General features: G+C 56.8%; 1 protein-coding gene across 5 annotated transcripts; it reads left to right on the forward strand.

Annotated features, from left to right (window-relative positions):
• Window positions 1-4,298: 4,298 nt before the first annotated feature.
• HS6ST1 (heparan sulfate 6-O-sulfotransferase 1) lies at window positions 4,299-46,891 on the forward strand. Of its 5 annotated transcripts, XR_010839069.1 has the most exons (4): window positions 4,299-4,886; window positions 43,512-45,983; window positions 46,314-46,470; window positions 46,849-46,891. XR_010839069.1 is itself a non-coding variant. In XM_059052621.2 (2 exons), the coding sequence occupies exons 1-2, from the start codon at window positions 4,360-4,362 to the stop codon at window positions 44,218-44,220; spliced, it is 1,236 nt and encodes a 411-aa protein (XP_058908604.1). In that variant the 5' UTR covers window positions 4,299-4,359; the 3' UTR covers window positions 44,221-46,891. The 5 variants fall into 5 exon arrangements, 1 of the variants encoding a protein (XP_058908604.1); XR_010839067.1 differs by having other exon boundaries at window positions 43,512-46,470; XR_010839068.1 differs by having other exon boundaries at window positions 46,314-46,891.
• Window positions 46,892-69,840: the final 22,949 nt, after the last annotated feature.

Genomic DNA, 69,840 nt, shown 5'->3' on the forward strand with positions numbered 1-69,840 from the left:
GGGACAGCCCTTCGAGACCGCGCCCTGGGAAGACACTGCGCAGGCCTCTGTGCGGGGCCGAGGCGGAAGGAACTGGGTACCGCGCATAGCCTGCGGTGCAAGCCAGCCCTGGATCAGGACAGCTCTGCGGCGGGAGGGGCGGGTGAGAAGGCTCCCTGGAGGAGGAGGCCTTAAATAGGCAGGTAGGACTCCCCAGGAGACCAGGGCAAAGGCAGGAGGCACGAGGGGGAAGCGTGGGGACCCCTGGAGAGAGAGGCCTCCATAGAGGGGAGGACGCGCTGGTTAAACCAGAGTGGCCCTGAGTCTCCCGGCTCGGGCCCCTGGAGACCCCACCCTCCCAGGTCCCACTGGGCCAGACTGGGTCACGGGAGGCCGCTCGCGGCCCCCCAAGCGGGTCCAATCGCAGCGACACTGATTCCGCCGCGATCCAGAGTCCCCCTTAAAAGTTTGTCCCAAAGAAACCCCTCTTTCTCTCTGCCCCGCCGTGGGAAGCGGGACCATCCCCGGAGGAGACTCTGAGGACAGAAGGGGGTGCCCTCCTCCACCCCCCGCTGAAACAACAATGGGCGACCGACCGAAAGAGAACGAGGGAAGCAAGGGTGGAAAATCCCCCAATCCTGCAATGTCAATGCTGGCCGCGCGGCGGGCGGGCGGCCGCGGTGCTGCCTCCACGCGCCCTTGTGCGGGACTGCAGCCCGGGAGGGAGGGGTGCCACGGGTTGATCTCCTGGTTCTCAGACTCTGAGGACGTAGGGCAGGTAGGGAGGGAAAGCTTGCTTTTAGGTTCTTATGGCTATTTTAGGCTCAAAGGAAATTGCATTTCATTCCTAAAGCCGAAATCTTCTCACTGCTTGCACTTTCCCGAAGCAGAAGTACAACGACTTGTTTTTATTTGTTGATCACATCCTACAACTAGCCGTGTTTTTTTCTCTTTCTTCGATATTTAAGCCAGAGATCATACATTAAAGACTTTATGAAGTGAATAGTCAGAGGACAAAGATAGTCACGGAGCAGAGGAGCGGCGACTGCTTTTTCCTGAACTTTGAAAACAATCAAAGCTGAGCGCTGCATCCAGCAAACTATTAGCCCCCCTTATATTCATACACAGTCTTAGGACCGTGGGGAACCTTGGCTACCAGGCCGATCAGGTAGGGAGAGGAAGGAAACAGCGTGTGAGGAGGACCCACTGAGTGCCCGGCGCTTGGCGACGCTGTGACCTCACTTGAGATCCACACTGCCCTTTGATGTGTGTGTTTCTGCCGGTTGTCAGGATGACAGTGAAGGCTCAGCAGGGAGTAGGTTGATGAGGCTGCCAGTCGGGGAAGGGGAGAGTCTGTATTCCATCCTGTTCCCAAAGGTCCACCGATTCACTGAAGCAACTTGAGTCCATCCGTGGCTCCTCTGACTTGACTTTGCGATAAACTCACCTATGGCCTTGGGGTCTCACAGTGTGTGTGCAGCATTTAAATCAAAGGGGATAACTGAGTAAAATCCTATAGCCATCTAAAAAGATTTTCTTCCCCCTAAGGGAATTCTATGAAGAAAGGACTTCTGAGCTAAATAGGAGGTTCCCTATGAGCCATTCTGACAGGTACAAAGCTGGATTAAACAGCTTCCCTGGAAGAGCTGCTAATCCAAGGGTCAGGAAGCTCTGGCTCCCATTACGGTTTCTGGGAGGGGCAGCCACCCACTGCAGACCCTGTACTAGACCCTCTACCCTCTCTGGGCCTTAGTTTCCCCATTGGGACAGTCAGATTGTCACAAGATGAGGCCACAGGCCAAGCACAGATGGTTTTGGTGGCCTTTCGGTAACACTCCAGGTTCCTCCTGAACATTCTGGACCACATTCCCATCTGGCAGCAGAGACCGTCGCCAGGAGCTGAGGAATGGTCCCTCTGGACCCTCTCTCTGTGCCCTGCTCCAGCCTTGGCCCCTGGCCTGGAGGAACCGAGTGGAGTGCAGGGGTGAGTAAGGGCCAGATGGGCCAGGATCAGAATCCCAGCTCTGCTGACTTCACAAGAGTAAGAGGAGTTCTGCCAGGCCTGGGGGCCACCTGAGGTCTCCACGCTGGGCCCAGACACCTAGAGCTGAGGGGATGGGGTGCCCACAGGGGAGGCTTTTGCTCAGGCTTTGTTCACCCTGCTCTCAGTTTTCTCTTCTGTAAAATGGGTATTATAGTCTCCTCTGCAGATTTGCTGATGGGCTCAGATATGACACATCTACAGTGATTGGTACCCAGTAGTTCTGGGTAAAGAGCAGCCTTAATTACAATTCACCACTTGATAGAGGATTGTCATCTGGGGAAGGACGCCCATTGGGTTGACCCTGGACAGCTCTGCCCTCCAGGTCTGCCTCCAGGGCCATAAAGGAAGCCTCCCCAGGCCTCAGCCAAAAACGGGGTCAAGTGACTGCAGACAGGCAGGTGGCTCCAGGCTCTCTACTGTGCCAGCCTCCACTCCTGGCAAGAATGAACCATTGCTGGAGAAGTCTGAGCAAGCCACCCGCAGGCCTCCTGGGCCAGGCCCAGTTTTCAGGCAGCTAGAGGATGGGCTGGGGCTTTGGGGCCCTGGGTCACACTGGGGACTGGCCACCCTCCCCCACCCCCAGCGGGCCTTAGGTCACCCTGTATAGTGCTCAGGGTGCTGCATCAGAGTGGATGTGCCTTCAGCCCCTTCTGAAAATTGCATGCTCCCCTCTTAGTTGGATTTTGGGGTGTCAGTGGTTGGTTTTCCAGTTCTCTGGGTTCGCTACCAGAAGGGATTTCTGGCATGATTTTACATATTTTCAACAGTTTAGTTGAAGTATAATTGACAATATAAACCCTCACAAACCCTCCCTCCACCCCCATGCTTTCAGGACCCACAACAGAACAGAAACCAGGGGAGCTCCTGACATGGGATGACGTGGGCATTTGAACCCAGGCCTGGCAGCCGCCTGAGTCCAAAAACTAGGACCCAACCCAGCGATGCAGGACACTGAGATTCTCAGCAGGTCATTTCTCACCCTGGCCCACCCCGTTCCACGGAGGTGCCACAGCTTCTGAGCTCAGTAAGGGCCAGGCGGTGTGGGTTCCAGGGCTAGTGCGGGGGCGGGGGGGGGGGAGTCTGGCTCAGGGCCCAAGCTGGCAGGGGCGGGGCAGGCTGGGCTAACGGGGAGGGAGGCCCGCAGGGCCCAGGGGCACCACTGCGGATAGGAGAGGCCCAGGGCCCCTAGACCCTCTGACCCATCTACCAAAGCCAGAAGTTAATGTTTTTGTGGAACGTCAAAATTTTAAATATTGGTTCAACTTTTTATAACTTTTTCATTGGGATCATAATAAACTTGGAGGGAAAAGCGCCCATTGACTGAAATTCCTTTTAAATAACGAAGGACTGCATAAAGCCGGCCCCTGCGGACACTTCAGCATCTCTCCACGAGGGGGGAGGGGGAGGAGGGGGGAAGGGGGGAGGGGAGGAGGGGAGGGGAGGAGGGGAGGGGGGAGAGGAGAGGAGGGGAGGGGGGAGGGGGGAGAGGAGGGGGACGAGGGGGAGGGGGAGGAAGGTCCCACCACTGCCGTGGGTCCCAGGCTCCCCACCCCCAACCCTCCCTTGTTCCTTCCCGACCCGCGCCCCGCCCCACCGCCCCCAGATCCCACCAAGTCCATCCAGCCCGGGCCCCCTCGCGTTCGGACCTTCAGAGTGCCCAGCGTGCAAAGCCAAGGCTTTCCCTCCCGTGAAGCGGTGAGGGGAACCCAGGCCCCAAGGCACCCACCGCCGCGAGCCCCTCCAGCACAGAAGGGCCGTCCTCGCCCCACTACACTTTCTCCACTCTCTCCCCACGCCTCTGAGGACAGAGATCAGTTCCCAGTCCTCGCTGCCCGCCTCGGAGCGGCCTCCCCAAGACCAGAGACCTGCCTCCGGTCGCCAGGTACCTGCCTGCAGCCCCGCGGCTCTGGGGGCGGGGCCGAGGGTCGACGCGGGCGGCGACGGCAAGAGGCGCGGCGGGGGCGGGCAGGGGGCGGGCCGGGGCGTGGCGGTGGCAGACTGCGGAGACGCGGCGGCGCGCTGGGCGGCGCAGAGCGTTCTCGGCGCGGCGCGGCGCGGAGCGGAGCAGGCTGGCGGGCGAGGGGCCGCAGGGGGAGCGGACCGGGCCGGAGCCGAGCCGGAGCTGAGCCGGGGTCGGGCCGCGGAGCGGGGCCCGGGCGGGGAGCAGCCATGGCGCCGCGCAGGCCCGGGGCCCGCGCTGCTGCGGGCGGCCTGGGTGCCGAGTAGCCGGGCCGGAGCGCGGGCGGCGGCGGCGGCGGCGACGGAGGCAGCTGCGCCCGTGCCCCCCGCTCTCCAGGCCCCGCGCCCCGCGCCCGGGCCGCCGGCGATGGTGACACATGCGGCGGCGGCGCGCCGGCGGCAGGACCATGGTTGAGCGCGCCAGCAAGTTCGTGCTGGTGGTGGCGGGCTCGGCGTGCTTTATGCTCATCCTCTACCAGTACGCGGGCCCGGGACTGAGCCTGGGCGCGCCCGGCGGCCGCGCGCCGCCTGACGACCTGGACCTCTTCCCCACTCCCGACCCGCACTACGAGAAGAAGTACTACTTCCCGGTGCGCGAGCTGGAGCGCTCGCTGCACTTCGACATGAAGGGCGACGACGTGATCGTCTTCTTGCACATCCAGAAAACGGGCGGCACCACCTTCGGCCGCCACCTCGTGCAGAACGTGCGCCTCGAGGTGCCCTGCGACTGCCGGCCCGGCCAGAAAAAGTGCACCTGCTACCGGCCCAACCGCCGCGAGACCTGGCTTTTTTCCCGCTTCTCCACGGGCTGGAGCTGCGGGCTGCACGCCGACTGGACCGAGCTCACCAACTGCGTGCCCGGCGTGCTGGACCGCCGCGACCCCGCCGCGCTGCGCACGCCCAGGTGAGCGCCCGCAGCCGGCCGAGCCGTCGGCCCGGGACGGCGGGGTGCCTGCTCGCTGCCGTTCCCCCGGGCCCGGCCCTCGCCGGGTAGACCTGCGCCCACCCTCGCTCCCTGCCCTCTTCTCTTGCCCTCTTGGGGACCCCACTCGCCGCGGCCCTTCTGGACCCCCTCCTGATCTCAGGGCGCCCGAGCCCCCAGTTGTTCCGCCTCTGGAATCCCGCTCTCATCCCCTCCTCTGTGCCTCTTTACTTTTCACCACCATCCGGCGGGCTGCGCGGAGCCTGGACTTCCCGGGGTCACCACCCCCTGTCCGCGGCCCGTCACCAGGTCGTGACCCAGCTCTGGGTCCAGGCTGGCCTGTGTCGTCGGGCGGGAAGACGGTTTCTTGTGCAAGTGTAACCCACCTGGAGTGCTCGCTTTCCTGCGCCGCTCTCACGCCCAAATCGGAAGTGAGAGAAGTGAGGTGCCTCCCCCCGTGCACCTGCGGGCCCCCCGGCCCGCCAGCCTGCCTCGAGAGGGCTGGGGAGGAGCTGCCAGGGAAGGGGGCTGGCTCTGCCTTGCCCAAGTGAGCAGGTCGAACAAAGGCCCGAGTGTCACCTGGGGCTGGGGGCAGGGAGAAGGCAGGGAGTGCTGCCTGCCCCTGCGAGTTGGGCCAGAACCAGGTGCAAGCTCGCTCTGAAAGAAGAGCAGGAGGCGGCCTAGGGCAGGTTGGGGGGCGCTGAGCTGGCTGGGGGCACCTATGCAGCCAGGTGCCTTCCCTGGGGGCCCCCATTACCGTGGAGGTTGGGAGCACAGGGCTGACCTGTGTTGGGGGACAGCTCTCCAGGGAATCGTTTTGTAGCCAGAAACACTCTCTCTCTCCCCACGGTGCTGGGTTTCCAAGGGTTAAACTTGGGAATCTTTTTCTCTTGTTCACGTGGGTGCCCTGCGGGGCCCGAGATGCCTGGGCTGGGAAGGTCCAGAAAGGCGGTCTTCTCGCCGACCTTTTGTTCATCTTCCTCGTTTGCCTTAAGAGTGCCTTCAGGGACACGGACAAGATGGGCGTTGGGGAGCTGTGTGACCCATGTAGCTGAGTTCATCCGCACTCCTGGGTCGAAGGTGCAAGGTCTCGGTGTGTTTGGATGATGAAGCTTTGGTATCTGGCCAGCTCGGAGCTCTCCTTGCTCAGCTTTTTAGTCCTTCCTCTGTTGTCTTTCCCAGATGGTCAGGAAATTGGGGCCATAGAGCTGCGAGGGTGGGGGGGAGAGTCTTCCTACTTTCCCTTGGCTGTCCCCCCACCAACAGCAGCTCCCAGCTTGAGAGGTGATATGCTGGGTGCCTAAAGGCTACATGGCTACCAGTCGGCCTGTCCAGGGGCCCTTGAAGCATTGCTTCCTGCCCAGCACTTGGTCTGATCTGCATAGAGGCACTTTCCTGGCCTCACCCCCTCGCTTCCCAGGGTCCTGCCACTCTGTGCTAGACTGAGCTGGGCCTGGGGGCTTGCAGCCACGTGCCCATCTGTCCTTCCGTCCACCAGGGCTGCAAGCCCGTGGAACTGGGCACTAAGCGACCCACATAAGCCCAGGTGGGCACCTCTCCACCTGCAGGAGTCGGGGTGTGGAGGGTGGAATGGTCCTGTCTGCCAAAGGCAATTACGTAGCGAGAGCCCGGAGGGGAGAGGGTGCAGACCTTGCTCTAGGCGCTGCCGAGGGCCCTGAGTCAGGCTTGCCAGCAGACGTGGCCTCGACCCTCGTTTGCCACCAGGACACTCGTCCTACAGCCCCACCTCCTGAGGCTGATTTTCTCTTTGGGTCACCAGGGTGAAGGGCCCCTGGCGTCCCTTCTCCAGAGTCTGTCCACCAGAGCAGGAGGCCCCGCTGCCCCTACAGACAGGCACGGAGGAAATGGGGAAGCAGCCAGGGCCTCTCGGTGCTGCACGAGGGTGGCTGCGTGTGGCAGGGGTGGAAGACTCCGTGCGTGGTCCACGTGCGTGGTCAGCGGTGGCTCCCTCCAGCTGCGGTGGGGAAGTTGCTGAGCTCAGCAGCTGCCAGCCGTGGAGGAGGGGTTTCCAGGGTTCTCAGGAGGCCCGCCCTCTGCCGTCCGCTCGAGGAGTGGGCTGTGCCACCAGGCAGGTGACAGAGCCTTGCCGGCCTTCCGTGTCACTCTCGCCGCCTCTCCCTTCAGTTCTGGTCCAGGCTCTAGGTTGATGGCGTTTTTAATGAGCTTCCTGGAGGGGCCAGGGTAGTCTTGGCTTTGTGTGTTTACAAGCCTGTGTGCTCCCCTAGTCGGGCTGGGCCAGAGCGCTGGGGGTTCAGGAGGCAGCTCCCCCAGGGACCCAGCACCCAGAGGGGTGGTGGCAGTGCCCAGCCCCCATGGGATGCCTGCTGTCGGGTGGTGCCTGGTTTCAGGAGACTTGGGTGTCGCCCTTGCCCTCCTTCCCGCCCTCCCCATGGCCCTGTGGTGTTGGAACGACCACCTGGCTGGTGAACTGAGGAGTGACATGGCACTTTGGGGTCTGGGCCTGGGCAAGAGCCCTTTCTTCCTCTTCTCCGGTCCCCAGGGCCAGCCACCTTGGGGGATCGGGGTGGGGGACGAATGTCTTCCCACTGTGAGGTATGCTTCTAGAATCTCTCCACCGAGCCTTTCCCAGCTCTTGGTGCTGGTGTCCGCAGGGCTTCGGGGCCTGCGGTGCAGGGAAGTGAGGGTTTTCAAGGCTCCCATGCCTCCCCGCCAAACAACATCAGCCGGGGTCGTTCTGAGATGGGCATGCATCAAGGTGACAAATGGAGATGGACTGGCTTCCAGCGTTTTGCTGGAATATGGTTTGGAACTTCCAGCATCTGTGAGTGCTTCCTGGTGTGGAAGAGAGGGGCAGGTGTGTGAGCAAAGCACTGGCAGGTCCCTCCTTCGTCCTGTGTCCAGCAAGGGAGCTGGATACCCCTGCTGGCATCTGCCAGGAATGCTTGTAAGGCCCCCAGGGAGGCCTGGCCTCAGGCAGGTGGCCGACTGCCGCCAAGGGCCACTTTGGTGAGAGTGTGTCATTGCCCCATGCTGCCATTCATGTCGCAGGGTCGGGATGGTGCTCCTAAGGTCCAAAACGCCCTCCGTCCTCTTCCCGTCGGCCTGAAGGAGGCGGAAGAGGAGACACGGTTAGGGTCTTGCCTCGGTTGCCCTGGAAATGTCCCTAAAATCGTGTAGGCTTCATCTGAAGCCTCAGAGGGCATTTGGGACCCAAGTATGGCTTCCAGGCCGCCTTCATGGGGTCCTCTCTGCAGGTGGCTCCCAGCATCCTTGATCTTAGCCGGCACAGGCTGGGCTTCCTTGTAGGAGGAAGAAGTCTTAGCGTCAGTCCTACAGCCTCACTCTGGTCGCACACACCCCCCTCCACCATCCCGAGTCCCGTCTGGTTTCAGAAATCTGCTGCTGCTGCCAGCTGAGCCTGTGCCACCCTCGACGCAGCACGCCCGCCTCCCTATCACTGCTCGGCCAGCTCCTCTGTCCCTTCAGCCTCAGCTTTGCTGACCCTTCCTTCAGGAAGCCTTCCCAGATAGCGCCCTATTGCCTTAGGTGCCCTTGGCCACTCTCCATCTGCCATCCTGGCATGTCCATGGCATGTTGGCACTGGCCGGAGCCCAAACGGGTGCTGCCTACATGTGGCACCAACAAGAACGTTCACCTCTTGGTCCTGCAGCCTCTCCGGGAGCTGCAGTCAGCACGCCCTTCCCCCATGTGTCCTGTGGTGAGTCAGGTTCAAGGAGACAGTCTTGAGTGCAGTGCTGGTCCTAGAGAACCTCAGGGGCTTCTCAGTGGGCCCAGCCAGCTTAGCTTGGAGCATTCCTATGGCACCAGGCAACCTGGCTTCACAATGACATCCTTAGGTGCAACTAAGGGACAAAACCTGCATTTGCCTGCAGTGGGGCAGATGTTACCCAGAGCACATGACAGGGACCAGTGAACAGGGCCCGGCCACCTGAAGGAATCGCCCGGAGAGGTCTTGGGTTGAGACGGAAGGAATCTAAGGTCAAAAAATTCAGAGTTAGATTTTCTTTAAACATGAACAAACAACCAGAAAACCTCTTCTTTTAAGCAAATGAGTGAGAAGACAAACTTTCAAATGACTTACTGGCGATCATTTTAAATGACGCCCTGGCTTGTGAAATCATCAGGCTCTACAACTCATGTTCTCCTCAAAGCACCACAGAACTTGCAAGACCAGGACTTCCTGTCCGCCTAGGCGCTTCCCTTGTAAAACCTGGGGCAGTGCTGAGTGGGCTGGACACGGTGCAGGGGCTTGTGTGCCCCCCGGCTCAGAGAGCCTTCCGGGTGGGTGCAGCTCCCAGCCCTGGGGCCCCGGGGGCCGGTGAAGCCCCTGGTCTTCGTGGAATCAGTCAGGGTCTCTTTCTCAGTGGCAGGACTGAGAGGCTGGGCTGCTGCCCTGGGAGAGTGGCAGGCCATCAGCGGGGGCCTGGCTTTGTCATTCTTAAAGGACCCTGAGTCTTTTTGTTTCATATTCTTCTCATTTTTGTTATAAAGTAACGACTGTAGTAGATAATCGGCAGTAAAGTATAAAAAAGGAAAATTACTGTATTCTCTATGCGTACCTTTTCTTTTTATTATAATTGGAACTGTAACGTAAATTGTCTACGGATGTTATTCTGTGTCATTAAAAACAATTTAGTGCCTACAGGTGACTCACCTCTGGGTGCACCATAGTTGGTTCTCCTCTGGTGTTGAATGTGCAGATTTCCCATTTCTGGTTCCTGTAAGTAACGGTGCAGTGGACATCCTTGTACATAATGTACTTTTGCATACTCCTGACTTCCTTTGGAAATTCCTAGATGTGGAATTTCTGAGTGGAATGGTCTGAATGTTTAAGTGCTCTCAATGTAAATATTAAATTACTTTATACCTTGTTTTGTAGCCAGGTATGGTGTTTGAGTCCTCATCTCGTTGGTATTCAATATTGTTCTGGGTTTATAGAGTTTACTTTCTTCAGTGAGCAAACTGTATCTGGTTTTTATTGAAAAGTCCTGCCTGACAAGTGCACCCTTGAGGGTGGCCCATCACTTTGGGGGGGGGGGTGGACAGGGCTGTACCCAGCCACCCTGAATGCCGCCGGCCCGTCTGGTCACAGATGTGTGCATTTCACCCCTACCCAGAGCGGAGGTGCAGTTCTCTGCCATGTGGGGCCAGAGGGGAGGGGTGAGCAGCTGTGGGGGCCTGAGTTGGGGGAGCCAGGGTCACAAAGGGAAGGGTGCAGACGGGAGGTTGGCTCTTGTCCCCTGAGTGCTCCGCGGGTACTTGGAATGGGCTATCTCATTTCCCCCTCCCCACTTCCACAAAGCACGTGTGACAGTTGTCCCCATTTTCCCCGCAAGGAAGTCAAGGCCCAGAAAAGTTAGGAAGCTGACATCCCGACGTCTGTCTGTCCGATGGCCCGTGTGCCCCGTGCAGCCCTCCCCCTTGGTGTCCCCAGCTGGGAAGACCAAGCTCGGTGAGAACCACCACCAGCCACCAGCCGTCGCGTCTGTCCCGCCAGGGGCAGAAGGGCTCCCGAGACCCTGGGCGCACACGGGTGGTTTCACGTGCAGGTGGGGATAGTCGGTGTATTGGAGAACATCTGGCAGTCTGCACCCCTGCGGTAGCAAGACGGACTCAGGCCACACCCTCCTGGCTCTGGCAGGGCAGTGCAGGAGGGGCTGCGGGGGGCGTCGGCGCTGCTGACAGCCAAGAGCAGGCGAGGCTCGGGGGCTGCCGGCACAGTGGGGCCGGCACCTCCTGCCGCCTCTCCTGGGTGACCGGGTCCTTCTCCGGTGGTCCTGGTCCTGCAACTGCCAGCCCCACCCCTAGCCCTGCCGGAAGGGCTGTGGAATTCAGGCCAGGACGTGATTTCGCTGGTCTGCTGGGAGGACCGGAAGGGAAGGGGGCACGTCTGACAAGGGGTTCTCCCTGGTGGGCACTTAGAGCCATGGGGATGCATCTCGTGGCCGACCTGCTCTCATCTTCTCGGGCCCGTCCTTTGGCCTCGCTGGCCGGCACTCGCAGGTGGGCAGGCGCGTTTGCAGGGTCTCCATCTCTCAACACTCTTACTCCTGCCTTTTCCAGAACTCAGCGGGCTCTTTCTCTTCCTGTTACATTTTTGCTGTCAGTTTGGTTTGGGGTGTTTTTTTTGGTGGGGAGGAGGGGAGGATGTTATGCAGAAAAAAGGTCCTAAGCACAAAAATAGGCAGGCACGCGAGTGGTGACAGCAGGAGGTGTGACCTGTGGCATGGGAGGGATTTGGAGGAGGCACCTCCGCGTGGGGTTTTGCAGGGTCAGTAGGAGTAGAGATGGGAAGCAGTGCTCTGGAACCACGGTGACTCACGTCGTCTGAGAGCCACAGCCAGTCACAGGGACAAATGGTAACAAGAGGGCAGTGGGGACAGGGAGGCAGTGTGTGTGGACAAGGGCCCTCCCAGAGGCCAGGGTGTCCAGTCTGTCCCCGAAGGCAGGCCTGTCACTTTCTGGCTGTGGGACTTGTGGCCTAATCTCTCTGTTGCTCCCCTTCCTGGTAAAATATCCCCTTCCTGGTGTGGTGTTGTCCCAAGTCCCCAGCTTCCGGGCCCTGTTATTTTGGAAAAGCATTGCGTGACCACATCCACACACCAGAGTGCTAGCAAGCTGCTCCCAGGCTGCCTGACCCAGGTCGGCACTGTTGGAGGGCATCAGGGTCATCGGGGGGTGGGCCTAGGGAGGAGGCGTTCAGCTGCTGGAGACCACACACATCCTACCACAGCCTTGGTTTAGACCTGGGGTCTCTTCCTTGATGGGGAAGCAGAAACCAGCCAGGGCAGCCCTGCTACACTGCCAGTGAGGCCCCCGGCCAGGCTCCCAGCCGGCTCTGTGGGTGCTGGCAGCTTTGCTGAGGACACGCAGCCCCACAGCTGGCCGGCGGCCTTTCCCTGCAGCGCTGCCTGCATCCGTGTCTCTCGAGGCTCCTCCAGGACAGCTGGACTGTTTGGAGGCCCCACCCCGCCCTAGCTGTTGGTCTGTGGGTCTGGGGCCTTGGCTTACCAGGGGCTGCCTGCAGGAACTGACACACCCCGAGTTCTGCAAGGCCTCCACAGGAGCTCCTGGGCCCTCCCTGGGTGCCCGGGGCTCAGGCTCCGGGGCAGGGCGGAGGCGTGTGAGGACTTGGCTCTTGGGTTCCTTCTGAGAAGCCCAGGCAGCAGCTCTGGGCCCCAGCAGGCCCGACTGGGAACCAGAGGAGGAGAGAGGAGCCCCAGCAGCCTCTCTCACCTTGTGTCTGGAGCCAGCGGGTCTCGTGGGCAAAGAGAAACAGCCCTCTGAGCCTCAGTTTCCCCATCTCTAAAATGGGGATATGGAGCTTGTCATTTGGTTCTGTGGAGGAACCGTGTCCTGTTACCCATGACCTCCTGTGACTTCCTGGGCCCTCCGGCCCCAGTTTGTGTCTGTGTCCTATTGGAGCCATGGCCACTCGTAACCCCGTAGAATTCCGCAGTCCAGGGGTGAGTGCAGGCCTCACTGCCCAGGGGTGGGGCCCAGGTCCTCACCTGTATAGGGGCGGCTGTCAGCAGCTTCCCTCAGCGCAGAGTGAGGGAGGGGGTGGGGCTGGGGCCCTGTGAAAGAGTCTGGCGTCCCGGCCGCCCATGAGCCTCTGTTACATGGGTAAAAGGCCCCAGGGTCGGGGTAGGGGGCGGGCATCAGAGCAAATCAGTAATCGTCTAAAAGGATAGTAACTAGAGAAATTAGAACTCTGGAGTTAATTGTCTACAAAGCTGTAGAATTGAAGGAAGTCAGTGGTGCAGGGGACCCACCCCGCTTGGTCACAGGCAGGAGCTGGGACCCCAGCGTCTCCGCAGGCCAGGTCCCTCCACAGAAGTTGTGCTTGCCTGATGCACCAGGATGGACACCTGAGCTCCTGAGTCAGACCCGTCTGGGTTTCCTGCTCCCCACCCGTATACACATGATACTCTGAGCCACATTTTCTCAACCTGCCTTGTAGAGCCGTGGGAGGACTCAGGGGACATGCCGGACGCTAGCAGGTGGTCAGCTCCGTAAGGTTCTCTCCACCCTCGATAATAAGGAAGGACAGAGGTCATCTCTGGGCCCCCCAGCAGTGAGGAAGCAGGAGCAGCGGGCGGCCAGGCCCTGCCTCAGCCTGGGAACCCTGTCCCTGTGCCAGGGGTGGTGGCAGAGCAGGGGAGGGGGCCCAGACTTGGAGTCCGGGTTCTGCCACCTGCGAGCTCTGTGACGTCTGTGCCTCGGTTTTCCCATTTGTGAAACAGGCGTAGTGACAGTGCCTGTCTGATAGGTAGGAGCTTGTAATTATGCCTTGTTGCTGGGGACTCTTTTTTTTACAAGAGGCTACAGTGCCTCCCCTCTCTCCGGGGACAGGGCAGAGCCCTTCAGAGCCAGCTGGGAGCTCGGCTCCTGTCCCCACTCTGAGTTGGTCAGCTCAGGGGTCAGCAGGGCACTTCCCTGGCAGCAGCTGAAGTCCAGGCATTTAGCTGGGAGGCCAATGACGTCCACAGGCGTCACCGGCCTTCCAACATGATGGCCTGGGTTGTGCTGTGTTTCGGCCATGGGGGTCTCCTGCTCACCCCAGGCTGTGGCATTGGGGACCCCCTGTTCCTTCCCACCTGTGCCCACTTGACAAAAGGGCTTGTTCGTTCCCTGGGTCTCCAGAAGGCCCCTGCCTTCCTGTAATCATGGCCTGTGGGGACGGTGCAGGGTGGTCCTGCTGTGCTGGCAGCTTGCCCGCCTACCCCTCTGAGCACCTGGAGACCCAACCAAGGAGAACTCAGTGGTGAGGGAAGGGAGGAGCAGAGAGGCCAGGTGGGTCCTGCGGCCTTACTCCCCTCCCCTCCCTGGGCCCCCGTCTCCCCCCGGCCCTGGGCTGTGGTCCCCCACCCACAGGCGCCGGAGGGAGGGGAGCGGCAGGCAGGCTCATGTGTTCCCGTGGCGATCGCCTCCACACACACCCCCCACCATGTTCCGTGCATCCTCTCATGCTTCACTCACTGCAAACACGTGTATCCCTTGAACAGCACACAGCGCCGTTGGGTGTTACACACTGTACTTGACCTTCTTCTCCTTGCTTCCTTCACTAGGCCTTGTTGTTGAGATTTATCTGTGTTGGTCCATGACACGCATATTTAATTCACTGACTGCTGGGTTTGTCTAGACACATCTTTTTTCCTGGGCTTTGTTCTGAGAGCAGACGGGAGGCATGTTTCACAGACCAGGTGATAGTGACCAGGCTTGCCCATTCCCCCCCCCTCCCTGCGTGCCTCAGAGTGGAGCGAGGGAGGGCTGTCCATCCTCGGCTCTGCCAGCGCTCTCCAGACAGGCTCCACTGACACACACACACACACACACACACACACCTGCCCCAGCACACACACACACACACACACACACCTGCCCCAACACACACACACACACACACACACACCTGCCCCAACACACACACACACATACACACACCTGCCCCAGCCATGCCTGAGGTCCCCACCACTTGGCCTGTCAGGTGCTGCCATTTCGGCAGCTGTGGTCCACTGTGGTCTTAGCACATGTTTCTTTTCCCCTAACCACGTGAGACAGGCATCCTGTTGTGTGATTACTGGCTGCTGAGGTTTCCTCCAGCTGCTTACCTGCTCACATCTTTGGGCTGTTGCTCCCCGCGAGGTGGCTTGTCCTCTTTGTGTGTCCTGGCATGACGTTCTGTGCGTGGTGTGCTTGACAGGCGTCTCCTCTTGATGTCCTTCCCCTGCCTGTGGGTCTGGGCATTTGGTTTACCGGTGCCTGTACTGGGACGGGCTGGGTGGGCCAAGCATGCCCTTGCCCTTCAGCCAAGTGCACGCGCAGGGGAGGAAAGGAAGCGTGCCGGCTGACCTCTGAACCCCTCTGGGACGCCCTTGTGCTGGGGGATCAGCCAGAGGCCCGGAGGTGGAATGAGTGGACAGTGGCCAGCTGACCAGCCATCCTTCCTGCAGCAGGAGCACCCCTGGGGCCTTCCTCGGGAGTCCTGAGCAGTGCCCAGGGCAGCAACTGCACAAGCCCGGAAAGCCAGACAAGTAGGCATTCCTCCTTGCTGCATCTCACTCCCATCAGCCCTGGTTTGTTGAGTTGGAAGAAAGGATCCTGCAGCCAAAACCAGAGCCTGCGGCCCACTGCTATAAAGTTATGAGCCCTCCCTTCCCCTCCTGATGGAAATCTGGGCAGGGCTTTCCCAGAGTGAGGCCTGCCTGTGTCACGCCCCGGCCGGGTGCCTGGTCCCTGGTCCCCCACCTGCGGCAGTCACCCCCCCAGGGCTTACCCCTGCATGGCCCTCCTCTGGAACGGAGCTTCCTGCTTCCTCCTGGAAAGGCACATGGGGGCAGGGCAGCCTTGGAACTCAGCAACCCGCCCCCTGTCAGGCCCCACTTGGCCCCATATTTGCAGCATTTGCCCCTAGACCACCTTCCCGACCCGGCCTGGGAGGGGTGGCCCCTAAATCACCGTCCGTCTGGGAGTTATAGCTCCTGCCAGGGTTCCCAGGGCCCCAGGAATAAACACAGCACGCGTGTGTGGCTCTTGAGCAGTCGGTGAGCATCTCCCCTCTGCCTTAGGAGCTTTAAAGGCCCACTTGTAAATATTTACTTCCCTGGAGGACCTGCAAACACAGAGGTTCTGTGTTTGCATCAGTGCGACAGGAAGTAGGGTCGGATGTCGACAGGAAGTAGGGTCGGGTGTCGTCCCAGAGCAGTGAGGGTTTTCTGTGAGTCCTGGGTCACATTCCCTGTTAGGGAACCTGACCACGGCCAGGGAGGGAGGGGCTGGGGAAGGCTCCGATCTCTGTACGCCCCACTTACAGGGTGCTGTTTACCGTGCTGGGGGCAGGGTGAGCAGGTGTCCTCGCCCGGAGGACACAGTCTGGGAACAATACGTGGCCGTGACCGACAGCCACACTGGGTGCCAGGCCTTGCTCACTCCCGCCTCACTGTCAGGGCCCCGCTTTGCAGATGAGGAAACAGAGGCTCCGAGAGCCTAAGTAACTTGTCACCACGGTCACACATAGCAGAGCTGGGGTTCATACTTGGCCTGTGGTCCCAGGGTTTCCTGTTAAGCCCTCCCCACAACAGGGAGCGGGCAGGGTCCCCCAGGAGGGGAGAGCCAGGTGTCACCCAGGCATAGGGTTCAAGCTCGCCCCGCTGCCTGCCTGCTTGGGAGGGTGTCGTGGCTGCTTGGAGGGTGGGCTTTCTCAGCAGCCCAAGATGGTACAGGGTCCCGGGGGGGAGGCCCCAAGTGACCGCCAACCCCCCTCCTCCTTGGGGCCCCGATGCATGAGTGGCCGCCCGCCGGAAACAGCCAAGCCGTTAGGCCTGACGTGTCACTCCCTGGGGGGTAGGGGATCGGGGCCAGTGGAACCAGGGCAGGCGGAGCAGTTGGTCTCCCAGGGGTTTGGAGGTTTCTGATGTCAGCTGTGAGGACAGGCCCTGCCAGACAGGCACGGAGCTGGGAAGCAGGTGGGCCGTGGAGTGAGAGCACGCTTCCCGCCTGCCCGGGGCACCACGGCCTTGCCTGCCCAGCCCCACGGCCTTGCCACGGCGCTCTTCCCCTAGCCAATGCCCCCCTGCCCCCAGCCTCTGTCCCGCAGGAGAGGCCGCAGCTCAGGCACATGCCAGCGCCCTCCGTTCCCTCAGCGAGCGAGTCGGCAGGCGAGCAGGTCCGGGCACTGTGTTTTGCTCAGACGGGTCCAGACGGGAGGCTGCTTGGTGGCCCACGGCGTGGACCCTGCAGAAGTTGAGGGCCTACCGAGCCCTGCTTTCCAACCAGCATCCCGCAGTCAGAAAGCCCAGGCCTGGGAGGAGAGCTCTGTTCCTTTGCTTTCCTGGAAGCTTGGCTGGCAGAGCGCCCAGCATCGTTTGCATCAAATCGGAGGCAGTCACGTCTCGGCCAAGTGGGTCAAAGGCAGGCAGTAGGTTTGGTGGCGGCCTCCCCCGGGCAGGAGCAGACCCCGCCCCCAGGCATCGGGTCGAGAGGGGGCCCGGCAGTCGTCAGGCGGGACTCGCCACGGGGCACGGAATGCACGCCAGGCCTGCAGAGGCCCAGGGCGCACGCGCGCGGAGGAGGCCGCTGGCCCCCTTGGCCCACCCGAGCTGCAGAACACTCGGGCAGCCGAGGCCGCCAGCCGGTTCCTTGGGCCCCTCACCCCATAGTAGCTGTCCTCAGGCCCAGCGCTGCCCACGAGACCCTCTCTGGGCGCAGAGCAGTTGAGAGGAGTTGATACAGCTCCCCACGGGCCGAGGGACCCCCCAGGCAGCGGGGCGGGGGCTCAGCTGGCCCCGGCCTCCCCAGCCAGAACCACTCAGAGGTCCCAGCTGGCCCTGGCCACAGAGCTGGCACACGAGCCTGAGCCGTGGGGGCCGGCAGCTGTTGCCCGCTGAGCTAGCACAGAAAACCCCAGCCTTGACCACCCGGAGCTCTGTGCGTGGACCCCTCTGAGTCTTTTTAAATTCCTTTAGTGGGTTTTGACGGAGCCCTCACACTGTGCAGTCTCCAGGAAGACACTGGTGTGGGATCCCGGTCCCCAGCCCTCCCTTCCAGGGCCGCCCAGCCGTGTGTGCAACGGGTACCCAGCTGTATCTGACGGGCAGCCAGGTGTGGGAGGGTGCGGGGGTCACGCCACGCGTCATCCCCCTTGGGTTGTGCTCGCGGCCCCCCTCGAGTTCCCGGGGCAGCGTAAGGGCCTTGGCCCCTGTTTGTCGGCCAGGCCTCACTCTGGTTTTCTCCAAGTGACATCAGGTCGGAGTCCCTTCACACACGCCCTGCTCTGCCCCAGTCTCGGTGCACCCAGGAACCCCAGTCTCTCTGCCGGCCTCTGGGTACTTGGCCCTGGCTTGCGGGGACCAGCGGGCACAAGTACTGTCCCAGGTGCGCCAAGAGGTGGCTCCACTCTTCTCCGTTACTGGTGGGGAAGCAGAGGTACGGAGAGGTCAGGCAACTTGCCAGAGGTCCCGTGGCTCAGGCAGCAGACCCGAGTGTCCTGGAGCCCCGTCTGCACCACCCACAGCCCTGGCAGCAGCTGCTTGGCAGTTGTCATTCTGGAGCCAGTCCTCAGAGAGGGGCCGGTGCTCTGGTGGGCCGCCAGTCCCGCCCCAGGGAGCAGCGACTTACTGAGGCAGGGCCATCACAGGAATGCAGCCAGCATCCTGGCAGAGTAAGAGGGCGCCCAGAGGCAGCCCGGTCGGTCCCACGTGCAGCAAAAAGGAAGCTCAGGGTTGTGGAAAATTTAGTGCTAGAGCTGAAAACTATTTTTTAAATATTTACCTTCCGTTCTTTCTTCCTACAACAGAAGCACATACCGTAGCTCAGGAGCTGGCGCAGGAGTCGTGGGGCCCGGGCGGGGCGTTCTCCTCTTGCTGCGCCTCTCTGGGGAGGCCTCGCTTGGAAGCAGCAGCGCCAGCTTCGAGTGCGGGCCTGGCTGGAAGCCTCCGTGCCGCGGCCCCACTGTGCGTGGCGAGGGGCCATGCGGTCTGGCAGCCCTCCAGGTTCCCGGGTGCTGGGTGAGCATTCCTGAGAGACAGGATTGCCTTCGTGGGTCAGGCGGGAGTGTTTTCCGATCGACTGGGGCTCGACTTTATCCAGGGAGAGGACAGCGGGCACGGAGAGGGGCTGGCACTCTGCCCCCTGCCCCGCGCCACCCTCAGGCCCAGCTGGGACCTGTGAGTGGTTCTGGCTGGGGAGGCCGGGGCCAGCTGAACCCCGAGGACACACTCAGCCATGGTTTCCACTGGTGCTGGAGGATGCCATGGGGGCCAGGCTCTGGCAGGCAGGGCCACGGCCCTGAACCTGCACACGTGTCCCCGAGGTGGGAACGATCACCTCCACCTCGGTCCTGCGCACAGACGGTGCACACGACTGGCAGCTCCTGGTCCGACGCCCGCCGAGTCTCCTCCCAGCTCCAAGGCCCTCCTGCCCCGACGTCTGCCGTGCACGCCACCAGGGTAAAGCTGACAGGCCACCGCCGTGGGGAGCGCGCCTCGGCCCCAGCTCTAGTTTGGAGGCCTTTTTTGAGCTGTCTGCTCCGCGTCAGGCCAGCCACAGGCCATCCTCCACCACCCAGAGCGGTGGCCTCGGCCTGGGGCTGGACTTCCTCAGGGACGCGGGGTCCCCTCCCCAGGGAGAGGGCGGGGTGGGGGGCCAGGGGCCTCTCCCAGGGCTGACCCCAGGCCACACGAGGCACCCACACTGCCACGCAGCCACACACACACACACACACACACACACACACACACACACACACACACACACACACACACACACACACACACACACACACACACACACACACACACACACACACACACGTTCCCAGCCACTTGTTCCCAGGCACACGCCCGCGCACACTCCCGGCAGCAGCTTGCGCTATGGGGCAGCGGTGATCCAGAAACATCCTGGAACAAGAATCCTTTCTTCCTTACAAGTGGTTGGCACCTTGAGACATTTCCTCCCCTGTGAAAGTCCGTCCCGCTAACCCCCTTTAAGAGCTGAGTGGTTTTTCCACCCTGTGGCCGGGCCACCCCTTCCTTCATTCCTGCCACCTCCCAACAGGCCAGGACATTGAGATTCGAGTTCATGGGAAATTCGCTGTTGTTGCAGAAGTGCGGGCAGGGGGCAGCCTGGAGCTGAGCGCTCAGCCCCCTGCCCGCAGAGAGCCATGAGGGCCAGGCCCTGGGCTTTGCAGGAGGCTGTCCTGGGGTGGGAGGCCAGACTCCTTGGACAGCTGGACCTTGGCTCCCTGTCTTCTTCCTCCTGGCCTCCCAGGAGGAGGGACCCGGGCTGATGACAATGACAACAGTCCTGGTTTCTCGGACAAGCGTGACGGCGCGGGACACGAGATAGGGGCAGGCCTTGGAATTAGCCACGGGAACTCTGGCTCAAAATCTTCCTTGAGGGGGTCCCTGGAGAAGTCCCCCCATTTTGTGGAAGGTGTAAAAGGAGGGGGTCCTGAGGTCCGTTTGCCAGGCAGAGCCGGGCAGAGCTCACCTGGCTGGGGTCTGATGTCCTGTGCTGCCCCAGCCTGGGCCCCAAAAGGGAAACCTGGGTGTTGGGTGTGGATAGGAAGAGGCCAGCAGGACCCCTGGCCGAGCCCCCCAACTGCCCCAGCCTCTGCCTGGCAGATGGGCAGTGTTTGCAGGGCCGGGGCGGGTGAGAGGCCGTGAGCTTCTGTCCATCATAGCCCCCGCCCCGCCCTGTTGGACTCTGTCCCACCGACCACCGGGGTCCCTCGAGACAGGCTTGGGCCACTGTGACTCTTTGCTGAGAGGAGCTGGCACGGAGTAGGTCGTGACCTTCCTTCAGAGACAGCCTAGCTCAGGCCCCTGTGTTGTGGCCGGGCAAGTGTGACCAGTCTGTGCCTCGGTTTCCCCATCTGTAAAATGGGGCCCATGCTGCTCTCTCCGATTCCCCTGGGGGCGGGAAGTGCAGCCCACTGGGGTGCCTGGCACCCAGAGAGGGCGCCGGAGGAGAGGGCACTGCCCGCTGTCCCTTCTGTCCACCCTCGTGTCCCAGGTTTGAGATCAGGGAATCCTAAAGGGACCACCAGTGGTTTCCCCATCGCCCTGGGCTCATGGTCTTTGTTGCGTTGACTTCGTGTGTTTGTTGAGAGCGCTGGGGGGGGCCGGCGGGGCAGAGGCCTGGCTGCTGCTGCCAGTGAGCCTCTGGAGCCCCACCCCACGGGCGGTTGGGGCTAGGGTCCCCAGCATCGACATGGAGTGTGGGGGTGGCTGTGTGCCCCTTTCCCCACCAGGCGAGGCAGGTGCTTGCTGCACCCCTGCGCCGTCTGGCCAAAGAACAGAAGCAGGTTTCTCGGCCAGGTCACGCCTGAGGCTGGTGCCCTGGTCTCGTCTTCGGTCCCGTCACCGCCCCCCGCCCCCCGAGAGAGTTGAGGGAGTTCCTCACCCACCGTGGTGGGGGCCAGTTTAGACTGGGCAGGCCCTGTTTGTCACCCCATCACTGTGGGTCCCCTGGAGCAGCTGTACCCGGAGGAGGGCCTCCTTCTTTCCTGAGAAGCCTGCGGTGGTTTTGCCCCAAGACTTGCTCAGCCCAGGGCTGGCTGCAGATGCTCCATTGTAGGAGAGACTTTTTTTTTTTTTTTTTTGATTGTGCTAACGTGTACACAACATAAAATGTATCCTTTTAACCATTTTTAAGCGTACAGTTCAGTAGGATTAGGTGCATTCACATTGTTGTGCAACCATCACCACCATCCGTCTCCAGAACTTTTCTGTCTCCCACAGCTGAAACTCTGTACCCATTAAACAGCCTCCCACCCAGCGCATTACAACCACCCTTTTACTCTCTGCTTCTATGAATTTGACTCCCCTAGGGACCTCGTATAAGTGGACTCATGCAGAATGTGTCCTTTTGTGACTGGCTTATTTCACCTAGCATAATGTCCTTAAGGTTCATCCGTGCTGTAGCATGTGACAGAATTCTTTTCCTGTTTAAGGCTGAACAACGTGCCATTGTACGCATATACCTCATTTTGCTTTTCCATTTATCCTTTGATGAACACTCGTGTTACTTCCACCTCTTGTTCCTTTGAATAACATTGCTGTGAATGGGCAAATAGCTGTTCGCGTCCCTGCTTTCCATTCTTTTGGTGTCTATCTGAAGTGGAATTGCTGAATCACGTGGTAATTATACGTTCTAATTTTTTCAGGAAACCGCCATCCTACTTTACTTTCCCATCAAGAATGCACATAAGGGTAGGGTTCCAGTTTCTCCGCATCTGTACCAACATGTCGTCTTTTCTGGCTTGTGACTTGTCACGGCCTTGGGCAGGACGGTCCAGAATGTGGTGCAGAAGCGCTGGGGTGGGAGTTGCTTGGGGTCTGGGGAGGAGTCTGGCAAGGCTAAGTTCAGACTCCGTGGGCCCAGAAGTTGGGGAAGGCTGGGGAGTGGGGCAGTGCTATGTGGAGTTTGGGGCAGGGGTCCAGCAGAGGGTCTGGATAGGTGCAGGGAGGAGAGGGCAATTCTCCCGCCACTGGCTCCAGAGCTGAGCTGAGGGGCAGCAGCTGCGTGGTGCGCTTGGCCCTGCGGTGGTCTCCCCATGGACCCACGACCGGGGCCAGGCCCGCAGCCTGGGAACCCCAGCACGGTCAGTTCAGCTTCTGCCTCGTTCACTGTGGCCGTCTCACGGTCCGAGGCCAGCTGGGAGACTGACTGGGTCTCGTCGTGGCCACAGACCCCTGCCCCATGGGGCACGCAGATCCCTTCGCACTTCCCAGGTTGGTTTTTAATTCCTCAGCCCCCCGTGGGCAGCCGGGAGGCAGCCACGTCTGTGCTGCCTCAGGCCGCCACACACGCGTGGGCTCTGTGTGCCAGGCCACGCCCGTGTCCTCTCTGCCTGTCCGTCCCCGGGGCCCCATGCTGGCCGGGCTGGGGGGTGCTGGGAGCATGTGCCGAGCTCCCGTGGCCTCGGGCACCCAGGGTTTATGAAGGATCCCTGCACGGGGTCGTCTGTGTCTCTGGGGGCTCCCGGGTCTCAGGCCATAGTGGACTTACCGCTCCTCTCCTGGGCGCAGGGCTCTGGACGACAGGCAGGATATTTACGGCCCAGCTGGCGCCACTTGCAGGCTTGTTGCCTTCACATTCCTGTTTCCTGATTCCCACCAAGATTGGTGTCACGTCAGGGACAGTGCAGGGGCCTTGGCCTCCGAGGCCATCACTCAGCAGCCAAGGCCCCGGACGCACGGTGGGAAGCCTTCTCATCCGGCAGGAAGGGCCGTGGCAGCGCCCTGGAGGGCTGGAGGCCACGGCCCTTCGGCTCACTCTCCAGACACAGTGTGGGCCATGTTTTTCTTCCTTGTGAGAAGTTTTAGATGCGTGTGTCCCGACTCCTGAGTCCTCCTGGGGCCTGGCGGTGAGGCCCCCTCCTTGTGTATCCTCACGCCTCACCCCAGAGCCCCATGCAGGATCGGCCCTGGGGTACAGAAGGTGTGGGTCTCTGGCCTGCCCTCCAGGACGCACTCAAACCCCATCTTGCGGCGCCGTCCTCTTCTGGGTCCTGGGGGTGCCATCCACGCCCAGGCCCACGCTGCTTCTCCATGCGGGCTGCACACACCCTGGGGAGTGGCCTCGTCCAGCAGGGAGTCCATCCCCAGGTCTCTTGGGGCCCGCGGTTAGCTACTGCAGCTACTCCTTCAACCTGGAGGGACCCCCTCTCCAGGGGTCGCGGAGCCGAGGTTTCTGGGAAGTGCGGACGCTGCTCTCCTGACCTCCCCACTCTGTGCTGGGAAGTTACCCGGCGGGTGGGCCGTGGTGGCCGAGGTTACCACCACGGACTGCTTTTGCTCGACGGCTCAGGGAATGAGCGTCACGCTCCCTGCTCAGCTTCGTTCCCAGCCTCAGAGTCCGAGTCGTCCTCTGAGTCCGCTCAGGCCCCGTGCCGGCCCCAGGGACCTGGGCAGATGGGCCAGGCTAGTGGGAGATGGGCCAGGGGAGGAGAGGAGCCCCATGTTGTGTGTCACGCCATGGTTGAGGGGTGGGCCAGGGTGGAGAGGGTCCAGGGGGAAAAGGGGAGGAGGTTCCCCGGAATGGGACTGGGGAGCAGTGCTCCTCGGCAAGGAGGCGGACGTGCAGTTGGGCACCGGGGTGCCTGGTCCACCTGGGGGCCCCTGCCTACACCGAGGGCTTGGCTGTCGGGGCAGGAGAGCACAGCATGGAGGGTTGCTGAGCAGGCGAGCCGCTCCACCGGCGTCCCTGAGACAGAAGCTTTCAGGTCCTGCCCAGCTGAGGGGCCTGTAGCCACACAGGACCCCAGACATGGGCCTGGGTGCACCCAGGGTGGCCTCCAGGACCCCTCTGCAGCAGGAGCAGGGGGGAGGGGGGCAGGCGCTGTCGCAGTGGGTGAAGCATGCGGGGCCAGACAGGAGGGAGGCCAGCCTGGACTCAGATCCCTAAGGGAGCCCCCTCCCCTGGGGACCTGGCACGCAGCGGGCAGCCATGGGCCACACCTGGTCGTGGCGGGCATGCGGTCCTCCCTTGGCCTGCCAGCCCTTGCTCCCAAGGTGGTGGGGAGGGGCTAAGTGGGCTCCTATGGCACGGGGACCTCGGTCCTGAAAAGGGCCTGTGTCTCCAGATGACTCGAAGGGCCCCCAGAGTCCCTCGGATGTGCTGGGAGGACCCGGGCTGGGGTGGGCCCAGGTTCAGCTGTGCCAGGGGTAGCAGTCAGCAGCAGTGGGGTGGCTCTCCGTAGACCCGCCCTGAGCTCCCGGCGGGCCAGGCCCACCAGGAGCCCCACGGACAGGCCTTGGCCATGGGTTTTGCCCTCCCTGAACCTTGGGGAGACAGATGTGTCCCTGTGGGGACGTTGGCGTGAGCCTGTGTGTCTGGGGGAAAGAGATACAGGGGGGCCTGCCCTCCAGTGGGGGTGTAACCCTATGCTGCAGCCCCTTGGACTTGCCTAGAGGTGCCCGGAGGGGGTCGAGGCCCCACAGTCAGGGTCCCGGGGTACTAAGCCTGGGCTACTGCCCCTCCCTCCCCCAGGCTCCTGCACCCTGGCCACACCCCGCCTCTGAGCCGGGAGGGGGCCTCGGTTTCTGCCCGCTGCCGCAGCGGGAGGGTGAGCGGCCTGTCGGTGCTGGGGCCTGTCTGCCACCCCAGGAGAGGGGCTCTAGGGACCAGAGGAGTAGGTGTGGCCAGGCAGAGGCCCGGCCGCAGCCCCTTGCGTGGCCTTTTTCGGGATCTCCTGTGTCTCGGGCCTCCTTCCATGTGAATCAGGCCATCTTTTCAAGATGGAGCCTGCCAGCTGACTGCACCCTGCCCGCCCCCCCTACTCCGCCCCCATGCTCCCGGTGAGTCATACCTCGTGCCCTGGCCTGCGGCCCTCAGAGCGCCCCGAGTGTAGGGCCCTACTCACTTCCTCAAACGCTGCTGCCTCTGCTTCAGGGCACCACTGTCCCCAGCTGAGTGCCAGGACACCCCTTGCAGGACAGCCCGGGCTTCTGATCAGCACCCACAGCCAGGAGAGCTCTGGCCTCATGCGCTGGCGCTACCCGTTCACGTTGGCGTCATGCCCGGGGTTCCCAGTTAGACTGTCAGCGTTCCCCCAGGAATAGGGTGCTAGCCTGGACGCTGGCATCCTCCCCTGTCGTCTCCCATCAGCCAGGCCTGGAGGGCCCTGCTGACGGGCACTCTCAGCCGGCTTCTCCTGGGAAGCAGGTCCCTGAGCTCCTGGGCGCCGAACACACTTTCCCCTTTAGTACGAGGCTCAAGCCCTGAGTGTTTCTGTGTCCGGGCTGGTATAGGCCTGGGCCCGCTGCTTCCTCGTCTGCACGTTCTGTGGGTGTCCCTACCTCGAATGCCAGGCCTGAGCGTGTCGTGCTCGATGGGCCGGATTCCCGTCCAAGCCACTGTCCTGCAGACTTGGGCTCCGGGAAAGGACGGGCACGCGTAGCTGGGGATGGCCCCTCTCAGGTCACACCCCTTTCACCCAAGTTGGTCCCCATGACAGTGGGAGGGCCTGGTGCTTACTCAGCCCCGGCCCACTGGCCTCCTTCCCCCCAGCTCTTTCTGTCCAGGCCTTTCTGCTCACTGCTGCCCAGCTCAGCCTCCCCTAACTGGTTCCTTCCACCCCCAGACAGGCCCGGGCTCCTCTGCCGGGCACACAGAGGCCTTCTCCTGGGCCAGACCCTCTCCCCGCGGCCACCCTGGAGTCAAGGAGGTCAGCAAGGGGTTGGTTCTCCCAGGGAAGGCCAAGGGGGAAGCGTACATTTGGATGATCCTGAACCATGAGGGAGTTGGACGCAGGAAAAGGAGGCCTGAGAGCCATTTACTGGGAGGCACAGTTCTGCTTGGGCAGAAATGCACCCATGGGTCCCTCGGCCAGATCAGATGAAGCATGAGCAGGCTCTGGGCCCAGGGCCTTTTGCGCTCAGGGCAGAGCTCTTAGAACTCATCCTTGCAGGGGCTCTTCCCCTCCAGGTCTGTCCAGGGGCCTGCTCTGTTTCCTGAGCACACCCACATCTCCCACAGACAGAGAAGGGGCCAACTGATGAAGGCAGCAAAGGCTGGTGCCAGGAAACAGGAAGCAGGCTTGGAGAGGCGTGGCCCCCATCCTGCCACCATGTGAGCACTCCCAGTCCACTTGCTCCAGACGGGGCATCGGCCTCTGGAGACCCCAGATCATGCAGCCAGGGCCTCTCCCTTGGGGGACCAGAAGCCAGCCCGCTGAGCTCACTCAGAAGTGGGCAGTCTGGCTGACACGCCTGCCGAGCTCACCTGGGGCCCTCCCTGCCCAAGGCCCAGGCCCCAGGAGGCTCGGCACACAGAGGATACAGGCCAGTAAGGCTACTGCTGCTCCAGTTGCATGACTGCCCCAAACCCCCAGAACCCTCAGCCCTCCAAGAGCAACCCAGACCCTTAGCACCAGGCACCCCGGGACCCAGCAGAGAGCACAGGGCATGTGAAGCAGCCCCCTCCCGCGTCCAGGTTCTGAGGGTGAAGCCCCAGCCCGGTGCCTGCACACAGGTGCTGCAGAGACGAGGTGGACAGACGGGGTCCTCGGCATTTTATCGCAGGAGTGGAGAGTCGCGGCCCGGGGAGTGGGCATCTTGGCCCCATTCCTTGTCTTAGAGGAAATGCATCTGACTCTTCCCCATGAGGACCATGTTGGTTCTGGGTTCTTTGGGGTACTTTATCAGGTTAAGGGAATCCTCTTGCAGTCATGAATAATTATTTAGTTTTAGCAAGCACTTCTTACACATCTGTTGACGTCTGTAATCCATGGATGTGATGAATCAGATACGTGGAATTTTCTCATATTAAACCATCCTTGCATACCTGGAATTACCTGACTTGGTCATAGTGTCTTATCTTTTATATGCTCTACTGGATTGGATTTGATAAGATTTCTGTTTGCAGTTTTTTACGTCTATATTGAGAATGAAAAGAGCTGTCATTTTCCTTTCTTCTCATGTGTTTGATTTTGTTGGCCTCATAGAATGAGTTGGGGGTGAGGATGTGCATTTCTTTGCTGTTATCTAGGAGAGTTTGCATAATCTGTTCTTTTAAAATTGGGTAGAAATTGTTTTTGTAGCAATTGTCCCCCCCCACTTTTTATTTTGAAAGAATGTCAAACCTACAAAGCAGTTGAAATAGTAGTAAAACTTTAGTGCTTTCACTGAGACACACTGCCTGTTAACATCTGTCATCTTGGCGTACATGCCAGTAGGTATATGCTGTCTCTTGTTCTAACATGTAGGAAGATTTTTAACAACTGCTTTGTTTTTTTGTTTTCTTTTGTTTTTAAGCTTATGGGGCTACTTGTGGTTTTTATATTTGACTGACGGCTTCTCTCTCTCTCTCTCTCTCTCTCTCTCTCTCTCTCTCTCTCTCGCATGTTCTCCCGGTGCCCCTACCCACGCTTGGCGAGAGCAGATGAGTTCGTTCTGGCTGTTTCCTTACCTCGTGGCCCTCCTCTCCTTCCCTCTGCCTGGGCTGGAGATCCCCGAATGGCCTCCCTCATGTGGGGGGCATGGTGTCTGTATCATGTGGTGAGGAAACAGATGCAGAGGCATTCCTTGCGTTACCTGTCAGGGCCACACAGCAGCTAAGTGGCCGAGCTCGTGGCAGGTAGGGAGCCCCGTTCCCAGTGCTTCCTGCCCCAGCTCCTCCTGGAGACCCTGTGTCTGGGGTCAGTCAGCGGCAGACACACGCACTGGGGGTGGACGGCCCTGATAACTGGGGAACTTCAGCAGTGGAAGTTTGCCCGTCTGCAGAGGGCATCTGACAGTGGTGCCCGCCCCAGAGGTCACAGGAGTAAAGCGAGTGTGTGCCAGCTACGCCCCACCACCAACCACAGAAGCGCTTGGTGGAGGGGCCCCTGAGGTGACCTGGCGGTTCCTGGTTCCGGAAAGGTCCAGTTCTCTGGCCCCCAGGACCGAGGGTCACTGCTGAGGTGACTGCCCTCCCAGCTCACGGGATGGTTGCCCCTCCGGGAGTGCAGGGCCCACAGGCCAGGAGAAAGCAGGGCACTGCAGTCGATCTGGGCATCACGTAGCTTCGGTCTGGGGTGTGCCGTTGCGGCTCTGGATCTCTGTGTCTGGGGAAAAATAGTTTCTGTTCAAAGAGCTTGTGAGGCCATCATCCCCTGGCCGACTCTGCTTGTGTGGGAGGATGTGTGCGTGCGGAGCGGGGTGCACGTGCCAGCCCCCTCTCCGTTCACAGGCTCCGTGCGGCCGTGAGAGAGGGAGCCAGGAGGATTCTGAGGGGTTCGCTCATGGGAACAGGCGTGTTGTGGGGTGTGAAGCCAGCCCCGAGCCGTGGGGTCAGCAGACTGAGCCTGGAGGGGGTACCACGGATGCCCCCTGTGGCCCCCAGGCCAGCTCAGGCCCTCCTGACCCCCAAACAGGCGGATAACTGGTGGTCTCATGGCTTTGGAGACCTCTGCACAGCCACGGGCGAGGCCCAGGACCTCCCAGGCCTCTGACTCCGAACCTCTAGTGAGAAAATCAGGTTAGATCAGGTACACAGAAGGCCTTTAATCTGTTTGTTTTGTAATACAGGCTCGGTTGTATGAAACTGGAAAAATACAAAAAACTGAAAGCAGAAGACAAAGTTGCTCAGAGCTCCAGGCCCGGGGACGAGCCCCCTCCACGTTTGGCGTGTGTTGTGTGTCTGCCCCGTCTTTCCCCTGGGCCCAGTTTCTGTGTTTTCCAGAGCTGGCGTCAAGTTGTAACGTGAGCTTTGACGTGGTGCTTTTGCTCATCGTGCGTACGTAAGCGTGCTCCTGTGTCATTGCAGAGTCCCCAGAAGGGCTGTCCCTGTCGCCGTGGAGTCACCGGGCATAGGTTCGAGTTCCCTGAGCTCGTTTGAGGCCCTGAACTGTTTGTGTCCTGGCGGGGCGGTGTTCCACCGAGCTGTGCCCTGCTGCGTGGGCCTTCTGTGCTGGGTCTTGACTGCCGTAGGGTGCGTCCCTGGCACAGAGACCCAGAGGCTGGCGTGGCCTGGCGGACGGTGGGAGCAGGGGGGGCCGGGCGTGCGTGCCGTGTGCCCGGGGCCACGCTCCCGGTCCTCGGCGTCCCCCTCCTCGGCCCCAGCGGGTCTGCGGTTACAGGCTGGGAGGACGAGGGGGACAAGCGCCAGCAGAGGCCTGGGGACAGAACGAGCGAGGTGAAGGCGCTGGAGGCAGGTCTCAGGCCCAGTCGGCGAGCGCACGTCCCCACCCGGGGACGGAGCAGGGCTCCGTCACCTTCCCCCTACCCCGGGGCAGGAGCGTGCATGTTCAGGTGGAAGTGAAGCCTCCCCGCCGGTGTCGAAAGCCAGAAAGCGCTGGGCGGGCAGGCATGAAGTGTGAACGGCAGCCCCGCGGGGCCCCGCAGGTGCCAGGCCGGGTCACCTCCCGAGCAGCACCCCCTTAGCTGGAGCACTGCCCGCGAGCCAAGGCAGGAGCCTGATGGAGTTGGGGGGTGGAGGGAGGCCCCCTACTGCCTTCAGACAGCCCAGAGAAGCACTGCCTGTGACACTCAGTCGAGACTTCAAGGCTGAGGCCAGCCCTCAGAGTTTGGGAACAGCAGACGAGCTCCCAGAAAGCCATCCTTTGCTCATTGGAGGGGACATCTCTGAAAAGGCCCGTGTTTGGGTAGGTGAAGCGTTAAGCCTGGCCTCAGCTGGGAGGACATTGCCAGTATATCCTCCTGTGGCCCCAACCCTGGGCAGGGCTCCCAGAACCCCCAGCAGCCGCACGCTTTCTGGTCATCTTCCAGGATGGGTGGTCAGGGGCCTGGCATCCATCCTGGGTCCCTCGGCATCAGTGCTGGGGGAGGTCTGTTGTGGGTCTGTGCGCCATTGCCAGGCACAGTGCGGTCTGTCCCTGCGTGCATCTGAGAAGGGGACCTCACCTGCACCTTTGTGGGCGGGGCACCCGAGCCCCCGGTGCTGGCCGTGTCCACTGAGAGGTTCTTGCAGGGCGATCACCCCTGGTCGGGAATGTCGAGTGCCCGGCACACAGGCCGGAGCCAGGAGGGCAGACGTGCTGGGGGCCTGGCTGGAGGACCAGGCGGGACCAGTCTGCGGCCACACCTGCGGCCACCAGCTCTGCCCGCCGTGGTACCCAGCTCTGGCTTTGGGCCTTTCCTCCCTTCGGTGCACACAGCGCCCCCCCGGTGTGTGTTGGCCTGGTGGTTAAGTCACACGCCCACCCCTCACCTCATGGCTGTCCTGGGGGGGCCTTGTGAGGGTCCAGTGGGATCACGAAGGTCAGGGGGCTGGGGAGGAAAAGCTCAAGCTTCCTGCAGACGTGGTCCTTACCTTGAGGGGGAGGCAGGGGCTGCAGGCCCCTGGAATGCACTCGGGGCGCCCTCCTGCCTTGGGGACCCCCTTGCCGTCCCCCGCCCAATCGGCAGCGCCTCGCATTCTCTGGGTCGCGGAGCCAGGGGCTGAGGTAGCCTGCTCTGCTTCCCTGAAGTTTTGCTAACGTTGTGTATAAATCAAGGGAAGATTATTTTCATCCGCCCACGGAACTCTAGGTGCTGTCGGGAGGGGGAAGCCGAATGCAGAGGTGCTTCCTAAGCCTGAGCTAGGAACGCTCATTTTCCTTCATTTGGATCTTTTCAGCCACTTGGAATTTTGAAATAAGGACGGAAATTTCCTTTTTTCCCATGGTTTGATAACAACGTCCTTTCCTCATTGAAACCAAGACCTCCTTTCTGCTTCTCACCGACCTGTGCACTTAGATTAACTAGTCTGTGCCATGGTGTGCCCGCCCCCGGCCTGGCCTGGGCCTCTCCTCTGCAGGAATGCTGCCTCACCCCCACCCCTGCCCTCTGCCAGGCCTCCTCCTCCTCCCTGTCCTTCAGAGCTAAGGTCAGATGTCACACCTGCCTGACATTGACCCGGCATCAGGCACCCTTGGCACTTGTTCATCTGGGTGTCTCATGGTCACAGGTCCAGCCCTTCAGATGCTGCAGGAGGGCAGGGCTGCATCGGTCCCACACACAACACGCGCTCCTGTGACGCAGGAAAGGGTAAGTCCAACGGGAGGGGGCCATGGGATTCCAGGCAGGGTGCCAGGGCACCCACGTGGGGAGGGAGACAGCGTGTGAGCCTCCAGGCAAGATTTAGCCTGGCAAGAGATGTGTGGGTGGAGGGTGCCTAGGGAGGGGCCTTCTGCTGTGGAGGCCTTGAGGGAAGGTCCCATCCCCAGGTCCCAAAGCCCGGGGTCAGACAGCGCCCCTCACCCTCACCCACTCCCTTTTCGGGTCCTGCTGGCACCTCCACGCAACTCTGACGGCCCCCTCCCAACGGCTTGTACAGACCGGCCCTTGGGGGCAGTGGGCGCACTGCATGCGGGGGCCAGGCCAGCACTCCCCTGCGAGCCGTGTCCATCCCTCCAGGCACAGAATCCCAGAGGCCCTGGAAGCATGTGGTCAGAAAGGCCTGCATCTGGAGCTGGGGGCCCATGTGGCCCATACGCCCCCAGCAGGCTTAGGTCTCCAGCCAGGCCCTCCTCCTTCAGGTGGGAGCTCCTGGGGGCACGGGCTTCTCCCGGGGTCGGGGGCAGGGCCGCGGAGGCATTGGGCTCAGTGCGGGCTCATGGCAGCCCGGCTCTCAGCCCTGCCGCTCCTGCCTTGGCAGGGACACGGGGCCCCGTGAGAGTCAAGCCCTCCCCCAAGCTCTGCGTCTGCATTAGTGTCATCAGCCAGCAGGAGGCAGGGCTGGAGCGGGGATGGAACCGGAGGAGAACCTGTCCGGGTGGCCCGACCCACATCCCACAGCCAAGGTGCCCAAGTCCAGGGCCGGGCAAAGTCCAGGACTTTGGTTCTTCCCCTCCTAGGACGGCCATGAGGAAGACGGTCACAGATGCTGGGTGAAGTCGTTCGTCTTGGGGCTGGTTCATCCTCCCTGCAGGTCTGGATGTGTTTTTTCTTTATGCAGACCATGCTGACTCTTAATTAACTCACTGTATTTTAAAGGAAACGGATCGTAAATTGTGTCCATAGTGTAGTTAAAGATACCGCCACTCCTGACTGTTGTTTGGCAAGTGGTCAACAGGTGGCCAGGGCCAGCCTTGCCAGGTGACGTGTTCATGTGCCTGCTGGGGCCTGTGGCTCAGCAGGTGACCGGTTCTCCCCAGGCAGTTACAGGCTCCGGAGGCCTGAGCTCCAGTCCCAGCACTGCTACCAGCCAGCTCTGTGGCCAGGTTTGCTGTTGAACCTTTCTGGACCTCAGTTTCCTTATCTGCAAAATGGGAATATTTTCTTCCTATAGGGTGTCTGGCAGTGTCCAGGATGACCAGGGTAAAGCCTTGAGGGTTCACTAAATTAACGCAGCTATTACTGAACCTCTGATACCCCAGGCCTCACCCCAGACCTGGCTGGCCTCACCGCTGATCGTGCCTGGGTCCTCGTGCATTGGTCCTGGAGTAGATGGATTAGGTTCAGAGACCAAGATACGGTGGCAATTCATTCCTCTCTCTTTGAAAAGGAGCCCAGCGTAGGCAGGCCAGGCAGGTGGTGCAGCCGCAAGAAGCACCAGGAACCCAGGCTCTTTCTCTGGCCCTACCATCCCCAGAAAGCAAGGTTTCTGCTTCATGGTCCAAGATGACTGCTGGCCCTCTGCAGTCACATGCATGCTCCAGCCAACAGGAGGAGAACGCTGGGGGCGGTGGGGGGGGGGTGGGGAGGAGATGTCTCTAAGGACATCCTGATGGCCAAGCTTAGTCACACAGCCACACCTGGCTACAAGACACTTCCTGGGCTTCTTCCTCCTCAGGGATTTCCATGCTGTTTCCTAAACCTGTGGGGCCACCTGGGGGCCCACGTGAGCGCCGCTCCCAGTAGCTGGACTCTCTCCCCACTCCCTGGGTGAGCCAAGGAGGGCCTTCCCACCTTGGAGGTGGGCAGGGCCGGGGGCAGAGTTGTGAGGCCAGCCGGGCCCCAGCCTGTTGAGGGCATGTGACTCCGGGCATGTCCCATCCCCTGTTGGGGAAGGACGACAGGGCTTCCGTGCCCGGGTGGCCTTGGGCTGGCATTCTCCTCGCCTCCTGTCCAGCTGGGACGACCAGCGAAGGACCTGCGCCCGCCCCAGAGCTTCCATTCTGGTCCTGCCAAGGATTGCGTCCACTTTAGGCTCTGCCTGCCCTGGGCGTCCGGGGCACAGGGGCTCTGGGAGGACAGGCCCGCCTGTGTGCACACAGCACCTGACCACTGATGCCGCGGGGCTGCTCTCCCAACCCGGGTATTTTGGGAAGCAGAGTCAGTTAATCGACAAAAATAACAGCAATGAGTTCATAGCTGCTCTGCGGACACGTGGCCCAGGAAGAAGGGCCTGAGGCCAGCGTCTCCTACCTGCGTCTGGAGAGGGGCTCCCAGCCTGCCCTGCGAGCTCAGCACTTGCTGATCTGGGTTTCTCCTGTGGGTACCCGGGAGGGACGCCGGGCTTTGGTGCAGGGAGGTGAGTGCTGGCCGGAGCCAGTAGAGACTGTCCGTTCCATCGGCTGGTTCTCTCTTGTGCTGCCGGGGATGGTCCAGCTCCCCACCCAAGCCGCTCAGAGCGGGGCCCGCCTCTCCTCCCACCGGGCTCCTCTCACATGGGCCCGCGCTGCTCACTCAGCCGTGGTGAGGAGAGGGAGGTGACACAGCTGACAGCTGTTGGGCCCTGCCCTGGGGAGCTGTAGCAGGAAGGCGAGGACGCAGCCAGCCCACATGGGCACTCAGCTGCTTCCACCTCACCGTGGGATTCAGAGCCAAATGACGCTTGGGTTTTTTCTAAGGCCTCAGATCCCTCCTCTGGATTCTGTGCTGCGTTGTTCTATGGCATGAACTGCGCTCCCGGAGCTGGCCTGACCCACGGGCAGCACTGTCCAAGGCCAGAGGACCATCGGGGGCAGCAGGTGCTTCCAGGCCACGGGCTCTGGGGGGCACCCGGCCTGAAGTGAGCAGCACGCAGTGCTGACGAGGGCCCAGCTCAGTGACCTAATGACCAAGGTGGTTCACGCCATGACCTCCCGAAGGGTGTCATCTTCTTGCTGGGAGGTGGACCCAGACCTTGGTGAGCAAGCCGGCACCCCCGCCCTGGGATGCTCCCCAGGCCCTGGGGTGGGGTGGTCATCGGAGCAAGGCTTTGGGAGGCTCCTGCACACCTGAGCAGGCCCCATGGCAAGTTCTCCCCAGGGTCCCCCCTCTGAAGTTCTGGAGACCTCTCAGTATGGTTTATTTGAAAACCGTCTGGATACTGGCTCCACGGTGTGGCCTTTGTCCTCATGAAGGGACTCCTGGTCCCTGGAAGACCACAGTAGAGGGGTAGAGGGGGCCTCAGGTACCCCTCACAGATTTTCCCTTGCTGCTCTGGGACCCCAAAGCTCGTCCTTGGGGAGAAAGTGGCAGTGAAGCCAATCCCCCTATGGCATTAATTTTTTTTCAGTGCCTGTATATCGGGAAGTAATACAACAGCATTTCTTTAAAAAAAAAAAAAAAAAAAAGGTTGTAATTCTAATCCTAAATAACAGTGTCCTCACCCGCAATTAGGGAGCTCCAGCTCTGCTAGCACTGGTAGAAAAATCCACCTTCGTTTCAGGGTCTGAGTTTGTTCCTGTGAGTTAGAACCTTGTTCACAAAAGCCCTGCCCTTGGAGCCCCCAGCCCGGAGCGGAGGAGGCAGCTGGCATCCTATCACAGAGGACACGTGAGCACAGAGCTTGCAAAGCTGCCCCTTTCTGATGGCCACTTTGCACCCCAAGCAACAGGGATGTTTTATAACCTTTATTACTTGATTTCAGTTATGTAAATGACGTGTGCTCACTACGGTCAGTACAAAGTATATAAAGAAGAAAATGGGTTTTTTTGTTTTTCTGGGTTTTTTTTTTTTTTTTGGTCACACTGGGTCTTCGTTGCGGCGCACATGCTTCTCTAGTTGTGGCACGTGGGCTCAGTAGTTGCGGCGTGTGGGCTTTCTAGTTGTGGCACATAGGCTCAGAAGTTGCGGCACACAGGCTCTCTAGTTGTGGCGTGTGGGCTCAGTGGTTGTGGTGCGTGGGCTTAATTGCCCCATGGTGTGTGAGATCTTAGTTCCCTGACCAGGGATTGAACCCACGTCCCCTGCATTGGAAGGCGGATTCTTAACCACTGGACCACCTGGGAAATCCCAAAAAATGTTAGTCACCCATTTGGGCATATGAGTGTTCACTGAACTTTTAACTGTTCTTTAAGTTTGAGTTTTTCATAATAAAATGTTGGGGAAAATCAATAGTTTCACTCTTCTGAGAGCCACTTAATAATGCCTTCTGCCTCCGCACAGGTGGGCGCCGGCAGCCTTGGGAGCATCTGCGCCCTTGGCTGCGGGACCGTCTGCCGTGTGTGTCTGCCATTGACTTCTGCGTCCGTGTCTCCGGTAATGGCTGGCGTGCCACCAGCATCCTGCAGCAGACTTGCCACATCTCAGCCCTTCTCTTTAGAGCAGACTCCTTCTGGAAGCGTAATTGCTGATCCAGCCCCTCACCCAGCCACAGGATTGTGCACCCACCCCGGTTCTGCGCTCCGGGCCCCCGGCTCCCAGGAGGAGGGTCAGGAGTGGGGTTTGGGGCAGAAGAGGGAAGCTCCTCCAGCCATGGGTGTGACCCGAGGGAGGGGAGGGGCCGTTTCTGCTTCCGAGCCTTGCATCAGCTACCTGCGTCTGGGAGCCCAGTTTCCTCATCATTGATAAAGTGTGCGGGATACGGAGCGGAGCGGACCGTGGGCTCCGCCTTGCCTGCTGCCCACAGCGGCGGGCAGGACGGGGAGGGGCTTCTGAGGACAGTGAGAAGAGCCCTCTCTCCCTGATCCCAGCCCTGCGGCCGGGCAAGGCCCCCAGCCCCTGCCGCTCAGCCACCTCACAGCTATCACCTTCCGAGGAAGGAGTGCAAAGCCGCACCTTGCACAGTTTTCCCAGAGGCCCTCTGAGTGTTTGTCGTCAATAAAGCAGGGCTTCCGGGCTGCTGGTCCCGTGAGAACTCAGACTCTTCAAACTTTAGAGCTGGCCACTCCCTGACAGCAGTGTTTGCACCCAAGAACAAAACACATTCCTTGTTCACTAGGATGTATATGATTGTGCGATGCACCGAACCAGGGCACGCAAAAATGTCAGAACAGCCAGGGTCGCAGAAAGCATTAAACAGCATAATCAAAAGCAAGGAAGCGTGACGCGGTCGGTTCACGTGTGGGCTCTTGGGAGTGGTTGTAGACCGGGCAGGCTAGAATTGTTCCACGGCATGAAGTTTCTTTGAAGTCCCGTGTTCTGTCTTTGAATCCGTGTGCATTTTTCACTCTTGCCACTTCCCATCCGAGCTTGTTTTCCTGTAAATGAACAAGACCCTTCTCTGTCCGGCCCCGCCTGCACCTCAAGCCTGCACTGCCCCCGTCTCAGGTCACGAAGGGCTGTGTCCCCACCGTCTCTGAGAAGCCTTCCTGACCTGCCCCGCTGGTGAGCGGTGCCATCCATCACCTCCTGCCGCCCTTGTTGCTTCCGCCCCATGCAGCCCAGAGCGCTCAAAGAGCCCTGTCCGCGTCTGAGCCTGGGCTCATTACCCTCTGTGAAAGGGGAGAAGTGCCTGGGTCCCGGGCTCCGCCTGGCACGTCACAAGCCTGTTGGCTGTGGCCACTGGTGCCCTTGTCAGGGCCCTGAGGGCATTGCTGGCTTATGTCCTTTGCTGTGCGTCCATGGAGTGCCAGGGCAGGGCCACAGACTTCCACCTCCTTCCTCACCCCATCTCCGCCCAGCCAGCTACAGCTGGTTGTGCTGTGGCTCCGCCCACTTCCCTGGGGACAGCCCCCAGCCCAGTGAGTTCCATGGGCAGCTTGGGTGCTGAAGGCAGAGGTACTGAGTGTGAGGCCCCCTCCCTGTGCACAGGCCCCCACGTGCACCCTCGGCCGAGCCTGGGCACTGAACACACTGCCGTGGCCGTCACCCAGCCCACCGCGGGGCCGCGGGCCCTGGATGCTATGGGCTGTCTCCGCGCTGAGCAGGGCACTGCTTGTCCCCGGTACATAGGCCTGCCTTCCAAGAGCTTGCCCGCATTGGGGCGAGAGGGTGGGGTGAAGATCCTGGGTAGAGGGGTGGCACGTGGGGGCGGCCCGAACGACCTTGCGCACAGCTGCAGAGGGACGGCCTCGTGCCACGTCCTGCCGCCAGCAGCAGACCATGTGGGGTGCCGGCTGGCTGGCTAGATGGTGGCGAGCAGCCAGTGGTGGACGCTTCAGAGGAAGAGGTGTGAGCAGGGCCTCCTTGTCATCCCTCGGTCCCAGTGTGTGCCCCGCTAGGGTGACAGCGCTGTGAATCCTGCCCGCAACTCATAGGCAGGGCGGTCTGGGCTGGGGCGTGCTCTGCACCGCTCTCTGGGTCTGTCCTGGGACGTAGCAGGCAGCTCTGCTCCACGGAGACCTGCCCTGGAAGTTGGGGTGCAGTGGGCTCCCACTTAGGCCAGGGTGTGGGTGAGGGCTGTGCTTGCAGAAGGTGCCAGAAGCCTCCCACCCTGACAGAGCATAATTTGCCCGACAAGTCACTAAACAGGGTCCCTGGTCTCCCGCGTTGGGATTGGCAGCAGGAAAGGGGAACCCGGGGGGGGGGGGTGGCGCACTGTTTGCTGGCCCTGTTTGTAACCCAGGGCCCTCCTGGATGGGAAGCCGGCCATCAGCTGGGAGCTCCAGCTCCGGACGCGCTGTGGTTCCTTCCCAGAGGCAGGAACAGCCGGCTCACTATCATGTGGTCAGTTCACAAGCCACAGGGCGGCCCCGACCAACCCAGGAGACTGGCCACCCTCACCGTCCCCAGAGGCGATGCCCCCGAGGGGTCCTCCCCTCCCCCGTGGAGCCTCTCCCTACTCACATTAGCATGTAGGAAGGGGTCAGGGGTAAGGAAAGGGCTGCAGACACCTGGAATTGGCTGGCACAGAGGTGGGAGGGCAAACCAGACGCTTTGAGGAACCGAGGCTCCAGGTTTGGCAAAGATGCTGGTCCACCTGCAAGGCCAGCAGGGGCCTCGCAGGCTGCCCTGGAGAACCTCGGTTTTAAAACTGCTCTCCTTATCCCACAGTGTTTGGGAAATACAAAAGAAGTTGCGTGAACGTACATAGGGAATAAAGCACAAGGGTGCACACGTGCACCCTCGCTCCTGCCTTGAGCACAAGGGCGTGATCAGTGCCATGGACGCCACCACGGACTAGCGCGGTCCCTGCCTCCCCTGCCGCCACCCCCCAAAACACCAAGGCTAAGCTCTGACTGGAGGGCTCCTGTGTATCACCTCATCACCTTTTTCTTTTCACTGTTTTCAGTACGTATGTACGTACCACTAAATAGCGTTTTCTTTGGTTTTATTTTTAGAAACTTGATAAACCATATCGTTGCACTCTGTTACATTTTCTGAATTTGCATTCTTTCTGCAACACCTTATTCACCATACTTTACCCAAGTCGCTGTGAGTAGCTATGGTTTGTTCCTGTTTGTTGCTGAGCAGTGTTCTGTTGGAAAAATATACCCCGTTTATGTACGCATGCGTCTGCGGCGGATGTTTGGGGCTGTCACCTGCAGAGCGCCGTGGACTGTCTTGTCCACATCTCCCGGGGCGCATGGACGAGGCTTTCCCATGACGTGTGCCTAGGAGAGGACCCGGGGGGGTGAATGTGAGGGTCACGGGGTGAGCGTGTGTGCGCCTTTCGCCTTCCGGTGAAGTCAGTCCACAACAGCTGTCCCGGTAAGCATTTGTCAAAAGTTGGCCTTGCCCCACTTCGTTTTGCTGCTCCAGTGGGTATCACGTTGTGGCTGAGTGTACTGTTCCCTCATGACTCATGAAGGGGAGCGTCTCTCCATATGTGTTTTGTAAGCCAGTTTCCACATTGTTTTAGTGTTTTTAGTTACAAGAATTCACACATGCTTAAAGACAAATAGCTCCAAGGGGTTTATGATAAAAAACCAACAGATCTACTTTTCCTTTCCAGCTTCCCCAGAGAACCTCTTGCAGCTCTTTTTGGTAGTTTTCATGTATTGACTTCCATGTTTCTGAGTCGTGTATAGTGCCATTTCTTGTTTCATTGATTTAAATGTTATTTGTGTACTTTGTTTTGATAGATGAAATGTTCTTATGCCCTTATCCTTCTCCACACCCCACCCATTCTCCAAGGAGAGTTAAAGCTCAAGTTTTTATTCAGTCACTTACCACTGTTTATATCATGATGTCCCTAAAACCATTGTTTTCTTCTGAGCCTAGTAGCAGACTTCATTTTTTTTTTTATGTAACTTTTTGTTTTTCCTAGAATTAACAGTTGCCCTGCTTTTAACTTGCTTTGTCTGCCATCTTCATAGACTGAGTTTTTTCCAGGTGATTCCGAAGATCTGCCATGTACCTACCATTCGCTTTTTTTTTTTTTTTTCCACCAGTGCCGTGTTTTGTCAGGTAATCTGTCTGTGCCCCTTTTTCTGGAAGCCCTGTCCCTCTGCTCCTGTGACAGACCCAGCGGGGTGCCCAGTGGACATCTGGGATCTCTCCTGGGTTCGAGCTCCTGTGTCCCACACTTTGTTTTTTTCTCATCTACCATATGAGATACATACTCCAGTATCTTCCTAGAGCAGGATTCACAGAAAATAAATTTCCCAAGCCTTCACGGGTGTGGAGCTTGGCTGAGTATGAGATACAGTTGGTCTACCTCCCATCAGCATTTTGAAGCCATCGCTCCGTTGATTCTTAGCGTATGGTGTTCCACAGAGAAGTTGAGTCCCACTCTTTACATGTTCCGGTTTTCTGTCCACGTGCTTCACGGGTCATCTCTGTGATCCCGGGTCCGGTCTCCACGTTCATCTGCTGGGCAGCGGGTGAGCCATTTTACTCTAAATGAATTAAGTGCTTGACTTCTCGTTGTTTCTTTCATCATCTCCTCTGCCATGTCCTCTCTGTCCTCCTTCTGGAACCCTTGCTGGTTAGCAGTTGGACGGCCTGGATGGGCAGATCCTGCTGGAGGGTCAGAGGCAGAAGGCCCCCTGTTTGTGGGGGACCCCAGATGTGAGTGCAGGGGGAACTTCGCTCTGGGACAGAAACCCTGCAGTTTCCTCTGGGGTGCGGCTGGGGCAGGGGCTGGGTCCCCCATGAGCGTGCAGGCCGTTGTTTGGCCCCCTGCCCAGTCCCTCGTGTCTCTGAGCCATGAGCGCCTCCAGAGAACACACATCTGGTTTCGTCCTGGGCAGGGAGCTGCCAGGACGTGGACGGTCAGTCATCTGGGGGGTCTTCTGCCCCCGCCACACCTACCCTCTGCTCACTTCTGATCAGTGCCCTCGCTCCCCCTTCAGCAGCCAGTAAAGCTGCCCTGTCTGCTGATGTGCCTAACAGGCAAGGGAGGGAGGAGCGAGTGAGACGGGAGCAGGAGTGCCGAACAGAGGGTGGCCAGGGCGCAGGCCTGTGGCCACGGGTGCCTGCTGTGTCATGACAGCAGAGCAAGCAAGGGCCGGGGTGGACCGGGAAGCGGAGATGGGGCTCGGGCGCGTGCGTTCCTGAGGAGGCCAAGCAAGTTCAGGAGTGCGCACCCACAGGGGGCTCCCGTGCTGTCCAGGCAGGAGCGGGGCGGGGGCTGGGCAGTGACCAGGGGCCGCTGGCCCGCACACAGGGTCAAGGGTCTGCCTGGACCCTTAGTCTCCACCACAGGCCGTGTTGGGAGGACAGGATCGGGCACCCAGGGCCTGGCAACGTCCTGAACAGAGAAGGCTCAGCACGCCCCATCCGAACACCACCCGCCCCGGTCACCACGGGCGAGCCCCTGCTCCTGTCCAGCCAGGCCAGCATCCAGGGATGCAACAAGGAGCAAGGTCGCCCCACTCAGCACCCATGGGGTGCACATGGCATCCCTAGGGGTCAGCGTGAGCCAAGGGGCTCAGGGGGCTCGGTCGGCCCCGGCTCCAGCGCGCCACAGGAGGGCTGGCGGGCCCGGCCCCCTCTCAGGGGTGCATCGAGATCTGTGAGGGTCTGGGGTCAGCTGGACCTCTGCAATCCTGCCCTCGTGGCGGGCGGTGACAAGTGCTGACGCAGGACTCCAGGCCTCCGTGACTGCAGAGGCCTGCGGGGACACAGACACTGGGGCGGCGCTGGTGCCCCGCTGTGCACAGTGAGTTCTTGCCCTCAGAGGTCACCTGGCAACCAGGTTGAACCCGAGTGGCTTCGATGGGGCCACGTAGACAAATCTTTGTCCGTTGGCACGTCGTACTCTTGTTTTCTGTGTCCAGGAGAGTCCACCACGCTGGCCTGCCTGTGTGCACACAGGGTGGGGAGGGCCGAGGACAGGACAAGGGACCAGCCGGGCTCAGCAGTGCACACAGTGTGTGCCAGCAGCCTGCACGCAGCACTGTTTGTCCACGTGTGTTTCTAGGTGTATCTCTGTGTCTGCCTGTCTGTCGTGGCCTCTTTAGAAGCAGTTGTCGTGGTCAGGATTTATAAACGTCATATACTAGATCTCTAGAAGGCTGGCCCTGGGATGAACTGACCTCCTCGTCCTGGCTGCATTGAAGGTCTTTGTCGCCGGTCCCAGTCCACCTAACCAGGGTCTACAGAGAGGGGCCTCCAGATAGCTTCCTAACCTCTCAAGCCTTGACTTCCTCCGCCACCAGGGGCTAAAGGTGCTGTGTGAGGGGCCTGCCCCGAGGCACCTTCTGTCTTGGACCATCTGGCTCCTCCCAGTCTTGTCCCCAGGGAGGCACCATGGCCCTGCTTAACGCACACACAGGAACCAGCTTCCCGCCGCCCCCTCCCTCCTGCAGGGTGAGCTGAGAGGTCAGTGGAAAGTTACCACTGTGACAGAAGCCCAAGAGGGTGCCATGTCTGTAGAACAAGGCTTCCCTGGGTAGTGGCTCTGGCTGAGGTCTAGGGTATGAGTCAGAGTCAGCTGATGAAACAGAGGGAGGACACAGTTCGTGCAAAGGCCCTGGGGTGTCTTCTTGGGAGCCAGCGGGGGGGGGCGGTCCCAGTGGTCAGAGAGGAGCTAGGAGGGCACATGTGGGCCTTTGTTCTTTTCCCAGGGGCAGCCAGAGCCACCAGGGCACGTTCCACAGGAGCTGGGGGAGGGGCTCACATTGGGGCTTGCCAGCCACCCCCACCCCACCCCAGGGGCTGGGACATGAGCCGCCTGCAGAGGCCAGGAGCGCGCTGTCGGCACCTGGGCTGGGGCAGGGCATGTGAGAGCTGATGAGGGCCCGAGGCACAAACAGGAGAACCCAGGCTTCACGGAGGGCTCAGGAATCAGGATGCCCATCCTGCTCTCTCCTTCCTGCGGACTCCCTCCCCCAGCCCCCTGGGTGCCCTCTGCCCAGGCCTTCTCCCGCTGTCTGCCATTCCTGCGGTTTTCTGAATGTGCCTCCCTAAGGCTGGGGTGACGCCCAGTGGTACCCCGTCACCTTCGCCCTTGCTAGTTTTCATGCCCGCACCCCAGGGCCCCCTTGCCCCCTGGGAGATGCGGTCAGATCAGGGCACCGCCAGACCCCGCGAGGTGTCTTGTGCCCCCGTGGCTTCCCAGAGGGCAGTGTGGGTGCAGCTTCCATGTTGCCATCAGGCAAGGGCCGGGGAAGGGGGATGGATCCCCCCAGGAGTGGTGTGTGGGACCCAGTGGGCTCCTGCTGCCTACTTCCGAGGACACTCCAGGCTGCTCGCCCCAGTCCCTGGTTCCCCTTGGCCTGGGACCTGCCCCACCTGCACAGGCCGCTGCTCTGCCATCCCTGGAGGTGGGGCTCCGAGAAGAGCCGCAAACCCCCCCTGGGGCAACCCACGCCCACCAGGCCCGTCACAGTTCCTGGCACTGGGGCCGATCGTCACGGCACACCCTGCAGGGACCTGAATCATGCCGGCTGCCTCTCACCCCGAGGGAGCGGGGAGGAGGGGGCACAGCCCTCCTTGAGTCAGCTCTCCCATGGTGCGGATGGATGCCCCTTACCCACAGCGTGGGGAGGTGGCATCGGTGCCCGACTCCTTGGGGGTTGGAACAGTTCCTGGGAGATGATAAAAATTATGTTACAGCTCACCCCGGGGGCTGGGTGGTCTCCTGGTGCCCCTCCCCCATGGGACCTCTGCAGGAGCCTGGGGTGGAGTGGGCCCAGTGGGAGGCCCTGACCCAGACCTACCGTGCAGCCTGGGACTGTGAGTGACTTTTCAGTGGCCCCTTGGGCTGCACCAAGCCTGCCACTGTGACAGCTCTTTAAACGTCTGGTTCCAGGTGGTGTGGACTCCGGGGTCACTCTCCTCCACCCCCTGCAGGGCAAAGTCTGATTGTCCCTCCCAAGGTGCGAGCAGGCAGGAGGGCACGCCTGGGGCTCGGGGGAAGGCCCCAGAGGAGACCCTGGGCCAGGGTTCAGGAGGGCGCCAGGGCTGGGCCCTGCAGGACACTGCAGCGGTCACGCTTGGCATCGTGGCGGTGGCCTGAGCCCTTTGCAGGTTACGTCACAACTCACACCTGGGTTTCTCATTCAGCAGTGGCCCTTTGGAGACCTGAGATGTGATGGCTGATATCAGAGGTGAAGCCACTCCCCGGGGGTCCCATAGCGTAGATGCTGAGCAGAGCCATCCGACTCAGGACTGCAGCCTCCCTCTCCTTCACCCCCCAGTGGTCCCTGCCTGGCACTCCGGCCTCACCTCCCCCCCACTCCCCGTCTCATTGCAGGAAGTTCTACTACATCACCCTGCTGCGAGACCCCGTGTCCCGCTACCTGAGCGAGTGGCGGCACGTGCAGCGGGGGGCCACGTGGAAGACATCGCTGCACATGTGCGACGGGCGCACGCCCACGCCCGAGGAGTTGCCGCCCTGCTACGAGGGCACGGACTGGTCGGGCTGCACGCTGCAGGAGTTCATGGACTGCCCCTACAACCTGGCCAGCAACCGCCAGGTGCGCATGCTGGCTGACCTGAGCCTGGTGGGCTGCTACAACCTGTCCTTCATCCCCGAGGGCAAGCGGGCCCAGCTGCTGCTGGACAGCGCCAAGAAGAACCTGCGGGGCATGGCCTTCTTCGGCCTGACCGAGTTCCAGCGCAAGACGCAGTACCTGTTCGAGCGGACGTTCAACCTCAAGTTCATCCGTCCCTTCATGCAGTACAACAGCACGCGGGCGGGCGGCGTGGAGGTGGGCGAGGACACCATCCGGCGCATCGAGGAGCTCAACGACCTGGACATGCAGCTCTACGACTACGCCAGGGACCTCTTCCAGCAGCGCTACCAGTACAGGCGGCAGCTGGAGCGGCGACAGCAGCGCCTCCGGAGCCGCGAGGAACGCCTGCTGCACCGGGCCAAGGAGGCACCGCCGCGGGCGGATGCCGAGGAGCCCGGCCGCGTACCCACCGAGGACTACATGAGCCACATCATCGAGAAATGGTAGTGGCGGCCGGCGGGGGCAGGTGGGGCCAGGCAGACTGAACGACGCGCTCGGCCCCCAGAACTCTGTGGGAAGAGGACCCCCGTCCACTCGCCAGAAGACGGACGAACGGTTGAGGGAGGGGAAGGCGTGGGCCTGGCAGGTCGGTTCTCCCCACCTTCCCAGGCCGGGGCTCTGAGAAATCAGCGTGGGAACCCACTGGGTCAGAGGGAAGGGTGCTTGGAGGACCCCCCAACCAGATCTGCAGGGCTTGGAGCCGGTACGTCCCCGCTCTCCCGTCCTCCTGGTCACAACGGCCACAGGTTTGAAGACTAGAAAAATCCATTGCGGTAGAAGGCGGACCTGCCAGGCACACACCCACTCCCCCCGCTCCCACCCTCCCCTGCAGGTAGCTCAGCCTCCAGGGAACCCCTGGCCCCAAGGCCTGCGTGGAGACACGGCAGGCCTCTGAGGTAGCCTCAGGAATGGAGCTCCCAGCTCACCCATCTTCAGGGTCAGGGCCCACCCCATCTAAAGCCAAGAAGACTCTAGTCCAACCCCTGGGAAGCCCACTCCCCTCTCTAGCCCAAGGTCAAAACCCACAGTGTGGCTTCTTGCTTCGGGTCAAGAGATCAAAGCACATCACCTGGGGTCCCCCACCCCACTCTCCTCAGTCCCCAGACCGAGGGGTGCTGTGGGGGAGATGGGCCCCGTGCTGCACTGCCCCCTTGCATGGGCAGAGGGCATCCCAGGAGTAGGAGGGCCATAGGTGAGGGTGCTTCCACCTGTGTCCAGGCAGACCTCCCAGCCAGACCAGCTCAGACAGGAAGGGGGACAGAAATCAAGAGCTGTCCCTGCCCGCATTGTCCTTTCTGACCCTCTGGGCTTTGTTAGTGGGCTACCCCCAGCCCCAAGCCCATGACTTGGACATTTATATGGGACTTAGACCCATCCCCCCACAGCCCCATGTATAAAGTTCAGTCAAGCCTCCATTGGCTGGAACGCTGCAGACCACAGCCACTGCTCACGAGCCATACTTTGGGGCCATGGTGGTTCAGGACAGCCAGGAAGGGGTACTCAGGCTTTCAGATTCTCCTCCAGGATTGGAAGAAGCAGCTTTGGGTGGCTCCCCTAGTACCCAGATACACAGCCCCCTGACCCTGGGCTCTCCCTGCGTTTTCCTGCGCCCTTGCCCGTACAAGCTGGTCAGGCCTGTTCTCCGCAGCCCTGCAGATTGGAGAAGCCATGTTCAGTCCATTGTAGACACTTGCCCCACGCCCGTCCCTCCTATGCTCGAGGAGGCCAGGCCAGCATCACCTCTGGACGTGCACCCCACCCCCCACCCATTGACATGAGGCCTAAGACCTGGTTCTGGGGAGCTGAGTGTGAGCCCCATGCCCAAGGTGGATGGGCACCCCTTCTCCCCAGGAGAGGAAGCACACGTGCCCGGCGGCTGCAGGCCAGACTCAAGGAGGGTGGTGAGGGCCCTGGGCCCCCGGCCTCATGGGCAGATCTGCCAGGGTTCCCTGCACCGGGTTCCCCTTGGCCACCCTGGCTGCCCTCCTGTGGAATGAGGGGGTGGGAGCCAAGACCCTTCCGTAAGCACCGGAAGGCTTAGGGTGTCGTCACATGAGGTGGCCACCCAGGAGCCAGCAGCTTTAGTCTTTGCTTGTCTGGCCTGAGGCCCCCGCCCCCCCCTCCAGCTTCCTGCGCTGGCCACTTCATCTTGCAGTCCAAGGACAGCGCAGTCAGCAGGCCCCCGAGAGCGGACACGTCATGCTGAGGAGGTGAGTGCTCAGGTGGCTCTTTTAAAGGGTGCGAAGGTCAGTATGGGGGTCTGCTCCAGTACTCATTTGGGGCGGGCGTGCTCCGGGGAGGAGGGTGGGACACGTTCACGAGAGCTCTGGGGTCTTGCACGATCACCCGTGACGCTAGGGGCTTGCTGCGGCCTCCCACCGGGAGGGAGGATAGCTGTTCTGCGTGAGCCCCCCGGGCACCCGGCCAGTGGCCTGGCTCAAGCAGCCCTCCCCAAGGGGTGCTCCTGAGGGTGTGGGCCTGAGTGCAGGATGTGTTTTGTACATAATGGAGTGTTTTAACTCATGGCCTGTTGTCCCAAGTCACACGGTTTCCTCGGTTTCTTCACTGCATCTGGAAGGAGGTCCTGGCTCCGGCCAGCATCCAGGCAGGGGTGCCAGTGACAGCGCCAACTGGCAGTGCCCCTCGGCCACTTGGGTCTCCCGTCCAGCACTGCCGGCTCAGGACGCCTGCTCTGAGGTAAAGGCTTCTTGTGCCTGCAGCACCTCTTCCAACGCCACAGGCTGGGGCTCCAGGGAGGGGATGGCCTCCCCAGGGCTGAGGGACAGAAGCAAACATGCAGTGAGCAAACAGCCCCCCGCTCTCACTACCCCAAGCCTTCAGTGTCCTCTCTCGGAGGAGGCGTGAGGGATGAGAGAGCTGTCCAAGCAATGAGTCTGTGTGAACGTTTTGGGAACTGGAAGAGTTTAACTTGAACCCAGGAGCGTTTAAAGCTTTATTTATTTATAGCTTCTTATTAAAAAAAAAAAATGTTGAGAAGAAACCTTTTGGTGACTCACAAAAAAACGAGTTGATGATGGAAACGCAAGTCATAATCATCTAATTGTTTTTGTCTAGGTCAAGATGAATGTTAGCAGATGAAATAAACCCTGAAAAGGAGCGCTGGTGTGTGTGGTCTGTGGTCACATAGCAACGCGCCTGGTGTGGCGCCGTCCCGGTTTGATTTTCGAAATGAGCATCTGTGAGCTCACAGGAATCACACAGAAGCAGACAGGCTTCCCTCAGGAGCAGGCGGCAGCCCAGTAAGAGAGGAGTTAACACAATGTGTCACTAAGCCTTGCTTTGTGAAAGTAAGAAATGTGCCTGTCATCACCGCAAAGAATAACTTAGGGACTTCCCTGGCGGTCCAGTGGTTAGGACAAGGCACTTTCACTGCCGAGGGGCCAGAATCCATGCCTGGTCAGGGAACTAAGATCCCACAAGCCGCGCGGCCTGACCGAAAAAAGAATAACATCAGTCATTGATTATAGGACTTGAAAAGATGAGGCCCGCTTAAGGGAAGACAGCAACGCAGACATCGTGTGCTTATTTTCTGAGCCTCCTTCCCCTCAACTTCAATTCTGAAACAAATGACAAGTTGAAAGAGTAGGTCGTGGACACCATAAACCCTTAGCTGAGATTCCCCTGGATTAACGTGTCACGTTTTGTTATCCTGCACTCCCACTCGTTTTCTGTCTCTGTGTACACGCATTACACACGTGCACATGGACACACGCACATTTTTCTGAAACACTGGAAATTAGTTGCAGTCCCCAGAATACTTCAGAATACTTCAGCATGTACCTCCTAGGAATGACATTCTGCAACATACACACACACACAGACACACACACAAAACCATCATACTCCTAAAATTTAACGTATTAGCTGATGTACAGTCTGCATCCAAATTTTCCAGTGGTCTGTACAGTGTCCTCAGAATGTTTCTGTGACCCTTGCTCAGCTGTCATGCCTCTACTGTGTCCTTTAGCTAGACAGAGCCCCACCCGCCCCTTTCCTTCGTCTGTCTTAGCGTTGGCATTTTAGTATAGGCCGGTTGTCTCTCTTAAGGTCCGCATGTGTCTGTTTTCTCACGGTCAGATTCAGTTAAAGGTTTGGGGCATAAATGCTGCGCGGATGAAGTGGTTCTCTGCCCGCCAGCGCTGATGAATTGTTCTGTCCCACGGGACCGGGAGGGAGGCCCTTACTTGGATGTCTGGGTCCTGACGTGATCACGGGTCTCACTGCTCTTTCTTCATGGAAACCGATCCGTTGTGCTTGCGGGTAGGGCTGGCCGTTGCTGGACAGTGGAGGGCCGGGGGCCTCAGGCCCCTGCACTTCCTCCAGTGGGCACTGTCGCACACCAGACTCTGGAAAGGCTGTGTTCAGACCCTGAGGTCTGAGGGTCTCGTCCTCCTCTTCCCACGGTCTCGATCTGGATGCTCCTGCATCCAGGCCTCCTCCCCATCCCTGCCCATCCCCTGCCTGCAGGAGAGGAGGAAGGGCAGTCACAGCCGGGGCCTCGCCGTGCCAGGGGGCAGAGGTGGCCGCTTCCTAGTCACCAGAGCTTCCCCACCCGGTGTGCTCTGGACCCTCCGGCTCTGGGAGGAAGCGTCCTTATGGGAGCGGACGCCCCGTGCAGACCCAGCCTCAGCCCCTCCTGGACATCACACGTGGGGCCTCAGCCTGCTCCCCGCTCAGCAAACCCAGGGGGGACATGTCCTCCCGCTGCAGAGGCTCCATTCAGCCCCGCAGAGCCAGTGTGTGAAAAGACCAAGGCCAAATTATTCCTGAAAACACCTCCCCCCAAAATGGGGGTTTTCGCCTGCCTCCTCCTGTTTAAAGTTGAAGGTCACTCCTGAGCCTTCGGCACCGGCTGCAGCCTCCCCTGCGTCGGCCCGGCCTGTCAGCCCTTCCACCCCTCTGATCCCCCTGTGCCCCCCGCCTGGCCTTGCCCCTCCTTGGTCTCTCCCCGTCACCCCACCTCCTCTTCCCCCACCAGCTGCCCCACAGCCCAGCCTCCCACCCCTGCACCCCTTGCTGTTCCCTCTTCACACCAGCCGTGCCCCAAGCGGCGGGCGTGCTACCTGCATGCTTTCCCTGGATCCTCAGCCCCAACCTTCAAGCGAGCTCGGGACCCCTCAGTGCTCCACACCAGGTCCCTCCTAGGGAAGGCAGTCCCGACTTGCCCACCCACCCAGGCGGGTGCCCTAGGCAGGGACGCAGAGCGGAGCATGCTCCCAGCCCAGAGCACAAGAGATCCCTGGGGGCCATCACCAACCCAAGAGTCTCCTTCCAGAACCCGCACCTGGTCCCAGGGACCTCCTCCCCAGAGGCCTTGGGGGGGACTCGGGGTGCAGGTCCTGGGAGCCTTGGCCCAGCACCCCCAGCTGACCAGGCCCCCTGCCCAGAGACTCCTGCCCTGGTGGGCGGGGATGGGCGAGGGCTCTGCCCTTGGTGTGGGGGCTGGTCTGGGCTCCCCTCCACGCTGCAGCGGCGGCCAGAGCCTCCGGGTGTACAGCCTGTCGTCAGGCCAGGTTCAGAATCCAGCTGGCCCACGGTCCCGGGTCGGCCCTTCTCTGGGAAACGGGGAGGCTGCTGTGAGGGTTCACCTGCTTCCGGGGGACAAGGCGCCGGGTCTGGGTGGGGCCTCTCCAGCCCCGACAACCGAGCCGCCGCTGGGGAGTCCTGACCTCCCCACGACCCGCTCGGCTTCACCCAGTGCGCTGCCCCGCGACGAGCCAACCCACGTGGGCCTCAGCCTCCCCTGCGGAAACAGCTCAGGACTGTCCTCTTCCTTTCTTGCCCTCAAAGGACCGTGACAAATTTCCAGGTCCCCCGTCTGCCAGCCCCGTCCATCGCCCCGGTCAGCGCCATCTGGTTTCCCGCCCCTAGGAGTCGGCTGGGTCGCCCAGCTGCCTTCTCTCTCTCTGCCAAAGACAGGACCCCCCTGGCTCCACGCCTGCTGGGCCTCCCACTTCTCTGCACCCCCAGCCCAGCCCACCTGGTCCCGGGGCATCTCCCATGGCCCAGGCTTCAGGTGGGACTCCGGTTCCTGGCAGGCCCAGAGGAGGGGTCTGAATACACAGCACTGCCCAGACTTGCCCCCAAACATGCCCTTTTTAGAGAAATTGCTCATATCCTGACTTTAAATTTCCATTCCCTCTGAAGTGTGATTGAATTTTTAAAATATGTCCCTTCAACTTAACAGTCTCTCCCGGTTAGAACCAGTGTGTTAGGAGTCCTCCTCTGATCCCCTCCCCTCTGGGTGGCATCTGGGTCTACGGGACAGTCCTATACCCCAGTGATGGGTGGCAGGGCGCTCACACGCACCCCCCCCGGCCTCGTCCCCCTGCCACCTCGTCAAGAAGGCCATCGGGCCCCCGGCCAGGACCCCCAGCCCCGTCCTCACCGACTCCACTGCAGGGTGTCCAGGACAGTCGGAACTTGGGATCGTCCTCTTGGCTTGGATGAGGCACAGAGACCTCCCCCGGGGGCTGGCCCTCCAGCCCCTCCTCCTGCTGTTACTGACCAGGGTTCTTGGCCTCCTCCTTGGCCTTGTTAAGAGACCAGACAAGAAATTCAGGCAAGGCTTTACTGGGGCCCCTGCTTCAGCAGGGGGAGGGGAGCGAGAACACACAAAAGTTTCCCTTGCTCACTTGCTCCCCGAGAGAGGGGCAAGCTAGTTCCTTATATGGGGTGAGGGTAGGGGTGTGTCCAGGGGTCGGCGGGAGGGGTAGCTTGTGTAGTCTGCCCACCCCCTTGGTGGTGCTGCTTGCAGGGGCCATGCCCAGTACCCTGCTTTTGTTCCTGTCTCTTTAGAGGTGGCAGTTGGGGGTTTTTTGGTCTTTTTGTATCTTATTGTCCAGCATTTGCCCCAACTGCACAGGGCATGCAGTTATTTTTAGTCCCTCATAGTTTCTTTGTATTTTGTTGCTCTGGAGACATTTGTCTCAGTACAAGCACTGCAGCAAAGGGTCCCGGGTCCCAGGTCCCAGCCTGTCTCACTGCCACAGGGAACCCCACACACACCAGCAGTTTCTTAACCTCCCCCCAGACAGGTGCCCCCAGCCCACCAACCATAGCAGGCCAGCTCTCTGCCTCGGTTAGCCTGCCACTCCGCTGCAGCTGACCCGTCCTGCAAACAAACAGCTCCAAGGCCCCAAACAGGCCACACGCGGTCCCCTTTCCTTCTACTTCACTCTCAGCCCAGCGACGCTGTTTCCAGTGTCTGACCCTGGCCAAGGCCACTGGCATGGAGCACTGAGACCTCCCCTTCATCTCTGCCCGCGAGTCCCCCTAACCCCGGCCCCAGCAGCTTCTCCCTCTGAAGGACCTGGTCTCGCTGACCCCATCCTCCTACCCCACTCTGGCTCATCGAAACCCTGGGATTTCTCTGTGAAAGGAAGCCTAGGGACTGTGGAAGACACTTCTTCCGCAAACAAAAAGCCAAGCATTCAAGACACAGCCTCTCCAAGACTCCAGAGAGCCAGCCGGGAGCCTTGCAGCTGGGGCTCCACAGGCTGTTACGTCCTGTGTCACCCTTCCGCAGAAGCCGCAAGGCCAGTTGAATACTGGCCCCGGGGGCTCCGGACAGTAGTGTGCGCTGAACAGGTCAGCCTGGTGTTTTCTCAGTGCCATCGAGGAGCGGGGCGCCTCACACAGGGTGCTCTAAGGGACTCTGGCCAGAGGGCTTCCTGTGCAGCAGAGGCCGTGTTGTACAGTTCACACATTGTTCTCTAGGAAAGGTGTTTAACACGCAGTCTGCCCTCGTGCTTCCAGAGCGCATTGAGAGGTCCTGCACGGGACCTGGCCCGGACTCTCTGCCCATTTCCAGCCGGCACTCCACACAGGAAGTGATTTGTCCACATCCAAGGATTGTAAACCTCTGGCATTGCGGCAGAGCCTGCTGGTTGTGTCCCCTGATAGTTGTCCCCCACTCCTTCCTTAGCAAGAGAGCCTCCACGGATCAGTGGACGCACAACCAGCCAGGGTCAAGACCACACTTCCCAGCCCCTCACGATGACACATGGCTACACCACGAAACTCTGGCTAACAGTCTTAACCACTAGACCACCAGGGAATTCCCCCTCTTGTACCTTTCGAATTTTGAAACATGTGAATGAATTACCTTTTTAAAACATAGATGGCTGAAGATAAAAACAAAAGTGAAATGGAAGATAAATGTTCAATCCACAACAGCGATTTATCAGCGTTGGCAGAGCGGGAAGCGGGTGGGACTTTGGCTGAAGGAATAGGGGAATTTCAACTTTGTAACACTTTTCGCGTTATAGTTAGAAAACAAGGCACATCAAAGAGTAACAACTGTCACTTCTGGGTGGTGGGTACGGGGGCGGAGGTTGTCGTGTTATTTTCTGTACTTTCTGTATGGTTTTCTGTCTCTCAAAACAAAATCATCATTGTGAAAAGCCTACATGCAAGGCAGGCACAGAAGCTGGGGAACTCGGGCTTCAGGCTCCTGATGCAGGAAGAGGCCCAGGGAGACAGCCAGGCCCAAGAAGAACTCCTGGCAGAGACGTGGGACTGAGGGATGCGGGGCTTGGAGCTTTTGCTTCATGTCATTTTGCTGGATGAATGTGGAGCAGTCGTGACAGTCCCCAGTGTGGACCCAGCCTTCCCACACGTCTCTTTGTCCCCTTCACCGGAGCCCAAGTGGAGGTAGAAATCAGATTCCCCACTGGCCTCTCTCCTCCCACCCGAAGTGGGGCTCCTCACTACTGCCCCTCGTGGGGGCCTTATTACCAGCCAACGGGGTAAAGGCCTTCCCTGACACCTCCACCCCCAGCAGGGATGCTGGGGCCACGGGTAGTCCAGGACCCCCACTGGGCCTTGGCCCCTGGAGGCGGGAGCGGGGCCACAGGTTTCTGTGCTCTGACTGGCCGGAGCAGGGTGGTTACTGCCTAAGCGCTTTCCACTCTGCTCGGCTGCCCTCCGAGTCTTTTGGCTGAGACAGCAGGCTTCCCGGGGCTCTGCTGTCTGTGCCGCTGGCGGTTCTGGGTTCAGGGCTGCGTCTGCTCCATCTCTGGGGTGTGCGAGGCAAAACAAAAACTTGGGAGCTTGCTGCCCTGTCACTCCTTTGGGCTCAAAGTCCCTAGTTGGTGTGTTTCTTCTTTGCCTTCTAGAGCCTAGGTAGATACAGATGATAGATAGATGATAGATGATAGATAGATAGATAGATTAGATAAATAGATGATAGATTAGATAGATACATAGATAGATGACAGATAGTTACATAGATAGATTAGATATAGTAGATAGATGATAGAGTAGATAGATGATAGGTAGATTAGATAGAGTAGATAGATGATAGATTAGATAGATGATAGATAGTTACATAGATAGATGATAGATAGGTGGATGATAGATTAGATAGATGATAGATAGATAGATAAATAGATGATAGATGATAGAGCGATAGATGATAGGTAGATGATAGACAGGTGATAGGTACATAGATAGATACATAGATAGATGACAGATGATAGGTAGATGGATGATAGATAATAGATAGAAGATAGATAATATATGTTATATATACTATGTAGATAAGTCTTCTGCATAGATACATAGAGAGAGAGGTGGTTTAACTGAGCAGGAGGAATAGGAGAAAGCATGTCTACTCTATATTCCCAGGAGCAGAAGCTTCCCGTCTAAAAGACTCCTGTTGTAACCAAGCTGCCTTTGGATGTGGTTATTCTTAGAACAGGCATCAGTGTCTCCTCCGGTCAACATCAGGGGGGCTCCACGCAGAAAGACCTCAGGCACAGTCACTGAGAAAGTGGACGTGAGGACAGACAATGACCATCCGGCGTCCTCTCTGCCCCTGACTCAGGACGGCGCCCACAGCAAGCTTGGCCCAGGCCCTCCTGAACTGAGTATTTCTGACTTTCCCGAGCACGAGAGAGACCTGACTCCCTCCCAAGGCCAGCTCCACCCGTCTGCGGGCCCAGGCCAGAAGCAGACCGGCATCATCCTTTCCTCTGCAGTCACCTCTTTGGTTCTTCTTTCAGCTTGCTGGGCATCCGTCCCCGGGCAGTCTGTGTGAGCTGCACACGGCTGGCTTCCCTGCGTGGGCCCCGGCCCACTCTGGGGCCTTGCCCTATGGGGTCAAGTGACAGGAGGGGCATTGAGACAGGATGTGGACAGCACAGGCTCACCCCTCAGCTCTACCTCAGCTCACATGCTAGTGGGTTGGGAGGGAAGGGCCCCCGTGGGTGTGCTCCTCCAGCCCCCAGCCAGTCCTCACATGCTCCCTTCCATACCCACCCTCGACCATCACTCTGGTCCTGAACTCACCAGCCTAGGAACCCGTGTGGAATTTCTACCGCCAGATCCTCTGCTTGCCGGCTTTGGGGCAAAACGCTGCTTCTCACTGTGCATGTGCTTCTACTATAAGATGAGGGGTCAGGGCTTCCCTGGTGGCGCAGTGGTGGAGAGTCCTCCTGCCGATGCAGGGAACATGGGTTCGTGCCCCGGTCCGGGAGGATCCCACGTGCCTCGGAGCGGCTAGGCCCGTGAGCCGTGGCCGCTGAGCCTGCGCATCCGGAGCCCGTGCTCCGCAACAGGAGAAGCCACAACAGTGAGAGGCCCGCGTACCGCAAAAAAAAAAAAAAAAAAAAAGATGAGGGGTCAGATTTGATCTGAGATGCAGGTAGGTAGTGGCTGCCCAGAACTCCCTGTGAGATGCTGTTTGCAGCTGGACAACAAATGGCTCCAGGACAGAGAGGATAAGTCTCCAGGGGTCCCGGGGATGGACCCACCTTACCCATCGGGCCCTGCTCCATAAGCACCATCTGCTACCCCCTCCACATTCTCATTCACATACTGGAGCTTCCTGAAAACACCTCCTGACCATGCGGCTCGCAAGTGAAGTCTTGCTCCGGGCCTGCTTCTGGGGAGCACGAGCCCAAAGACCCTGCTTCCAGGGCTGTCACCAGAAGGCCTCTCTCCACGTTGCTTCTCCCTTCATGGAGCCACAGGGGGATGGAGGGAAGCGGGCAGCCTGGGGGTCAGGCCTGCAAGGCAACTGGAGGTCTGGCATTGCTGAGAGTGACCGCTCCACATGGCTCCAGGGACTAGTACAGAAGAGCGTCCTCTGGTTGTAGCCACATTACAAAGTCCCTCTTCTTTATCCCAGCGTATTCTGGCTGGGACAGAAGAAGGAAATAATGGGTAAAGGGTGAGGGGTGGGGCAAAACGAGCCTAGTTACCCACCAGCAAATTCCCACTAAGGCCAGCGCCCCGGGAGAGGTACCTTGCCCTGTGCTTCATGCTGTATATGTTACATGCTGTATGTGTCATGTGCTATACATAGTAGATGCTCTCTGTGTCACATGTTAAACATGTGTGCATGGTATGTTTGTTGCATGCTATGTGTGGTGTATGTTGCATGGCATCTGTTACATACTAGGCATGTTATACACTGTGTACTGCACAGCAGGTACTGTATTATGTGTTATATGCTATGCATTGTGTGTTATATATATTACATGTTATATACACATTATTGCTATGTATGTTTCATGCTGTAATATTGTTCACTGTTACATGCTATATATTACATGCTATACGTTATACTATGTTACGTGTTATGTGTGTATACTATACACATGCACATGCTGTATTGCACATTATGCATGTTTACAGTATGTGTTGCATGCTATGTTTTTTTAAATTTTTATTGAAGTATAGTTGATTTACAATGTCATGTTAGTTTCAGGTGTGCAGCACAGTGACTCAGTTATACGTATACATATATCCACTCTTTTATTTTTATTTGTATTTATTTTTTATTAACATCTTTATTTGAGTATAACTGTTTTACAATAGTGTGTTAGTTTCTGCTTTACGACAAAGGGAATCAGTTCTACATATACATATGTTCCCATATCTCTTCCCTCTTGTGTCACCCTCCCTCCCACCCTCCCTACCCCACCCCTCTAGGTGGTCACAAAGCACAGAGGTGATCTCCCTGTGCTATGCAGCAGCTTCCCACTAGCTATCTAATTTATATTTGGTAGTGTGTATATGTCCGTGCCACTCTCTCACATCGTCACAGCGTACCCTTCCGCCTCCCCATATCCTCAAGTCCATGCTCTAGTTGGTATCCACTCTTTTTTAGATTCTTTCTCATGTAGGCGGTTACAGAGTATTGAGTAGAGTTCCCTCTGCTTTATGGTAGGTCTTTATTAGTTATCTATTTTATATATAGTAGTGGCATGTTATGTGTTATGTCATACATGTGCATGTGCTATTATGCATGTTTTGCACTGCGTATTACACGTTATGTGTGCTGCGTGCTATACACACGATACACCATGTGTGTTAACGTGCAACTCCTCACAGACACTGGCAGTTGAGTCCAGTCTCCCAGGAGGAGGGGTCACTGGCTGCTGCAGGCTACGTCCTCCCCAGTTCTGAGCTCCCTTGACTCCCAACTCTGCCGGCCTGCGTGCTGCCACCAGATGCCAGGTCAGACCCACAGAGTCAGCCTGTGCTCCTAGCGGGGCTTGGTGAGAGCCTGCCCTACGGCAAGGCACTTCCGTGCTTTTAGATCAGTGACAGGATTCCTTTATCCATTCTCCTGTTGTGGGTTGGTTGTTTCTAAGTTTTAACTGTTTATAAATACACTTGCTATTAAATTACTTACGTGGAGATGTTTTTATTTCTCTTGGGTAAATACCAAAGAGTGGAATTTCTGAGTCATGTAAAAGTGCATTTTAACTTTATAACAAACTTCCAGTTTTTCAATGTGTTTGAACTAATTTCCCCCACAGGCTCCATCTCCTTGCCAACCTTTGTTGATGTCAATCTTTTCAATTTTCATCATTTTAGCAGTTGAGTAGTGATATCTCCTGTGGTTTTTAATTTTTATTACCCAGAAAAGTAATGATGTGGGGTAGCTTTTCGTATGCTTATGGGTCATTTGGAAATCTTCTTTTGTAAAATATCTCTTTTACTCATTTTTTTAAAATTGGGTTGTCTTTTTCCTATTAATTTGTAGAAATTATTTATGTCTTCTTGACAGGAATCCATTTGTCAAATGTATATATCCTGGTTATCTTCTCCTAGCCTTTGGCTTGCCTGTTTATTTACTCTTTTGATGAAGACAAGTTCTCAATTTTAATAAAGTCTAAATTATTAATTTTTGTTTGTTTTGTGCTTAGTGCTTTTTTTTTGTTTTTTGAGACTTTTGGACAAACAAATGTTACATATAAGGCTTCCAGGAAGCCTCCTTAAAAAGGACAGAGCATGCCCTTCACCTGTCTTTCCTCTAGAAGGGTGTGCATCGAACACAGACATGATGGTCAGTGCCCCATGAGGGCGCCATACTGGCCCTAAAACTGTCTACTTCCAGACTTCTTCTATACAAGACAGAAATAAACTTCCATCTTGTATAAGCTTCCATCGTTCATGGCTGAATCCTAACTGATGTATAATGATCAGTTAGCAAACTCACTAATTACCCTTGTGTTTTTCATTCCGTTTCAAAATTTCTCTAGATCATCAGGTCTAATTCTCATTGTCCATCAGAGTCACCTAATGACCTTATAAAAGTAGGGGTGCCCAGGGTTTAGGTTGGGCCCCAGCACCCTGTTCTTCAAATAAGGTGTAATCCCAGAGGGAGGAGATATGGGGACATATGTATATGTATAGATGGTTCACTTTGTTATAAGCAGAAACTAACACACCATTGTAAAGCAATTATACTCCAATAAAGATGTTAAAGGAAAAAAAAAGATGTAATCCCCCAAGGGCTGTCAAGGTTGAGAATTGTTGCTTTTTTCTTGGCTTGAAAGTGTGGAGATAATGGTCTAGGTGGCTGAGCTTTGGACTCTGGTGAGAAATGGACCAAAGCAAAGAGACTTATGAGATACAATAGAATTGCACTCATGAGTTCTAACTCATGCCTTGAAATCTAGGCTACATCTGCCAGCCAGCAAAACAGATTTGTTCTTTAGAGTGATATGCAGTGTGGGACATGGATCTTGGCTCCTGGAGGAATGACCCTGGACCAGTTACAACCTCTGAGAGCCTCGGTTTTCTCCTCTGAAATATGTCTATTAGAAATAACACCTGCCTGATCCCCAAATTGTTGTGAGGGCCAAACAAGACCATGGACTTCGAAGGGCCTTGTCGTCACATCCCGCCAAGTTTCCGACGTTGCTGCAGCGTACTACGGAGGTTCTGTCCAGCCCACAGCGTCCTGAAGACCATGTGCACAGCCTTGCCCCTCAGAGATTCACACTGAGCCCAGGTCAAGGCCCAGGCCCCCTAACGCCTGGAGCCACAGTCTTTATCAGCTTTTGGACCCAGACGCCCCAGGGAATCAAGTGAAAGCTGTTGATCTTCTCCTTGGAAAACGCAGAAGTGACAGACACACATACACACAAAATGTGCATAAACCTCAGGGATCTGCTGTCTCCAGGAAGCTCACCAGGAACTTAAAGTAAGAATACGTGTTGTACGCCATGTCACCTCCACTCAGAACTAGAGGGAGGAGGCAGCCACTCCAGGCAGTGGGATAGGCTGCTAACTAGGATGTGGCAGAGAATAAACCAGTGAGTGACAAGACTCCAAACAGGGCCAGTGTCTCCAAACCTCACCTCTAACAGAAGGCAGCTCTCCACCCTTGGTACCTGTTATAGAACAAATTGTGTTGCCCCCACACCCTGCCCAAATTTATATGTTGAAACCCTAACCCCCAAACTGACTGTATTTGGAAAACAGCCTTTCAGGAGGTTATGAGGTCATACAGGTAGGGGCCTAATCCAATAGGGCTGGTGTCCTTATAGGAAGAGGAAAAGATGCCAGGGATGTGCACCCACAGAGAAAGGGCCAAGTGAGGACACAGCAAGAAGGTGGCCGTCTGTAAGCCAAGGAGAGAGGCTTCAGGAGAAACCAAACCTGCAGACCCCTTGATCCTGGACTTCCAGCCTCCAGGACTGTGAGAAAGAAATGTCTGCTGCTTAAGCCACACCCAGTCTGTGACATTTTTGTTAGCAGCCCTAGCAGACTGAGACAGTGCCTGTGCAGCCTGAGCTCTGGACAGCTGCGGTGGCTGGCCTGTCCGTGAGTGAGGTGTCCCCAGGGCACAGCCTTGTTCACGCTCCTCCCGGTGGGGCTGCCCCTCCTGCCTGCTGGCCTGGCACAGTGGGGTCCCCACCAGCACTGCCAGCCCCAAATCAAGCCTCCCACCACAATATCTGTTCGACTTCCAGGCCCCTGGGTCCAATTTGGGGACCACCATTTCTTCTCTGGTTTTAAAAGGTAGATTTACCTAATAAATTTCGCCCAGAAAGAAATTATAATCCCACTGTGGAAGTAAACAGAGACCATTCAAATGAGAACAGGTGAAGTTCATTTATTCAGAGGTAGCTGAGGAACTAGTCACCATCAGGTGTGTTTTCATAAAGGCTCAAAAGGCAGACGGAGGAGCGAGAAAGATTTATTCTGGAAAAAACTGACAAGTCAGGTGTGCCCTGAGTGGAGCAAAAGCTAAGTGTTGGATCTAGGTAGCAGGTGTATGGGTGTTTATCTAATTATTTTTTCAACTTTTATACATGTTAGAAAAATTTCGGAAGAAGAAGCTGGGAAAAAATGTTGGATCGGCAGTTTTGTTTAAACATAACACTGACCAACAATTGTAGAACATGAATCACTAGCTTGAATGGAAAAACCCACAACTTCATTTTTATTTATGTGTTTACATATTTCTTTTCACAGCACAGTGCCCGAGGGTTAGGGATCAGCCCGTTGTGAACAGCCCTGCCACAGACAGCCACTAGTCCCTGCAGGAGGGGCCACCCAGCTTCCTGGGCTCTGTATATTTCCATACATTCAACTGGCAGCCAGGCAGCTTCCTGGGAGGCCAGTGCTCAGCACTCAAGTGTCCTGGGGCCCCTCCCCACACGCACACCCGGCCTCCCTCTTGGGCAGAAGTGGCTCCACTTCTGAACAAGGGACGCACTGCATCTCCGGCCACAGCTGCCCTATCACACCCCAGAGCAGCCAGCTCAACCTTGGCCCACGAGCTTCCTGGCCAGCAGCCCCGAGCTCAGGATGGTCACACAGGGCTAAGTGCTAATAAGGCCTCTTGATTTGTGTTTCTTTCTAAGTGGATTAATCAATCAACCCATTTGTGTCTACCCTCAAAGCACATCTAATCCCTTCTCATCCACGTCACCACCACCCTGGTCACCTTGATCACAGCAAGAGCCTCCTCCCTGGGCTTCTGGCTTCCCTCTGGACCCTCCACGTGTCCTCCACACAGCAGCAAACTGAGCCATACCAGTTTACTTCCCTGCTCAAGATCCTGTGGTGGCTTCCTCTGGGGAAAAGCCCAAGTATTAAGCACGGCCTACGAGGCCACATGTCATGGGTCAGCAAACTATAGCCCACAGGCCAAATCTGGCTCACAGCCTATTAGTTAAATACAGTGTATTGGAACACAATCCCTCACATTCATTCACTATTATCTATGGCTGCTTTTCTGCTGCAAGGGTTCATCTGGAACCACCCTAGATGTTGCCATGAAGACACCCAAGTAGCCCCGTGGAGCGGCCCACTAAGAAAGACCAAGGACCCCAGCCAACGTCCAGGCCTGCGCTGCCAGCCACGAGGGCACCAAGTGGAATGGGGATCCTCCAGCCCAGTGAGCCTGTAGATGACTGTGGCCCCAGCTGACCTATGACCTATGACACCAAGTGGAAACTGCCCAGCTGAGCCTTTCCCAAGTGCCTGACCCACAGATTCTATGAGCACAATATGCAGTTGTTTTACACCGCTTGCATCAGGCCTGCTGATAGTTGCATTCTGCCATCTTGCCGTGTTCATATGGTAAGCACACCTCTAATTACATAAAAACGTCTGTATGTATGTGTATGTGTGTAAATATATTTATGTGTGTGTAACACTTTATAGAAATGCGTGAGAATGGGTTTCCTTTATTTTAATCCTTTTTTTTCTCTTCTTTGCTTGGCTCCACATACAGCCCTCCTCTCCCATCTTGTCTCCCACATATCCTATATTATAACCTAATTTCCATATATTAGGTTCCATATATTCTCCATATGTCCCTCCATATTCATATGTAATAATAATCAAGCATATGGATGCATTTTAATACATACGTACATCTATGCATCTCTATGGATAAAGGGTGTTGGCTAGTTGGCTTTACAAAGAAGGATCCCGTTTCACGCTTTTCTGCATCTTGATTTTCTCACTCGGTGATATCACGTAGAAATCCCCATGAAACCTTCTAGTCAAGCATTCGCTGGATCTTCTTTGTGGCCGCCTGACGTTCCACAGGTGGATGAGCATACCTTCCCTGTGCGCACAGCCTCACCCACTGTGTTTATTTCTATTACAATGGCCCAGAGTGGCTGCTGGGCCTGGTGCATTTTTTTTCTTTTTAAAGATTTTTTTGATGTGGACAATTTAAAGTCTTTATTGAATTTGTTACAACATTTCTTCTGTTTCATGTTTTGGGTTTTTGGCCGAGAGCTATGTGGGATCTTAGCTCCTCAACCAGGGATTGAACCCACACCCCCTACATTAGAAGGGGAAGTCTTAACTGGGGGACTGCCAGGGAAGTCCTGGGCCTGATGTATTTTAAATTTTAATAGGTGCTGCTCAGCTGCTTTCCAGGAGGTCTGATGTCCAGGAAGACCTGTGCTTTTTCTTGCTGTGGACACAAGCCCGCAGTGTGCAGGGCTGTCACGGCTGCATGGGGACCAGCCTGCCCCAGCCCCCCACATGCTCCACAGAGCTTTGTGCAAAGCCTTCTGCAAAACCACGTCCCATTGTTTCTCCAACTTTCCTCAGGCCCAGCTAAACTTCATTAGCTGATCAATACCACTAGGTGTAGATAAAAATCACTCCCAAATTCCCCTGTAGAGTTTTGCTCTCAGAGAAGAAACACTGCCCATCAGTGGTCCAGGGGACAAGGGCAACTTGGGCCTCCACCCCTGCCCTTCCCCTGTCCCCATATCCAGGCCCCTCTGATGTCCTGCTTGTCCAGAGGGAGTTGCCAAACCATACACACCTGTAGCCACCCAGCCTGAGGGCAGGTGTTAATTGCTAGAGGCAGAGCCATCTAAAACAGGTGTCCCTAAACCCTCTCAGATCAGACAGCCCTTGGCGTCTCAGAAACACCTAAGGGGTCCATTTATTAATTAGTCAGGTCCAAACACTTAACAAGTATGTATATGCTAATAACTTAGTAGCTGTCTGAAAGCTGTACACGTGAATTTTAAGAGACTATTTTTAGTTCATTTTTACATAACTGCCATTAGTTACTGACTGGGTACGTGGGCTTGCTGGGCTCTGCCCAGCTTCCCAATCCTCACAATCAGATTGTATGGCGCCTGGCCCACGGTGACTTCTAAAACCCATCTTTTGCGTGAGTACTAAAACCTATCTTCGCGAAGACAGGGTTCCGGAAAGCGCTGCGGCATCACCTGGTGTGGAGACCTCGAGCCAGCAGCTCCCCTCATGTCCACCAGAGGGCGCTGCGTGCTTCCGCAACTGAGCATGCGCAGCCCAGCAGCTCCTGCCTCCCGCCGGCTCCGGACTCCCACGCCGCTCCGCGCTCCGCCAGCGCCAGCAAGAATCAGGTAAGGTCAGGAAACAGAGGCGGGTCCTGGGCTAGGACGTCGGCTACCCAGGTAGGAGCCTGGCTCGGGGAACGTCGCCAGCATAGAGCACAGGCGCCGGGGCCCCTGCTCCCGAGACCCCATCTGTGCGCGGCTTGTCCCCGCGCGCGCTGGGGTCAGAAGGGGTCCGTGTGGTGGGAACACGACCGGGGGCGGACCGCCGGGGCAGGACCCTGACGGACCACGGGGACCGCGGGCAGCCCATCCTGGGCCACGTGACACAGAAACCAAGACCGGACTCTCTCTGGCAGCGAGCCAGGTGTGGTCCACTGCGGCGTCCCCACAAGCCAGGACCGGCCTCGGGTCTGTCTGCGGCCTCTGCAGTCTCGGGAGCCATCCAGGGCTGGAGACACAGAAGATGCTCTATAAAGGCTTTTAAAAGAACGGACTGCACAGAATGAAGACAAAAGATACACAAGCAATATTCACAGTATTTACTTTTGAAGTGAGAATATGGACTGCTTTTCTTGTTTTTCTGCACCTGTCAGGCTATCTAAATTACATAGGTATCACCAGAATAAACTTTTTAAAGCAGTGGTTTGCTCACAAAGTCGTGCATTCCTGTCCATCTAGGAGCGCTAAAGTCTGAAAAGGGGATCGCAAACTCAGATGCATCCAGATGCCTGGTGAGTTGGGTAAATGAGGGCAGAGCTGAGAATAAGACAGTAGGGAGTGATGGGGACTGCAGAGAACCAGCTGCTCTGAAGGAAGAAGGCTCCTCCAGCTCCAGATCATCTGTAATCTTCATAAAAGCCTAGGGCAGGCCCATTTTGAAGATAAGGAAAAGAGGAGGCAGAGCCCCAGACGACAAAGCAAGAAGCAGCTGCAGGGCGCTCGTGGGAGGGGGCGGGCGGTGCAGGGGCGCGGGCGCCACCTGCCGGTCCATGTGGTTGAGCTTTCCTACGTCACGCCCATGGCCCAGCCTGCTGCAGCGCCTCTGACCCATGGGGGAGGGATGGGGCTGCTCCCTGGCCTCATTTTACCCACACAACAAAGCCGTTTGTCCGACCACGCAGAGATGTTGTAAGAGGGGTGAGGGAACAGTGGAAACACTTGAAGGGTGTGCAGATCTCCAAGTATCAATATGGAAAGCATACCAATGAAACTTAAAAGGGTGTACACAGGAGAATCTTTACGACCTTGGGTCAGGGAAAGATTTCTTAAACAAGACAAAAAAAGAGTGTAAACAAAAAGGAAGAGATTGATATTTAAAGCTTGTCTACATTAAAATTAAGTTATGGTCCTTAAAAGACACTGTAAAGAAAATGAAAAGAAAGCGGCAAACTGGAAAAAAGAAAAAGATATTTGCAATACATATACTTGAAAAATGATTTCAACCCAGTGTGTGTGTGTGTGTGTGTGTGTGTGTGTGTGTATTTAAGTCTATGAACCAAGAAGAAAAAGAGAACTCAACAGCTTAAATCCTAATATTTCCTACTTCCTAGGAAAGGAACCAGAAGGGCCAGTAAATGTGTGAGAAGATGTCCAGCCTCATTTATTTTCAAAGAAACATAAATTAAAACAATGATATTCAATATCACACTCATTAGATTAGCAAAAATTAAAATTTATGACAATATAGTGTGTTAGGAAAGACTTAGGAAAAAAAGAACTTTCATGCACGGCTAGTGGAATTGTGAAATGGAGCAATCACTTTGGAATACAGCTTGGCATCTAATAAAGGTGGACGCATAACAAAGGTGCCTCCCCACCTCCCAGGATTCCACTCCTCATATATGTACCCAAATGGAATGCAATCACATGTGCACCAGGACCCATGTAAAAGAATGTTTGTGGTAGCAATGTTTGTAATAGTAAAAAACCTGTAAATAACCCAAATGGCCTTACTGGAGAGGAAGTGGATAGCCTATACTCAATTTAATATGGTCTGACCTAATACATTGCTTTAAATTAAATATGCAGGAGGGAAAACTATTAAGGAAAGTAAGGGAATGATTAACACAAATTTTAGAAATATAATAACCTGTAGTAGGAAGAGAGGGGGCTATGATTAGAGAGAGGCATGTGGGATGGGGGGGAGGGGAGGAGTTGCTTCTAAAGTACCTGTAACGTTTTCCTTCTCAACCTAGGTGAGATATATTTTATTTTGAATCTTTAAACTGAATGTGTTTTTTATACTCTTATTTGTAATAGGACATATTTCAAAATTAAAACTTAAGAAGAATGTAATGTAAAACACCATACAGATATGTACTACAGCACATTTTCTATGTGTTGGTCCATTCATATCCATTGTTAAACACCTGCCATTGGGCTGGACCAGAGAGGGAAAGAATTATTACAGCCCAAACCTCCATCCTCAAGAGGCATGCCTGGCTCTCCAGCCCTGCCTCTTCATGCCTGCAGTCCCCACTGATATGAAAAGATGTGCAGGACCCACACACCATAAGGTACAAAACATTGCTGAGCTAAATTAAAGAAGACCTAAATAAATGGAGAGAAACTGTGTTCATTTGTTGGAAGACACAGTATCGTTAAGATGTCAGTTCTCCCCAAATTGATGAAAGGTGAATGCTGTCCTAATCAAAATCCCAGCAAGCTTTTTTGTAGAAATTGACAAGTTGACTCTAAAATGTATATGGAAATGCAAAAAACCTAAAATAGCCAAAAACTCTGAAAAAAAGACTTATGTTACTTGGTTTCAAGACATTAGAAAGCCACAGAAATCAACACAGGGTGATATGGGTGGACATATCGATGAATGGAACAAAATAGAGAGTACAGAAATAGACCTGCATATATATGGCCAATTAATTATCAATAAAGGTGGCAAGGCAATTCAATGGAGAAAAGGTAAGCTTTTCAACAAATAGCAATATGCAAAATAAAACAGAACATCTTGATCTTTACCTCACATCATATAAAAAAAATTAACTTAGAATGGATCATAGATGTAAGAGCTTAAAGTATGAAACTTCTAGAAGAAAACATAGGAGGAAAACTAAGTGACTGTGGTGGTTTTTAAAGAGATGTTCACAAATTCTCTGATATTCCTTCTTTCAAGATGTGGAGCTTAATTTCCCTCCCCCTGAATGTGGGACACACTTAATGATTCAGCTCTAGCAAATAGAATTTGGCAGAAGTGGGCTTCCCTGGTGGCACAGTGGTAGAGAGTCCGCCTGCCGATTCAGGGGACACAGGTTCATGCCCCGGTCCGGGAAGATCCCACATGCCGTGGAGTGGCTGGGCCCATGAGCCATGGCCCCTGAGCCTGTGCTCTGCAATGGGAGGGGCCACAATGGTGGGAGGCCTGCGTACCGCAAAAAAAAAAAAAAAAAAAAAAAAAAGAATTGGCAGAAGTAATGGACTATCACTTCCAAGATTAGGCTATTAAAAGACTGCAGCTTCCACCTTGGGCTGGTTTGCTCACTCTCCCTCCCTCCCTCCCTCTCATTATTCACTTTGGGGGCAGCCAGCTGCTCTGTTATTAGGAGAGGCCCATATGGTGAGGAACAGAAGGCCTGCCATCAATCATGTGTGACCTCTGAAGCAGATACTCATTTCAAGTCTTAAGATGCCTGCAGCCTCATAAGAGACTGAGCTAGAACTATACAGCCAAGCTGCTCCCAAATTCCTGACTCATGTGAAAATAACAAATGTTTGGGGTTTTTTTCTTTTTGCAGTACGCGGGCCTCCCACCGTTGTGGCCCCTCCCGTTGCGGAGCACAGGCTCAGCAGCCATGGCTCATGGGCCCAGCAGCTTCATGGCATGTGGGATCTTCCCAGACCGGGGCATGAACCCGTGTCCCCTGCATTGGCAGGCAGACTCTCAACCACTGCACCACCAAGGAAGCCCAAATGTTTGTTTTTTAAAGTGCTAAATTTGGGGATAATTTATTATGCAGCAATAGATAACTAATACAGTGATCTTCAGTTTGGCAAAAATGCCTTAAAAATGACACAAAGAACATGAACTATAACAGAAAAAAAAATCCATAAATTAGATTTTATAAAAAGCAAAAACTTCTGCTCTTTTAAAGAAGTTGCAACAGGGTTCCAAACAAGATGATGTAGACACCATTTTTCCCTGTTTCTTCCACTAAGTACAACTAAAACCCTGAACATAATACAACTGACAATCATAAGAGGACTGTCTTAGCTTGGGCTCTTATAACAGAATACCATACACAGGGTGGCTTAAACAACAGACATTTATTTGTCATGGTTCTGGAGGCTGGGAAGTCCAAGATCAAGGTACTGACAGATTCAGTGTCTGGTGAGAGCTGAGAAAGAGAGAGAGAGAGAGAGAGAGAGAGAGAGAGAGAGAGTTCTGTTATCTTCTCCTGGTCTTTTTTTTTAAACTATTAATTTAATTTATTTATTTGGCTGTGCTAGACCTTTGTTGCGGCATGCAGGATCTTCATTGTGGCATGCAGGATTTTTAGTTGAGGCATGAGGGCTCTTAGTTGCAGCATGCGGGATCTAGTTCCCCAACCAGGGATCAAACCCAGGGCCCCTGCATTGGGAGCACGGAGTCCCAACCACTGGACTGCCAGGGAAGTCCCCCCTCCTGGTCTTATAAGGGCACTAATCCCATTATGGGAGACCCACCCTCATGACCTCATCTAAACCTAATCACCTCCCAAAAGCCCCACCTCCAAATACCATCATATTGGGGATTAGGACTTCAACATATGAATTTGGGGATGACACAAACATTTAGTCCAAAATAAGGACTTAAAGATGAAAGGCAGAATGGCTATTTGATGGTAGCAGACAACTCAGGGCAGCCCAGATATGGCATTTTGGCCAACATGTGGTCAGTGGAGAATGAATAGAGAGAGAGTTCCCCTGCACCCAGGAGCAGCAGGTGGCCCAGACTGGATTGCTTTCCCTCTAGTCATGGTGCCAGCAGAGACCAAGTGGTGATTCCTGACTCTAGCCCCCCACCCAGTTGTAGCAGAAAGCCTATGGCAGCACAGCAAGACCAGAGGACCTGAGGCACTTTCTTCCCCGCTGCCTGCTGTCTTAGCCAGACTGGAGTCTGGACTTACACCACCACCCAGCAGCCTCTGAGACTGCAGAGCTTTCCTTCCATGTGGGTAGCATCACTGGAAAACGAGTGGGAAGTTTGGACTTCTCCTGACCCAGCAGTGGCAGGCAGTGCCCCTCACCCTCCAAACTAGGGAATGGTGGGAGGAATTTGGAGAGAAGAGAACTGAAGAAAGGGATTTTCTAACCTGTATAGGTTATTCTGGGCAGACAGCTGATTGACCCACATGAGAAACTGGCCGGAATGAACTCACCAAAAGGTTTGAGACCCAGGCTTTCACAGCAGCCTTTGAATAGCACACAAACAAAGCAGACCGGAATAGCATTGCAAGAACTCAGAAACAAATTGTCATTGGAACCACAGTCCACAAAAGTAGGCCAGGACCAGCATGCATCCTAAACAGGATGACTGCTAGAATAGACTATTTAAATAGGATCCAGAGTCTTATAATGTAATATCCACAATGTCCAGGATACAGGTTAAAAAAAAAAAGTCACCAAGAACTAGGAAAATCACAACTGGAAGGGGAAAAGACAACAAATGCCAACACTGATATGGCTCAGATATTGGAGTTATCTGACAAAGATTTTGAAGCAGGCATCATAAAAATGCTTCAGTGAGCAATTATTAATACTCTTGAAACACAAAAATAGAAAATCAGGGGCTTCCCTGGTGGCGCAGTGGTTGAGAGTCCACCTGCTGATGCAGGGGACACGGGTTCGTGCCCTAGTCCGGGAAGATCCCACATGCCGCGAAGTGACTGGGTCCGTGAGCCATGGCCGCTGAGCCTGTGTGTCCAGAGCCTGTGCTCCGCAACGGGAGAGGTCACAACAGTGAGAGGCCCGCGTACTGCAAAAAAAGAAAATCTGAGTAAAGAAATAGAAGATATAAAAAGAAACAAATGAGAATTAAAGAAATTTAAAATTCACTAATCAAGATTAAAACTCACTGGATGGGCTCAATAACAGATTGGAGAAGAGATATGAAAAAATAGTGAAGATAGATCAATAGAACTTATCTAATCTTACCAACAAAAAGAAAATAGATGGGGAAAAAAAAACCCAACCTCAGAGACCTGTGGGACAACAACAAAAGATCTAACATTTGTGTCACTGAAGTCCCAGAAGGGGAGGACAAAGTGTGGAACAGAAAAAAGAATTGAAGAAATAATAGCTGAATACTTCCAAAATTTGGTGAAAAACATAAACCTATACAAGTAAGATGTTGAGCAAACCCCAAAAGGGAAAACCTAAAGAAATCCACCCTAAGACATATTGTAATCAAACTTATGAAAACTAAAGACAAAGGAAAAAGTTCTGAAAGCAGCTAGAAAGAAATAATATGTTGCCTATAGAAAAACAATTCAAATGACAGCAGATTTCCTATCTGAATCCAAGGAGGCCAGAGTAAGTGGCACAACATTTTCAAGTGCTGAAAGAAAAGAGCTGTCAATGCCAAACTATGTCCAGTGAAAATATCCTTTAGAAATGAGAAATGAAGTCTTGCTTAGGCCGAGAAACACTAAGAGACTTTGTCACCAGCAAATCTACTCCTGAAAACTGGCTAAAGACATTCTCTACACAGAAAGGAAATGATAACGGAAGGAATCTTGGAACATCAAAAAGAAAAAGGAAAAAAAAGAGAGTGAAATGGGTAAAAAAAAAAAAAAAATAGGGGTAAATATAATGTTATCATTCTCATAAGTTTTTAAAATTATGTTTGATGGTTGAAGTTCAAATTATAATATGATCTGAGGTGATGCTTAATATATTTAAAGGAAACCCTTAAGGCAACTATATTTTAAAAGTGGAGAAAGTAAAAGGACTCAAATAGAAGTAAGGTTTCTACACTTTTCTTGCAGCAGTAAAGTGTCAGTACCAGTGGTCTGTGATAAGTTGTGTGTGCGTACTGTCATACCTAAAGTAAACACTAAAAAATGTATACATAGAGACATAAAACTGTGAGAAAATCATAATTTAGGTCCCCACAAATGTTCAAATAACCCAGAGGAATACATGAAAACGGGAACAGAGGAATAAGAAACAGAAGAAACAAACAGAAAAATATTAGAAATATAGAAATATTGATGATCCCTAAATCTCTTACTTGGATATGTACATAATAATTACCTCCTTTGAGCCAAGCCTTTTGATTATTAAAGTAAGCTCCAAAATCATATTTATTTAAACAAATCAAGATGGAATCCTAAAAAATTCCCAAGCAGCCCAAAGAAGGCAAGAAAAGAGAAACAAAGAAATGAGAAACACAGAAACAAACACAAAACAAATAATAACATGGCAAATTTAAACCCTAACATATTAATAATTACTTTAAATGGAAATGGTTTAAGTCTTAGCAATTAGAAGACAGAGGTCG

Source organism: Kogia breviceps, chromosome 2, assembly GCF_026419965.1.
Source record: "Kogia breviceps isolate mKogBre1 chromosome 2, mKogBre1 haplotype 1, whole genome shotgun sequence".
Classification (NCBI taxonomy): Eukaryota; Metazoa; Chordata; class Mammalia; order Artiodactyla; family Physeteridae; genus Kogia; species Kogia breviceps.

What these genes read in the sequence shown, in the direction of transcription:
- HS6ST1 (XM_059052621.2), top strand. Translation starts at nt 4,360, where the DNA reads ATGCGGCGGCGGCGCGCCGGCGGCAGGACCATGGTTGAGCGCGCCAGC. An exon ending in GCCGCGCTGCGCACGCCCAG is followed by an intron (nt 4,887 to 43,511) that starts GTGAGCGCCCGC and finishes GTCTCATTGCAG; the next exon opens with GAAGTTCTACTACATCACCC.